The sequence below is a fragment of the Cupressus sempervirens genome, chromosome 6 (genome assembly GCF_028749045.1).
Source record: "Cupressus sempervirens isolate cs-2001-9-10 chromosome 6, ASM2874904v1, whole genome shotgun sequence".
Taxonomy (NCBI): domain Eukaryota; kingdom Viridiplantae; phylum Streptophyta; class Pinopsida; order Cupressales; family Cupressaceae; genus Cupressus; species Cupressus sempervirens.
This window is the reverse complement of record NC_143123.1, coordinates 579,341,455-579,413,543: the sequence shown is the minus strand read 5'-3', so window position 1 is coordinate 579,413,543 and position 72,089 is coordinate 579,341,455. Positions and strand designations below refer to the sequence as shown.

The window sequence follows — 72,089 nt, the reverse complement described above, 5'->3', positions numbered from 1 at the left end:
CAGTTCTAACAAACGCTGTGAGATTCTTGGACTATCCCCTTTCAAAAGTAATCTAAGCCTTGAAATAAAATATCTATCAAATCTAACATAATTAGCACTTGAGACTTCCCATGCCATGTTAGCACTCCATAACTAAACTAGGAGCTTCTCTCCATCTATTTCTAGTTCCAATTTAATTTCCTTGGAGAAGAAAGTTACTCCCTTATATAGACATATATACATCAAATGAGAATACTAGCATAAAGGCCTATTTACCTTACCTTGAGCCATCCCAATCAAACCATTGTGAATCTCCTTAGCATGGTAGGTAGTAAAATCAAGAATTGAGGTCATTCCAAATTGCAAGGTTTGAGCTATGATAAGGACAATATAGTTTTGAATATAGTCTTGTTTATCGATTCCAAATATTTTGCATAAAGAAAAATATAAAGTCTGTGCCCTAGGTATTAAAATATTTCTTCATCAAGGTCTTTGAGTTGTTTGGTGTAACCAAAGGTAATGATCCAATCTTGACAAAATATTGTTGCAATAGTTCTTAGAATTCTTCCATGTCAATTTTCTCATGGATGGCATGGTTACGGTTAAGCTTGAACACTTCTCTAATCAATTCTGGAGAAATTCTAAAGAGATTATCCCTAGCATGATTTTTCACAATTTTGGTAATGGGGTCATATTTCTTGGCCATGTCAATTAACAAGCCACTATCAAAGAATACCCTAGGAACAACCAATTTACCAATGTTAAACTCCCATACAATGCTCAATGGGGTGTCTAAATTGCATTCCAATAACCATTTTAAAAACAATTCCAAGCCCCCCACTGAAACTTGTGCATCTCTTACCCAATTGGCCCTATCATAGAAACCCTAACCTACAACCAATCTAGGGTTTTTAGGGATGAGTTATCTACCTTTTCTCAATTCATTCTTAGGTAGAGGCATTTGTTCAAGAAAATCATCATGAACAGATCTTTTTAGGTAATCTATTAGGCTAGCAAATTCATTTTAGGGAGGCATCATAAATTCAGCTTAGCACAATTATAATTTTTTAAAAATTTCAATAGTTATAGACCACTTACCCACTAATTTTTGCTTCTTTTTCTCTATGAATTGCTTTTTAGATCATTGAAAACCTCACAGAATTTCATGCCCTAGCTCTGGAAATGCTTGTGCTTTGAGAAATTTGTAATTGTGTGGCTCAGTAATGGTAAATTTGCATGTTATACCATACCATTAAGGTTGCACAAAGTGGCCCTGCACAACATTAATTTCATTAACCATTAATTTTCATGTCGCACCTCAGGTTTAAATTTCATCTGTTGATCACACAGCATCAGATGACTTTATTTGAAAATAAAAAAGCTACTTTAAAGTTTGAAATCCTTGCCACATGTCAAGCAGGTGCTTCCCCACTTTTCTTAAAGCTTGAGCACTTTTGTGATGTGGTAAAGTGCTAACCATCGATCTCCTAAAGATTGGCGGTCATGAAAAATAGCCATACTTTGTGAATAAGATCCTTTTTTAAAAGTGGCCCCATTGGCACACTCATGTCCAACCTAGCAAGCACTTATTTATCTAGACAATTACTTCAATCCATCTCATTACCTTTTCTAGCCTATCCTGACTTGGATAGTCTTGTTTGTAATAGGTCCCACTATGCCAGGTGGCACGCAGGCACTTCCCTACTTTGCTTAAAATTCAATCATCTTGGTATTTTGGGTAAGCATCATCCCTTGATCTATCCAAGATCAACGATGTGGCAAAATTATTCTTTTTGGCATTGAGTTAGCCACACCAACCAATGAATGCATGACATTTGTGCCTATGTGTCTGATAACTCTACCAATAGAACAGACTATGTAGTACTCTTTAAAAACTATGTCCATAACATCACCATATGCCACATGCACTATCCATTGATCTTGGAAAGATCAACAATATACAACTTGTGTCTTTTGAACTATGTGAGATACCCTTTGTGATGTCATCTCCTTAAAACAATAATGCACCTATCATTGATCTTCCCAAGATTAATGGCTCAATGATATGCCAGTAAAAGCAACCTCAACATTTGGCTTAACCAATAATATTGCAAGAAAATAGTACATGCACTAACATTTACTAAAAATTTTGAAAAATCTCTGACAAAGTATTGACAAACTCTTACAAATTTCAATCTTTTGTGGCATAGTCATAACCCATGTCACTAAGTGCTATGTATCTCATAGGCACTTGCTTGCTTTGTTTAAAGTCTGAACAAATCTGTCTTGTAGGTATGCACCTACCATTGATCCTTGGAAGATCAATGACTAATTAAAATATGATATCATAGTTAAGATGTTGTGTAAAAGGAATAAGGAAAGGTAACCATGGTTATGACACGTTGAGCATTTAAAAAGAGTTACTTTTCACGAGAAAGAATAAAATAACTTTGGGAAATGAAAACTTAGGACAAGCACGCCCCATACCATTTATCTAAAAATTATATTTAAAAACCTTTTGAAGGCTAGGACACACAAATGAGGGTTTATAAGATCTTTAGGAATTTGAATTAGGGTTCTAACAATTAATAAAAAATTTCAAATTGCAACCCTAGGGTTTTTCATTGTGAGGAAAAAAATATCATAAAGGGTGAAAAACTAGGCCAATAGTGGCTTTTTCTAGGGACAATGAATAGGAAAGAATTCATATGAGGGCTCATAATCCCTAGGAGAAGCAGATTGCAAACTTGACCATCCTTCTTATTTGATAACTTTTGAGAGATCAACAACACCCAAAAATAAAATATATACAAGGGCTATACAAGAAGATAAAAAGGATTCACATAATGTACAAAAATCCTAAACTAATGTTCATGGAAGAAATAAGTATTTTTAACAAAAGTACCTCTTCAAGAACTATCATAAATTGGTAGTTCAAGAATATTACCTGATAGATCCTTCATAATATAAGAGTCCTCTCCCCATGTGGCTTCAATTAGATAAGGATCTAACCATATTGGATCAAATTTGCCATGTTTTCCCTTATCCTCAATCTTGGCATTTCACATGAGGACCAAATCTTCAATTTCAAATTTCTTATTTATTGTTTTTCTATCATAGAGTGCTTTGACCTGCAACTATAATTTTTGATTTTTGAGAGATATTTCTTTTCTAGTCTCAATCAGCCCAACTAACTCATCCAACCTTTCTTACATATCATCAATGATGCCATCATCATACATTTGAATCTAGTTATAGAAATCCACTAAGTTATTTTGAGGCATCCTTGCCTAGATCCCATATACAAAGTCAAAAGGTGTTACACCTATGGCTTTTTTCATAGTCACACTATTAGCCCATATTGCTAACTGCAATTTAGAATCCTAGGCTTTCTTTTTGTCATCCAATGTTTATTTTATCACTTTCAACAAGCTTTGATTTGTGGATTCAACTTATCCATTTCCTTGTGGATGATATGGGGAAGATGTTGATCTTGTAATCCCATATTTATCACAAAACATTATAAACTCCTTAGATCTAAAGCTCATTACATTATCTGTCACAATTCTTTATGGACAACCAAATCTTGAAATGATATTATTCTATAGAAAATTGTTAACAACTTTACTAGTTGCATTTCTTTTTGGAATTGCCTCCACCCACTTTGTGAAGTAATTAGAAGCAACCAAGATCCATGAATAATTAGTACTAGACTTATGAGAGATTTCACCTATAAAATCCATCCCCCACTACTAGAATGGTGTTTGAACTTCCACTAGTTTTAATGGAGTGTTACCTAAATTTTTTAATTTACTTGCAAATCATTGATAGGCATCTCATTTTCTGACAATTATCTGAGCATCCTTAAAAAGGGAAGGCCACTAGAATCTAGCTCTCATTACTTTGTGTGTAGTGGTCTTAGCCATATAATGTCCACCACAGACTCCAACATGCATTTCTTTCAATACCTCTTTTGATGTCTCTTGATAAACACATTTTAGTAGCACTCCTTCAAAGTTTCTCTATCATAAATTATTCTCAACAATGATGTATTTGATGGTGTTGGTGTTTGAAAATGTTGGAGGGTTTTCAATTATCCCAATGAGAAACTAACACATCTAGGGGCAGCTAACTCCCATTTTCAACATGCCGTTTCAGACACCGGGCCAACTATAAGGCATGACCCTTCTTCTTCTTTAGGCTTTGCTAAAACTAGGTAGGTGAACCTTAGATTAAATTGATACTGTACAAGTGCAAAACATATCCCTAAATCTATTAAGTAGACACAAGCCCTTATTTCTCCTAGTAACTCATGAAATGACACAAATCTACGGCAGCTAAATGCAAATCTAGAATATTCACAAGATGAGTGAGGGCATTCTATTTAGGTCCTTCAACATGAAAGGTGAAAAGAACGTTTGATTAATAATGTTTATTTCAACAAACCCTCAGATATGCAACAGTAAGAAATTAATGAGCCTATAGCTGATCAGTGCCTAATCCATTAGGAAAATCCATGAGTCATAAACACACATATGGATATCTGATACTTGTTTATATACTCAAATATCTGATCTATCTATTTAACTTGTAAATAGACATCAATGCTCAATCTGAACCTCATTCTTACATGATATCCCCATTAGCAAACTTGCAACCTTGTTAATTCCTTGAAGCATTTACATAACTTCTTGAGTCATAAGCAACAATGAAAAAACATATAGCGTTAAGGGACTGCAACTACGACCTAGGCTCTTTGTTCAAAGACCATAAAACATTGAAACTTACTGATAAAGGAGACAAGATTCAAGATGAAACTCAATTATCTGTTGCTCTTTGTATTATTTCCTTGAAATTGTACAATCATATGCATGAAAATGAAAACACAAAAAAACCTAACAGATCTGAACTATCTGTATTAACATTCCTAATGCTGTTCATACAAGAGAATTCTGCTAAAAAATATGGTGTCTCAATATTGGAAATGCATCAAGAATTGGATCCAAAATTTGGTATCACAGTCATGAGCAGATTTCTTCCAAGGAACTAGAACCTGTACAATGAGAAAGAATGATAGATATATAGGAAGAAGGAATTTTTGGATCTACTCTGCAACTGACAAGTGTCCACTTAGAATTCCCTCTCTTTGTCATGAAAAGACTTCTCCTCAACTGAAAATCAAATCCTCATCATTCTAGCTCTTCCAACATCAAATATCTGAAGCATATGATTAAAAGAAATAATTGATTTTATGCCTGGCCTTTACCCATGGTAAAAGTGAAATTCAGTTAAAAACTAACTTCTACAAGCCAAGGAAATCTTCAGGAACTAATTTTTTTCACATTTTGAATTTACCAAGCCTTCTAAACTACTCTAGAACCAACTTTGATGCTCTGTGATCAAATTCTACCTACTGCACTAAGAATGCCCCAAAATTTATAAAACTGCTTATAAAATGAACTAGTGCAAACTTGTGCAAAATCTAACCCCATATTCGAATAATTTACTTCCTCCTGGTTCCAATGGTATACTGCACCGCCCATTTCTGATAAAAATCACCCCTGATATGGCCATTTGAATTTCTCATGTCTGAACTATGTTTTTGCATTAAAATGAAAAATTTAAAATTTTGCATAGTCATAACTATATAAAATTCAAAAATATTTCAAATTTTCATTCTATGTGTTTATCTTCTCGAAATTTTCACTTGATATTTACATTGAATCTGAAGATGCCACATGTCAAGTCCCTATTGGCTCATACCTGTCTTGAAATATTTTCAATTAATTAATTTCATTTCCTCCTCATAGCACCAAAAACTCCATTCATTCAAACTTACGCCTTTACACTCATTACATTTTTGTAAGAGCAAAGATGCTTGAAAGTTGCTTCATGTTCTTACGACCTCAGACACCCTTTACGTTCTTACACTTAAGACGTATCCGCGAACCTCTTCAAAATTTTATTAACACTCTTACGAGAGGAAATTTCCTTAGCGTATGATTGAAACTACTTCATATTTCCATTTTTGCTCATACGGGATAACCATTTTTGAAACACCATAGAACTTGGTACTTCTCACTTCTGATCTTACGCTAGGCGTAAGGCTGGAGAACCCTTGAAACTCAACTTACCCTCATACGCGAGCCATTCTTAATCTCTGTGCTGGGCCTCAAAAGTTATTGGCCGTGAACCCACGGGCCCCTCCACTAGGCCGCAGCTTCAAAAGCTGTGTGTCTTTTAAGACACAATCCATTACTTGTTGGAGTATTTAAAGATTTAAAAACATAACCACATGAACAATATGGGATTAAACCCCTTTAACCTACACCTGTTCCTTCTTCTTGACTCGCAGTTTCCATTATTGTTGGCTTTCAAAACATTTTGCCTCATCCCTTCAATGCACAACTGTTGTTAATGGTGGGTTCTTTGTGGTTGTGGTCGGGCTTCTTTTTGTGAGTGGAGATAGCTTATTCATTGCTTTCACATTCTTCTCTGTTCCCTTTTTTTAAAATGTGGACTTTGACTACCGCCTCGTCTCCCAACATGAGGAAATTTTCCTCTCTTACATGGAGTGCTTCTTTGATTATGCTGATTTCCTCACCATTTTCATGTCGTGATTTTCTGGTGCAAGCTACAGATTTATAGATCAACGTATTATGCTATGTGAGCCATGCTTCAATGTGGGAGATCCTCATTTTCTGCACTGACTATCGCTTTGTGCACTATGAATTCACTTCTTCATCATGTCTTCATTCATTTAAATCACGTGCTCTCTGATTCTATCGTACCTCATGTGGAGCATCCCCCCTTTTGCATGGGTGGATCCTCTTTCTTTACAGACGTGGATGGTGTTGTTTTTTATGTAGGCTACAATTTTCCTCCTCCAAATGTCTGCTTCACACTTGTCTCCATGGAGTTAGGCTCCTCCAAAAATGTGGATCTACTCTCCTACTGTGGATCGCCTTTTCTCTTTAAAATCATTGGTGGCTCTTGGATTTTGCATGGTGAGCAGCCTCTTGACTAGTCTGTATTGGACAACTGCTTGAGCGTTGACTAATATTTACAATGAAAATAGCATCTGAGCCATCATAACATAGACTAAATAATGCTTCATCACATCTTAACCAACTGAAGTTGATTGATTGGGAAATGAGTACTGAGACTCAAGCCAAGCTTCTTGTTGAGAATGGGTAGTTTCATTTTATACAGCTTCTCAAACTCTTTGTGAGCGTCTTTTTGATGTTTGATGAAATTCCCTTTTATTCATTGGCATGGAAACTTTTAGAAAAGTTGAGAATGAAGGTGGGTCATTAATGCCCAAATAGTTGATGTGGAAGATAAGTTCTTCAGGAAAATCTTCCTTTCTTCTTCAAACAACCCATCCCATTGAGGAGCACCCATATTACTAAAACCTATACGTCTAGCACCAGGCCAGTTTGGAGGTCCACTTTAAAAACCAGAAGCATGTCCTAAGTGCTGACCATTGTGTCTTTCATCTACATATTTAGCTCTTGATCTATTCTCAATCATTTATTAATCTTTAAAACTCATTTTACCAGCATTCTACGAACTATCAAATTGGTGTCAGGAGGCCCATTGACTACCCTTAAAAATTGACCCAGACAACTGACCAGGCATTGAGATTGAACACACTGATTCTCTGCTCGATCTTGTCTCATGAAGAATTCGTATTCAAAAGATATTCAATATCAAAGTTGCCTTCTTAGAATCACTTGCAGATAAACAAGTCAGAAAACACTAAACTGGGTTCAGAATTGGCTTCAAAAACTGGGTAAACTGACACTTGGAAGGACGAAAATTGGGGCATTGGTTCTCTGTCATGAGGACTATGTACTTTTGTGATTTGGGCTCATAATGAATCACTGGGCGCAAATGACGATCAATCAAAGTGGGCTACTCAAAATTTTGCAGACTGGACATTCTGATAGAAAGCATTTTTTGCGAATGGAATTGACTTGGAAAAGTGTGTAGACGGATTTGTCACAACCTACAAACTGACACACTGGGAGTATTTTTAGAGGAAAACATAGTGGTACAATCCATTTGATCTTACCAATCACGAGTTAGGAGTTATGACATCATGAATAGGGGTCCTAACAAATCTACAAATGCTGACACCAGTAAAAAGTTACAAATTGCGTTTGGAATCACGTTTGAAAACTGATCAAACGAATTGGTCAAGACTTAAAAATGGAAACATAACAAGTCTCTAAAATCTATAATGCAACGCAAAAGGAAATTTAGCATTTCAATTAACTGGTCAAAAGTTACAACATGTCAAACAGGGCTTCCTAGAATTATGTGCAATGTGCAAATGTGTGAAAACAGTAACTGACCAACTTTAAGGGATTCAAAACCTAGTCAAAAAGACTTGAAATGACTCAAAATTTGAAATATAGGTTCTTGGGTATGGACACTAGGCACTCCCAAAGTATCAAGTCACAAAACATTTCTGGGTGTGAGATATTCAATTGCAAACACGACTTCCTGTCGCTGTTTGACACTTAGGTGAAAATGCAGATTTGAAATGCACTCAAAACAGGACTTTGCCAAATAGCTCGGAATGTCAGTTTAACTTCATGGAACACTTAGACAGGCTGAATGAAAGATGTTAGAAACATTGAACACCTTTGGGGCTTTACAGGTACAGCTGGGTACATGTGCACTTAAAAAGTGTTTATAGGGCTCAAATTTCTCAATAGTACTCAAAATTGACCTTGCAATTTTTAGTCCCAACAAATAGCTTGCAACTTTGTGCTTCTTTTTTTAATTTTTAGTCAAATGGGAAGGAGCTTCCATATGTTGTAAATAATGAATAATATTAGTATACCATTCACAATGATTCATATCACATTACCAAATTTATTTGATTAGCATCCAAGTTGGATTGAGCCATAAGTTTAGCTTACCCTTGACCTGTTACCAGTTTTTTAATCTAAATTTCAAAATTAAATTCTTGGATCCTATTGATCCATTTGCACCTCCTACCTAATACCTCCTACTAAGAAAATATGTCCTCGATAGCTATACTAGGTACAAACACAATGACAATGGTACCTACCAAATAACATCTAAAAGCCTTAACAAATTTCACTAAGGCATAGGCCTATTTCTCATTTATTTCATATTTCAATTCAATAGACTACAAGGATTTGCTAAAGAATGTAATAGGCTGCTCATATCCAACCTCATTCTTTATGATTGTAGCTACAGTCTGAAAACATGCAAAAGAGAATATGTGCATTGGCTTAGTGTAATCTGGGTTCTAATAACTACATCATTTTTTTTTATGGCAGTCTTAATATCTTGAAAGGCCTATGAAGGTTCACCATCCCAATTAATTGTAGCTCCTTTCTTGAGCATTTTTGAAATAGGTCTGCTAATTTCATTAAAATTTGTAACAAATCTTCTTAGAAAATTAACTTGCCCAAAGAAAGATTGTATTCCCTGCACATTTGTTGGCTTAGGCACCTTATTAATGGCTACCACTCTCTTAGGATCTATCTTTACTCCATCCTTTGAGACTATATGTCCTAGTAATCTACCTTCAGTTACCCGAAATGTACATTTCTTGGGGTTTAAGGAAACCTAATATTCCAAGGCTTTGATAAAGATCATTTCCAAGCATCTACAATGGTCTTTAGCCCTCTTGGAATAAGTTGTAAGGTCATCTTGGTATACTACCATAAATTTATTGATGTAATCATGAAAGGCTACATCCATAGCCCTTTGGAAAGTTGCTCCTACATTAATCAACCCAAATGGCATTCTGACATATATATATGTACCCCATGGAGTTCTGAAAGCTATTTTGAATTGTTCATTTTCTTTCACAAGGACTTGATTGTATCTTGAAAATCCATCCATCATAGACATCAACTCAAAACCAGTTATTTATTACAATATAGCCTCCATGTTTGGCAACCTGTAATTATCCTTTAGGGAAGTAATATTTAGGTTTCTGAAGTCTACACATAGTCTTATATCTCATTTCTTTTTTTAGACAAGTACCAAGTTTGAAACCCAATTAGAATGCTTGATTGGTTTGATTATCCCTCCATCCCTTAGCTTTATCAACTCTTCTTGCATTTTGGGGTCTAATGTGGGATTTGCAGGTCTTTGCTTCTATCTAAAGGGTTTAACATTATGTTTTAGTGGAATAACATTGTAGAATAGGTCCTCTCTATAGCCCCTAAGATCATCATAAGACCACTCATAGACATGTCTATATTTTCTCAACAAATCAATCAAAGGTCTTCTAATTTTAGTTGAAAAATTTTGACCAATGTAAACTTTCTTTGGAGCTTTATTAGTACCTAGGTTTATCTCTTTAAGTTCTTGAGGCTTGTGATCTCTAATTCTAGGCTTTACCCTATCTTGGTTGTCAAACATGTTTTCTAGAACAACCAACCCTTTAGGCACTTTATTAGTTTTCAACTATATGATCTCTTGACCAATAATTGTTTCCTTACCATTTGTGGTTTCATTTAGATCACTACAGTCTAACTCTTGACCATGATACCTGTCTTCACTTAACATAAAATTCAAAATATCCTTATCATACTCAAAGACTTGCCAATATTCAATATTATCTAGTATTGAAGGCCTATTCTGAACCTCAATCTATGAAATTCCTGCAAATGACATATCCTTAGGCTTGATTGCTACATTTTCCAATAGGTTAGCCATTTTGTTTTGACTTCTATCCCTTTAGGATATACCAAATGCATCAAAAAATTCAATCTTATCCTAGACAAAATTTCTATACTGTTTCAACTTTTTGTTTTTTGAGGCATAAGTTTCCTTTATCTGTGAAATAACCAATTTAGAATCACCTATGACATGCAAATTTTTGATTCCATGATGCATGGCAACTTCCAACCTTAATAGAAGAGCTTCGTACTCTACTATATTACTGGTACAAGAAAAATTTAAGGTGAATGAATATCTAAAAGTATTATTTTCAATAGAAATAAAAACTACTCCTACCCCTAAACCTTCTTTAGAGGTGGCCCCATCAAAGTACATGGTCCACAAAACTAGTGAATCCATACAACATTCAACTTCATGCTCAATTATAGCAGGCATTTCTCAAATTCTTGATAGTTAGCTCTACCCTAAATGCATTTACACCAATGTCTAAGAAACAAGTAGAATATTTGTCAATTTCTTCCTCGAAAATGTGATTGACGCTTGCTTCTTTGTCTACTTTAACAACTTTATCTCCCATATGAAAATTTGCATAGGATAGATCATATTGAAGGCTACCTCCCATAATAGTACTCCATTTTCTAGAGAGAAACATTCCATAATGTGGAGGAATATCAACTACAAGGATTGACATGGTCAATTCTACCTTATGTTATGTAGCTAGCTTAAATGGAAATGCATTGATAGTACCTATGACTGGTAATTCTCTAGCATCCATACCTCTACATCTACCTTGCTTAGTATCTACTTTCAATCTTAAGGCTTCCATTACTTTGAAGGGCATAATAGTATTAGAGGATCCTAAGTCTATCATGCAATTTTTTAAGGTTTTTCCTTTTATAATCAGACTGAGAAAGAATGGGTCAATATCTTCTATATAGGCTATTGATGAGTCATCCAAAAACACTTGAGGAATTTGGGATATAATACCACTATCTTCTACCACCACTGGGGATTTTTGAATGACACTTTGCTCAACAATATTGCTACTATTTCCTATCCCACCCAACCATGAAAAGGCTTTACTCTTATGTTCATCAATTCTAAATAATTCAAACAAAGGTACTTTGTCAATTATTTGTGACTAGATATCATATCAATAGGTTCAAAGAAAGTGGCCTTTATAATAATACCTGGAATAGAAGTCTTTAGGATAGCAGGCACTATAACTTGCTTGACAATATGAGGTCTTAACTTCTTCTCTTGTACAATTTCTTTTACGATCTCACTTTTTTGGGATTGAACTTTCTTCTTGGGTTCCCACATCTTGGTCTTACTATCTTTAACCTTAACTATTTCTACATTAGCCTTCTTATTGTCATCTTTCATTTTATGTGTAATATCCATTATGAATATACTAAAAGGTTTCCCAACATCATTATTAATTGTTCTGTTTCTTAAATTGTAATTACTATGAACTTGAGAAATCATCTCTACAATGATTTTATCAATTTCCTCTTTAGAAAGCATTCTTAAATTTACACGGTCAACTTAGAAGATGCAACAAATACTTGATCTTCATCAAAACCTTTATTATGTGAGAACACTTGCTAATGATATAATTGGTAGGAAATTCTCTAGTTTGCAATATCATTTTTAGGTTCTTCCAAATCAAAATCTACACAATCATCACACTTGCTAACCATTTTACAACTTACATCATCATGGCTTTTTTCTTCTTCTTCTTTCTCATCTTGTTCATTTTGATCTAAAACAAATGATTGAGCAACCGCATAATAATTTGAAGAGTGAGGCAATTAATATATTACACACCATGGTACATCATCATTCATATTAACATAGCTCCTTTGCAAAGGATGTGGTGTAACCTTATCTTTTACATTTTGGGTTTGGTTAGGAATTGGCTTACCATCTTTCCACTGAGTAGTATAGGGTAATTCTACATTCTTCGCTATCTATTAAAATGATTATTATTCACTGGGGCCTTTTCACCAATATTTTGTTTCTCTGTGTTGAAATTTGGTGGGTTCATCTTTTTTAGCAAGTCCAACACTTGATGTATTGTGGGTTCTTCAGCCTTCTTACCTATAGGAGCTTTATCATTTTCTTTCTTATTGTTCTTAGGATTAAACAACTTTGGATCATCTCTCCCACCTAGCTTACTAGATGCTTTTCTCAATATTTAGTGCAAACTTGAAAGTATCTCTTAGAGTTTTAGGCTCTTTATCCCTTAACTGATAAGCCATCTTACTATCAAAAGCATTAAAGTATGTTGTAAGGCATACATCTTCATTCAATTTCATGACATGGAACAATTTTTACATTCCCTTCTAGAATCTTATATTAAAATCAAATGTGGATTCATTAGGATTCTTCTTGATATTAATAAAACCAACATTAGTGTTGCCTCCATATTGTTCTTTGAATAACTTCTCCAAATCATTCCAGGAACTAATATAGTCATCTGGCAATCTCCAAAACCAATCACTAGAATCCTCAATCAACAAATGTACAAACAATTATATCACTACATCTTCGTGTTCAACTTCAAAATCATTCAACATATCTATAAAAACCCCCAAGTACTCCTCACCAATAAAAACATTATTTCCAGAAAACTTCACAACTTTATCTCTTAGATCAAAAGATATGGGGCAAGGAAAACCTAGAATCCCTACAAATGATATTTGTCTATATTTTTTCATATATATAGGTTTCTTTTGAAAACTAGTAGCATTGAATGTGCTTGCTATATTGGCCTGATTATGCGCAACATTTTGGGATTTTTGTATTTAAATAGTAGGGATCCGAATACTAGTAGTGGATGATGATATAGGGGTAGATTGAGATATATTTTGACTAGAAATCACTGCTCCTCAAGCAAGTACAAAAGTTGCAACTTGAGTGGACAAATTGGGCCAAGAGGCTAAAGCAAAGTTATATTTGATAAACTAAATCTTTCTCCTAGTTTCTGCTACTTTAACTTCATTTTCAACCTTCTCAAGCTCTTTTGCGAAATCCTCTTTCACTTTTCTAGCCTTCTCTAAATCAAGATCTAGTTTAGACATGGGAGGATTTATAGATCTACTTGGTATAACTTGGGGCTCATTTATTTGGATTCCTATAGCTTTTCCCTTTCCCTTATCTGTGTGTTTTATAGTAGGTTCTACAGGGTCTACTTGGATAGGCTTGTATGCTTGGACTTGAGAAATGACAGGTTCTTGCCTTTGGCTCATGAGCTTTTCTTTTTCTAGAACCTTAGATCTGAAACTCTCTATATCCCCAAACACATCAGCATGAAGGACTAAGGTCCTTTCTTCTAACTTCTTATTATGTTCCTTTAAAGTAGTCATCCTTCTAAGTAGGTTATCTCTTTCAACAATAGCATTTAGGGTGGCTTTCTCTCTTTCCTTTTCTAAATGAGCATGTTTAGCTTCTTCTTATACAACCTATTTCTTTAAAGCATTTATTTTTAAGTATACTTCTTTTGGATCTACTAAAGTGGCCTCTAAATCAACAAGATCATCTAGATCTATAAAATTTGTTTCCTCATATGGAACTGCTCTAGGATTAAAAGGATTTTCCATTGCACTATTATATCTTAACCTATGATTAATTTCATCTATCACATCTAGTCTACAGAATGCATCTTCCATTGGAGACATATTCTTATCCTGATAAGCCCTTTCATCTTGCAATGAGGTATTAAATACTCCTCCTAAGAATCTAGTGGTTTCTGATTTAGAGCTTAATAAAGAAAATTTTCTCCCTACCAATGGTTGATATTGAGAGTTTACTGAGGCACTACCCCTTGGTTTCCAAGTGGGATTTACATCTATTTTCTTTTTATTTTGGTTCTTTCTACCACTTTGGGGTAGATCAGTACATAATGGTATATCAAGATTGGCTCTTATACTTTTCCTCTTGTCAACCATTGTTTACTACTTATCAAATAAGCACTAGCTTCAAAGCCTTAATTGAGTCACCACCCTATTCTAGGGAACATATAACAATCAAATAGTTTTTGACTTCACAGGAAAGACACAAGATATACCTAGTAGAACTAATAAGACCGCAACTCTTGCTTAATAGATAAGACACTTTATAGGGGTTGTGTACATCAACATACACTTGTAGTACTAAAATTTTTCCTCTTTCTTTTTAAATTCTCAAGGTTTGTCACTAAACAAGTCCATTATAACCATGAGTAGTACTAGAAAGATCTGAGAAACATGTATACACACTAGTACATTTGGGTTCATTTTTTGACCTTTATTGGTCAAATTTTCAACCCAACTTTCAACCAACTTCGACCAACCCGTTGGTCGATATTTTTCTAGTCAAAATTTTGACCAACTCACTGGTTGGTCAAAATTTCAAGCAATCTATTGGTCGAAAACCTACCAAAGCCATTGTGTGGGTTCAAATAGGAATTGGTCAAAATTTCGACCAATGAAGGTCAAAATTTCGACCAACAAAGGTAGAAAAAAATTTGCACATTGGTGGAAATTTTGACCAACAAAGGTGGAAAAAAAATTTAGGTGTTGGTGAAAATTTCAACCAATGAAGGTTGAAATTTCGACCAACAAAGGTGGAAAAAAAATTTAGACGTTGGTGGAAATTTTGACCAATGAAGGTGGAAATTTTGACCAACAAAGGTGGAAAAAAATTTAAGCGTTAGTGGAAATTTTGACCAATGAAGGTGGAAATTTTGACCAACAAAGGTAGAAAAAAATTTAGGTGTTGGTGGAAATTTTGACCAATGAAGGTGAAAATTTCGACCAACAAAGGTAGAAAAAAAGTTAGGTGTTGGTGGAAATTTTGACCAATGAAGGTGGAAATTTTGACCAACAAAGGTAGAAAAAAATTTAAGCGTTGGTGGAAATTTTCACCAACAAAGGTAGAAAAAGCCCAGGAGTTGGTGGAAATTTCAACCAATGAAGGTGGAAATTTCCACCAACAGCTAGGTGTAAATTTTTTTTAGGCATTCTATAAAATAGTTCACATGTCTTGCTTATGATATGACATTTTACATGCATCCTACACTCTCTCATCCAGCTGATGATGGATTACACAAAGTGATCTGAAACCATGATTCTAAAAAACACACAATCAAATCCAAAATGAACTTTCACTACAAATGGATTGTGGAAATCTGATATTGTTAATTTTGCATGCATGTCTACTAGGACAAATGTATGTTTAAGTTGTGATTGTCCTAGTAGACATGCATGCAATTTTACCAATATCAAATTTCCACAATCCATTTGTAGTGAAAGTTCATTTTGGATTTGATTGTGTGTTTTTTAGCATCATGTTTTCAGAGGACTCTTCATAATCCATCATTAGCTGGATGAAAGAGAGTGTAGGATGAATGCAAAATGTCATATCATATGCAAGGTATGTGAACTATTTTATAGAATTCCTGAAAAACACCAAAAGTAACTAATATGAAGAATATATAATTAGTTATATGATTGAGACAAATCATGTACCAGTGAGTTGGTCAAAATTTCAACAAAAAAAATTTTGACCAATGGATTGGTCGAATTTGGTCAAAAATTGGGTAAAAAATTTGACCAATAAAGGTTGAAAAATGAACCCAAATGTACTAGTGCAAGTATGCTTTCCAAGTTGACTCTTTGAGTTCAGTCATCAAGTCACTCCACCAAAGTGCCTCATCAAGGTTAGTTTTTAGGTCTGCTCATCGAGCTTGCTCACCAAGTCAGCTCGCCATGTTGCATCTTTAAGTGGCCTCGCTAAGTCGGTTCGCCAACTTACCCCACCAAGTTGCCACTTTAAGCCCACTCACCATGTTAGATTGCCAGGCCAGCTCCCCAAGTCAGCTTACCAAGCTAACAATTGAAGTATGCTCACCAAGTTGACTCTCTAAGTTCACTCACCAAGTCCACCCCCTAAGCCAACTCTCCAGGTCAACTCACCAAGTCACCCCCACTTTCCCCACCAACTCACCACTTTAAGTTGACTTGCCATGTCAGCTCACCAGGCCTACTCCCCTAATCTGAACTCCTTATATAGAAATAAATTTTATAATCAAAATCTACAAATTACGTGTATTTGCTCATTGACATTTTTGCATTTAAAGTTAATACTAGCACCACCTTTGATTGAAGATAACCACCAAATGTTTGTTGAATGAACATAGTCACATGTGCTATTGGATGAATGGCTTCCTCTCCAATAGCTTCATCAAGGCATATCGACTGCATAGTATCAGCTACAAATCTAAAAGGAAAAAGAAAAACAAGATATCAATCTGTGTGTGCATGTGCACATGCGAGCATGCATGCATGTGCCATGTAAGTATGTTTAAGAACATCAATGGAGATTAATTTTTGTGTGCACATAATTTGTAGCATAACCTTAAATACTCCTTTCTATGAGCATTTCTATCTTGATATATGTCGGTATGATTTAAAAATTGAAAGACTCTAAGCACTTTGCAATTCATGTTACCTCAAAAACTCATGAGCATCTTCCTGTTTTCCATATCCAAGGTGATTGCCAATGTTTGTAATTCTAGAAAGTATTCTAATTGGTGATAAGGCACCATCTCCTCCTCTCACCCTCGAGACAAGAAACTCAAGCTCACACATGAAGCACCAATCTTTCTTCTGACTTGAGCAGACACAAAAAATAGTATAGGTTATTGTTTTCGCAAGCCACAACTAATATTGCAATACCTGATTCTAAGGATAAATCTACTGAGAAATGATAACATACATTTTTGAGAATGCAATCCATGGAGTAGATAAGCTTCATGAGATTTTTTGTATATCAGGCACTGAAGCACCACGTTAGCAAAGAAACTTCCAATAGACCAGTGGAAAAGCAAAGATCATGAATAACAATCTACCTAGAAACTAATTCTTTACATTTAAAAATTACAAGAATTCACAAACAAGATGTACCCTAACCCCTCCCCGAATTGAACCTACAATTGAACCTATTATACTTATATTTCAATGTAAATGACACAAGATTATAAATCAACTCATGAAGATATTATCATTCTACCATTCTAAACTTTGAGATTGGTTTTTCTAATAGTCATTTGGATTGCCATAGACCATAAAACAAGAGGGAAAAACATGTGCTCTCAAATAGAATAAAATGTTGGTACATACCTGTCTTCCACATTCCAATTCCAATGGACAAAGTCACCAACACAGATATTATGCCAAGTTATTGATAATAGATTCTAATGCATACATTCAAATGGAAAATATAAAAATAAACAAGTGGAATAGCCTCAGTTATTTACCTTTGGGAACACCCAGTTTAGGGAAAACTCTAGTGCATGTTCTTCCTCTATTGCCTATGTACCTTTCTATGCAATAGTGTTCTCTCTCACATGTGGGGGCAGGGGAGTCAAGGAGGCTCCTTTGTTGTATCCTTGGCTATGCAATAGTTCTGCAACACCCTACCCCCCCCTCTCTCTCTATGCAATAGTTCAAAGGTATAATCCACATTTGAAATGTGGAAAGTTACCAAATTTATTCTAGTTTACTCTCTTTTGTTCTTTTTCATGTAATAGGAGACCCTATAGTAATGGATTTGTGTTTCCCTAGCACACGGTCTAATTCATCATTCAATGCAAGACCCTGACCAAGAAGCTCCTCGTCCCTGAATTAAATTTGAAATAAAGGTCAACCAACTAGATAATGGGCTAATAAAAAATGCTTTATTGCTAGTGAGAATCATTAAAAACTAGTTCACTTTGCATTTGTAACCTTGGGCAGGGTCTTAGCAACATGCTCGCATTGAACCTTTGATGTAAAGGAGAAGTACACAAGCTCACAACCCTCAGGAAGGCTTTCTTAGATAAGAGGTTTATGAGCAGACACAAATCCTCACTAATAATGCTACTGTGATTTTCTTATTTAAATCCAAACAAAGTTGTATTATCTTGGGCAGAGGAGACTACTGTTGTTTATGGTTAAGGATCCTTAGGTCAGTAGAATCACATGCAAACTAGATGTGACATTGTAGTAAGAAAACTGTAATAAGAGCTAGGAGCTTGCCTACTAATCAAGGCTTGAGACTGGACACTGCATGAAGTATTTGTAGGCATTTGAGTCTCAAGCATCACCAGCTCAAAATCAAACTGAAAAGGAAAGTTGGCAAATAAAACTAAATAAAAATAGTATTCTTGAGTAAGCATCAACATTGTATAAACAATACCATTACAATGCACTCTACTTGGTATAAATATATTGTTGGCTGAGTATAAAGAACATTGGTGGTGAATTCAAGTCCAAGCTGCAAAAGCAAAGACATTTACATAAAAACTAAGCAACCCTAACTGGCAAGAAAAGATATGTAGAGATTTTTGACTGAAATTACAAATTGATGCTAAAAAACTTAAAACCATAAGAATTTTTCTATAGAATAATAAAGAAGAAAGATGAAGAATCAAACACCTGAAGGATACAATGTTGATGCAGCTTCAGAAAGATCATCTGAAAGACATCATATGCTTAGGCTGAAGGAGCTTTGAGATTCATTACTACACTAGGAATGGGCTCATCTTCAATCTTCTGAAGACTGAAGATGAGCCCATTCTCAAGTGTAGTAATGAATCTCATATAATGGAACAAATAAATAACATCAATGAGAGTAACCATGCCATCTCTTAGCATTCTCAATATTTCCATTGGCACATAAAGAACTGGGCTACACTTCACAATGCCAAAACCTTGAGCAGAATTCACTGTGGGAAGAAGCAAGTTATGTTTCCTTGGTAGGTGTTAGCTAGCAATCATTTCATATAACATCTTATAAAAGAATTCCTAAAGCCAACCACATTTTGAAATGAGATAACAACTAATATATATCATTTCAAACTCAATTTATTTCTATTTGTGCATAAAAAATTTGCATAAAATGCCAAGCAACCCATCTACTTTAATATCAACATTTTCTCAGCAAAAACCCAAAAAATCTTACCTCAGCATTCCTTATTCATGATTCTAATGACGCAAAGTGGTCTTGTTGTTGGAAGATATAAACTAAAGTCTGAAGGATACAATGTTAGAGAAACTTTAGAAAGATCATCTGAAGGACATGATATGCTCATGCTGAAGGAGCTTTGAGGTTCATTACTACAGTCTGGAATGGACTCATATTCAATCTTCTAAAGATTGAAGATGAGCCCATTCTTGAGTGTAGTAATGAATCTATAACCTTGACACCCATCTCTTTGCAGACTTGCACACAGGCTTCAGAATACTAATGACACAATTCATTTTTCCATACTATTAGAGCAAAAATACTACTGTAGAATCCAAAAAAGTTAGGCCAAACAAGTAGATTACAAAATCATAAAATTGTGAACCATTACACACACACAAGAAGAATAGTACCTTGAAGCACTACTAATCAAATCTTCATTAATAGGTGGGCAACTTAAAAAAATCAAGCATATCGACTCTGGGAGGTCTTGATTTGTTTACCCCAAACTCAAATCAGATAATTGTCATCATAAAAATTGAAATATCTGTATCTTTCAAACGAAATTGAAGAAAACTAAACACATAATACTGATGAAAATTGTACCTAGAGATAGGTTGCCATTCTCTTAATGTTCTCAATGTATTCATGAAGTGGTACATAAGGACCTAATCCTGAGCGGTGAGGATCCAAAGAATCATTTCCACCAGAATATACAATGATTAAAAGGCCTATTGAACTACATCTTGGGTGAGCCAAAGCAATAAATATATTAGACTGAGAATATCCAACATTTGCATATAGAGAAACTGCAACACCAATCTCATAAAACCTATAAGGCAAGCATGAATCTCATAATCATAGGTAGTGTTACTATTTACAACCATTGAATAAATATGTTGACAAAATACAATATTTATAAATATATCAAACTCCATGAAATGCTATGCAGTAAAAAGAAGTAATAAAATAATTGTGCTAGAGGTGCATAGTTACATGAAAGATCCATTTTTACTTATGAACAAAAAGAAACAAATAATAAACAACCCAACATATGTAGTTTTTCTGCAACATGGTGTTAGTCCTTTCCCATTATCTTTTTTCGAACAATTCCAACGAATGCGTGCAGTTGTGATTAATCTAGGCAAGACCTACCATAAATTGCCTAATGGAGACCACACAAATCTGATATATAATTTGATAGCTGTAACATATGATCCATGAGAGAAATTTAGCTTAAAAGATGCACTTTCTAAGACTTCTATAAACTCAAGTTTGAGGATCCATGTAGTATCCATGGAAATATGTTTGTAAAACTACTATATTGCAACTGGAACAAATTCATAGTAAAAAATTTATAAACGAACTTGAAGAACATACTGACCACTCATCTTCACCATGTTGTCCAAATGAATAGCTTCAATAGCCATATGTTGAGATAAATGACTTTAATTGGCAAAATAACTGAAGATTTGCACCTTGACAAGTACCCCACATTTTCCTTGCACTATCGATCTACTATGAAACACATACATACTTCTTGTGGGGTGTATATGTGAAGCCTAATAGTCTTTCATTTATTATGTACAATTTATTATTGTTTCCCTCCAATTTAATAGCTGAAGTAAAAAGCTAGGCTGAATATAATAACACTGACACATCAAAGATACATAAATTGATTACAAAATCACCTTATTTGGATGCACATACATGCAACTTAAAAATTGGAAATGTGAACTTACTTCAAGTATTGTTAGCCATCAAAGCCACCAAGAGCATACAAAGCTCCACCCAAAACTGCTCCTACTAAAGCAAATCATTGCCAAAGTAGAGATCCAGAAAAACAAAACACCTAACATTTATATTAGCAATAAGTACAAACAGATTTAGTAAATAGGAAAAACCACAATCAAGGGAAAACAAAATTGAAGTAATGAAATAACTCCTCTAGAGATCACTAGGCCAAGGAAGGAGAGAGATACACACTCAACTATGCCAAGGAGGGACTTTGAGTAGAGCAATGCAAGCTTGCCCAGGAGAATCGGATCTATCATTCATTCTAACATGGAGTTTGAGTAAGCTAGTTCACATCAACAATGAAACATTTGTTAATTGATCATGTTTTGTTTACATTGGTAGTCCAACATGGAGTTTGTGTATGTTTTAATTCACAACAACAACGAAACATTTATTAATTGATCACGATTTCTTTATCTCTTACAAAAGTTTGAATTATAGATTGGAGATTATATAATATTTTTGAACCATCTAACATTGATTTATTACATAAAGTATTTATTTTTTGCTGAAAAATAAGTTTGTAAGACCTTTATTTGTCAAATCAGATGCAATGTCCTTATTAAAAACTATCTCTAAGAACTTTATTTGTAAAATCAGAAGCAATGTCCTTATTTCTTTATAATGCCTATACCACCTTGATTGAGAATTTGAAAATTTTATTTTTTTCACTGTAAGATGAATTTTTGGATTTAACTGAGTATACATTAACAGACTTGAATTAAAATTTGACTACTCTATAACTTTTAGAGCAGGTGGAAAGGTGAAAATGTTCATGATGCTGACATTACACATATTGGAAGGTCCATTTAAGTGCTTATGTCATGGACTTTGTCATTAAAACAAGTACCTTCAACTGTTTGTATAACATTTTTACCCACAATATAAAAATGGTCATTTTTTATCATACGATAAAGTTGTGGATTTAACAGACATGACCTTAAATTTATCTCCTATAATTCTTTCAGTGCATGATGAAAAGGTGAAAATGTTCATGGCGCTCACATTGAACATGTTGGAAGGTCCTTGTCAGACATGGGTGCAGTCCTCATAATAGGATTTCTTTCAAAGAAGTTTGTTGGCTTTAGTTCAAAAGCAGAAGAGACTATTGGCATGATTGGGTAGTCCTCTTGGCAAGGAAGATGATGGAAGCCCATTGTGTACTAGAGTGCACTATCCTTTTTCTCAATTGGGTGATCCCTGAAACAAAAAATCATAAAGAGCTTCATATAAAGATTGGGTCCCTTTTATAAATTGAGTCTAATAAGTTTGGTTATTAAAACTTAATAGAAATTTGGGGAAAGTGATTCTTACATTTCAAATTTGAGTAAGTTCAACTTATAGAAACTAATTCAATGCAATTCAATCTATATAAATACATTAATCTATTTGTGTCCATGAAAAACCCACTGTAAATGTATGAATTCCATGGTATTTAAACTTACCTATCAAACCATGTAGCCAGAGTATCATCACCTTGGCTTTGATAAGAATACAACTCACTAGCCCACTCCTCACTACAGTTGTATGGAGTTATCCATATCTAATACATGAAAAAGTGTTCAGTGCCATCAAGCGAGGTAGATTTCAACTTAATGTTTAGTTTTGATTCTAAATAAACTTCAATAGAAATAATGGACAAAAATAGGCATGGCCAACTACAGTGCACAATTTGGTTTTGGCCACATATACCAACATTAATTTCAAAAAATAATATAAGAGATGAAATTCAAAGTCTAATTGGGTTCATCCCATAGTTTTTTCATTTTATGATGGTGATATTGTTGTGACCATAAAGGCTCAAACTCTTGTTGGCTCATTATGATCATAGTTTTGTACCTTTAACAATCTAGTGTGCTAGTAGGTTTGAGCATCAATATTGATAATTGGGAATGAGGTTCATTGTTTGTGGCCTCACTGATTTATAGATCTAGGTCAAAAGCATTTCATGTTTCATGTATTGGAAGAGTATCATGCCAAAATCACTGGTCACCTTCAATGCTCTAATGTGCTTGCAGGTTTGAGCATCGGTATTGATAATTGGGGATGAGGTCCCTTGTTTATGGCCTCACTGATTCATAGCTTAGGTCAAAAACCTTTCATGTAAGGGAAGGGTGCCATGCTAGCATCACTGATTACTGAAAAATTTCACCAACATTTAAAAGAAAAATGAAATTCAAAGTCTGGTACAGACCTAGTTGTTAGTGAAGGAACCTCAGAGTTGAGGAGCATCATTGTGATCAAGCAAACTTGCGGTTGTGCCCCCAGGGACAATTTTGTATCATACTGGATTTCCTATCTTTGTATTCCTCAATGGATTGATCATATGAAACTTGGATGGATGATAGAGGTTCAACTTAATTTGAGCATCCTTCTCTGTTTTGGCAATGTGTATCTCTGCTGTCCAGAAACTTTTCCTTAGAGTTAATCCATCCTTCACCCTATGCTTCGCCATCTTCACCTGAACAAAGGAGTTGTCTCTACCATCAATATCCATGTCCAAGTAGAATGTCAAGAAATGTTCATGGATAACACCAATTATGTAAAGAATCTACAAATACCAAGAGAAAGAGAAAACCACAGGAATTTTCTCAAATAGTTTATAGACAACATACATATCTAGAATAGCAATCAACTCATTCATATGTGAAGGTAAAAATAATTAAACGATACAAAGAGAGTGAGGAGATGAGAACAAGGCAATTTCATTGATTCTGAGGCATTGAACTAGTTTCACTAGATCAAAAATAGCAACAAGAATCAAAGGAATTTCTCCTTTGTATTTAACTTTCAAAATGAGAAGGAACCTCTTGAAAATGAGGAATATGGAGCTTTTATTCCCCTTGAGACTGGTGAGGAGGCTTAAAATTGACAACATATTCTAGAAGAATGTGTGTATTCATGTGAGTTCTCCAAATAATGTAATGCTTTGGAATGGTGATATCGTTAATGCTGGAATCAAAATTTTCACAACTCAGATGAAATTGAAGAGAACCAAGAGGAACTTCCTCAACATTCCTCAAAATAACTTGGCACAACACAACATACTATTCCTCATTAATGTCCAAGTTTGAAAATGGAACACTATAAAGAATAAGCAATAATAGTAAGTCAAACATTCCTTATTAAATAAAGAATATGCGTATTAAAGGAAAGAATATTCTAGAATTCAAACATTTAAAAAAATCCCCACAAAGACATCATCTTTGAACATAATCTTTCATACCTCAGGTAGGAGCAATCTTAAGGAGCAAGATAAACACCAACACCATATGCTAGACCACCATTCATTAATCTATTATTGCTAAAACCATGTTTATAATTGATGATATACTTGTGAACATACAACTTCAAGTATCAATAGATAAGTCCCTAATTGAAAAATTTAGAACCATGTACTTCATAATTACCATAACAGAATAAGTAGACTCCAGCAAAAATACTAAGAAAATTTTACTCTTCGGATATGAGATGAAATAAGTACCTTAGTATCATCCTAAAAACTTCTCAACTATAAACATTAAAACAGATCACAAATCTTAAGACTCATAAACCCAAGGATGCAGACTGCTCTGCCAGTCAGACACACCCTCTGGAAACCACAGGGCAATTTCTTTCTTTTCACTTTCCACTACATCACTACCATGGATAACATTCCTGCAAGCATTGCATATTATTAGAACAATAGGATACAATTTTTTAAAACAATCCAAAAAATAGTTTCCCAAATTGTTATAAACATTGAACCTGAATCATTTCCTACATCAACTAGACATCTACAATTATACTTTTATGAACTTTTATGAATTAAAATCAAACACTTCTACTGGAAGTCAACATTAACAATAACAAAAAAATAGATCACAAATTGCACTATCAATTACACATAGACATCAAAAAACATGTCAAACATCTCTCGATTTTAAATATATTACTAATTTAATCACAACTAATTTCACTCATTGCAAATAATGCAAACTACATCATTAAAATTCATTACAAGTTTGAACACTTACAAACATCAACAATTTAGAACAACCCATTGCTATAAGGTATAACATAAACAAAACAAAGGGTTCATTCTAGTGGTATGATAGTCTAGCCAAAAGGGTATGGGATAGTGATGCTTTGATAGTCTAAATTATAACTTTCATTCATTGACTATAGATAGAAATATCAATTGGTATTCCCCATGAACAGTCATACAACAACCTAAAGATTCAATGCTTCTACATATTGGTGGTGATGACCTTGACAAAACAATCAAATCTAGGCAGGCCAACAGATTATGCAACATCTAATTACCTAATTGAACCCACAAATCCATCTAGTTATATTAAAATATGGGCAGGCTGTAGCTATATATCTATAAGGGAGAGTTACATATATCTTGAGACCTCCTCTTGTACCCCTATCCATCATCACCTCCCAAAAGAGGTTTATGATGTTAAGAAAAATGAATTTGTCAAAAAAATCATTGGCCTACATTTCATAGAGGAGAGACATGAAAGGAGGAAGAGATTGTGGATGAAGCAAAATGCCAAAAGAACAAAAAATGGAAAGTCTATGTGCAAAAAGAATCCCAATAAAAATGATAGAATAAAGAAGTCTGTGAAGGAAAATTCAGAAGTCTCGTATCATAAAAAAAAAATGGGCACAAAAAAGACAATTATATCAAAGAATTCAAACCCTTGAAGATCACAAATAGAAAGCATATATTAAGGAGAAAATACTGAATGGAGAACTAAAGTGCCCATAATGCAGCTTAGGACAAGTTCTCATCATTTGAGGAGTAAAACAGGTAGGTACCTGGGGAAGAATGAAAGGAGACAATATTTTGCAACATAGGAGTGATAGAGATAGAGTGGCATTTATCATGGAGTGCCCAATATACAATGATATCCACTCCATGTTTTGGGAGATTTTAGAAGGCACAATTCAGGTACTTTTGAAAAAATAGTGAGACATGATAGAAAACTTAGTGATCAAAATTAATTGTCCATGAACACACTTAAAGAAGCATACAATAGGCATGTATGTATTTTCAATCTCCTAAAGTGTAGTCATTCCTTGGCTAGTATATATGTAATGTTTGATAGTATTCCTTAGCTTGTTTGTATTGCAATTTTTGTATTCATTTGCAACAGTAAAGTGAGTTTCAATATAAATGAAATCCATTGTTAAGCGACCACTCTATGTCATGAAACTCTAGTTAAATTTGTACTACAATATTGCCTTTAACTTACAGTAGTTGGGTGCATATCATCTGTTTGTTAAAATGCTTGATTAATGAAACCATTTTTGTAATGAAGTATAAGGAGAGTGTTGTAGTGGCATGACCTTAGTGGCTTTGCTTAAGCTGTTTCTTTGCAAGACAACTATTTGATAAAATTTCCACCAGTTGAAGTACTCAATATCTGATTTATTCAGGTGGAGAATATTACAGTGGTGTTCAGTTATTTCCCTTGACATTGAGATCTGAGTATTTCTTGAAATTTTGTTACAGTGGCAATAGTAATTGATATTTGGGTTGCACATCAACTATTTGTTGAAATTCCTCTAGGCAGAAAATCTAAAATATTGTGTCAATTCTGGAAAAGATCATTACAAGTACCCTTTATTGTTTGTTGATTTGGACATGATCAAGCACTTTCTTAAGAACTTAAGGAATAACACTAGAGATCATTTTAGATTTATATAGTTGGGACTCTTCAATATCTACCAGTTTTGAAAAATTTAGGTGGATACTTTTTGTCCACTGATTTAGAACAATAAAGTGTGATGCATAGATATGACCCCATTCAATATTTTTACATTGGCAATTCTCTTCTCTTTTGTTAACCAATCCCTTCTCTCAATAATTGTGGCATCTGAGGCTTGACGTCTATTCTTAAGTTATTATGGTGTTCCTTAGTGCAACTCTATTTGAGCATAGGTTGTCTATATCTACAGTCTGATATTAGACAGTAATGACTAATTGCATATGTCCATTGCACTTATAAAATGATTTGACATTCATAATAGTTTGAGGAAATTCATGGTGTGTTCTATTTATCAATTTAGCTCTATGAGATCTGAGTTTAACTAAGAATAGATGAGTGTTAAATACTAGAATATGGCTATTATTTATCCCATGTATTATTCTGTGCATATGTAGTTGCAGTCAGCTGACAATATTATTTTATTTGATAAAATTATATTGTAACCATTCTGGTTGCTACTTCAATTGCTTCATGGCTAGTGCTCATTTGAGGAATGTTTATGGCATTACTAAATAGATCTTTAATCTATTTGATAAAAATCACAACAGAGTCATTGAATTTGGAGAATTTGTTCATGGTCTCAACATTTTCCATCCAGATGCATCCCAAGAGGTCAAGATTAATTGTAAGTACAGAAAGATGTCTCCTTTTCTATGTCATTCATCCCTTACTCCATACTTTCATATGTTGCACCATTTCGAAAATGAAAAAGCAACTTATGTTTATAAAATTGACAAGACAATTTTCTCTGGGATTTTACATGCAGTAGCTTTTAAACTTTACGATGTGAGGCAGACAGGTTATATTGAGCATGAAGAAGTATGATCTCTTTGGTGACAATTTTTAAGTTCATGTATGAACTTTGGAGATTCGAACTCTCCAAATGTAAATTATCAAACTAACTAGAGATTTGTGACAGCTTCAAAAAGAGGCCCCCAACTTTCTTTTATAAAAGCTTGCAAATCTTTTCAAATTTCATTAATTTTCTTGATGAATATTTTATTTTATTTTTAAAACAAATTATTTTTTGATGAATATTTGCATATTTCAATACAAATTTGTACAAAATTCTTGTAAATCTTGGAAAATAGTAGGTAAGTGCATTTATTATCATGGTGAATTCTTCCTTTAGAAAAACTAAATTTCTTGGAGAAACAAATTATTCACTTGGGATAACCATAAAATCAAGTGTTAAAAATATTGTGGGTCCATCATATTTCATATGATTGGTTGACATTGTTTTTCCATAAATTATTTTATTTTTCTACAATGTCAAATCAGGGACCTAGGAGCAGAAAACCTTGTGGGGATTGACTACTCTCTCATGGGGTCCAATGGAAAAAGCCTTGGAAAGCCCATATGGAAAAGTCAAAGTCCCTCAATAATGAACACAAACCAACTATTTAGAAAGCATTGGAGTGCATGCTAATTGAAAATGTTAGTTCAAAGCCATCTAGAGATGTTTATATGATGACATTTAGAGAAATAAATGAATCTATACATTTGATCATGCAAATAGAAGTGACCTCTCGATATATTAAACTGATATAAATCAGCAAAGGCACTTGCACATACAATGCAATTCATAAATTCTTCAAACATCAAAACTTTGAAAAGAATGAAGTTTTTTCCTCAAACCAAACCACTTGAATGATGATAGCAAAGCATAACTGAAATTACATCAATGTGATAGGCACAAAGGCAAATGAAAATCATTAAAAATCTGATGTAAAACTAATCAACAACAACAACCTTAAATAAACATCAATTAAGATACAAACTATGAGATTGTCTACAACTCTGACTGTATGGCTTCACCAAATCTCCTACAATTCTGAATACATTAACAAAAACACCTGCAAGATGAAAGTACTGCCAATTGTTCAAGTATTAGCTGATTGTGAAGTCTTCTTTAAAAAAGCACTGCGAATTGTTCAAGAAAATGTCCTAATTGTTGATGGAGTGAAAAGGGTTTGTTAAAATTTAGGAGAATAGGGGTAGCATCTTTCAATTTAGCAAAAAAATGAAGATAATGGCAGATCACAAAAGTGATTTTTTACTCAAAGCATTCAATGATACATTTAATGGTGCATAACTAGGAGACTTGCAAAAAGTAAAAGAAATAGGAAATTAAGTCTATGTAATGGGACTACAATTGGAGTTAGAAATTTCCTGATGGTGTTCTCTCCAAGCTGGAGGAATTAGATTCATATTTGTCCAAAGTGGGCCAGTCAGACTTGAAGCTTTTGAATTAGGCTTTGCGGCCCTCAATGCTCTCTCTTAGGTTCTATATATGTTTTTGGAACACTAGTGTGAAGTAAGACTTGCAGTTGCTTCTTGTTACAATGAGATTGTAAGAATAAAAGCTCATGTAGCCCCCTATATTGATGACATACTAAAGAAGGCTCTACAAGTGAAAGTGCAGTGCCCTTATGGGTTACATAATACTGAAGCCCTAACTTTTGGTGAGAGGGCTAAGATTTTAGAAACTATGGTAAGAACTAGATCCTTTATCATTATGTTGAAACTCAAGAGTGAAAAATGTATTCTTAAAATGTTTCAATGCTTCTTGAAAAAAATTAAAAAGCATCATTCAGACAAGGTGAGAGTTTGTATGCAAATCATTATGTCCTTAATCTTAAATGACAATGATAAGCTTCTATTAGACTTGTTGGCCATTTTCCAGAAGGAATGGGCTATATCACCTATAGCTATAGGGTTTCCAAAAGATTGATTGACCATAAAATTGAAACATTCCAAAAGCACACAACCAAAAATGAGCTAATTTCAATTCCATTTGGCTCAATTCCATTGCTGCAAGAGCTAGATTGAACCAACCATTACCAAAAATAACATCCACCATAGCTTGAAGAAATAAAATCCTCACTAGAAAGGAAACTAAATGGATCCCATGAACCTCTTGTGGTACAACCTTAACTTTGAAGGTGAGGTGAGTAGCGATAAAGAGGTTGTGGGAGGATTAATCTACAATGGCAGGAGTTTCCTTCTAGATGTGTATGTCTATCCTTTTAGGGACCATACTATCAATAAAGTGGAGGGTATGACCCTCTTGTGAGGGTTGAAATTTTCCCTTGAGTTGGGATGCACAAAATTGGAAATTGAGGAGGACTCTAAAATCATTATTGATGTGGTTAAAGGTTTTTCTAGGGTAGGGTGAAATGTGAATACTATCCTCAATGACATCCTTAACCTTCTTTATAATTTTGATCTAGAGAAAGTAAAACATGCCTATAAGAAGGGGAATTCATTGGTAGATTCTATGGTTGTTTTTGGTCTATTGTCTATCAGCTTGAATTGTTGGAGGGCAATCAATCTTGTTCCCAAGACTACCCAAAACCTCATAAGGTAGGATCAGGGTGTTGCCAATATTGGTGATTGTGATATTTAAACTTTATAGATAAGGATATCTTAAACCTAACATGATGGGGCCTTGCCTCCTTGGAGTCATATTTTTTAATATAAATTTTATCATGGATTACTCGTTCAAGATGGATGTTGATTAGGATTTCGTTTCCATGGGTTGGTAGAGTTGGACTCACACTCATAACCTTGTTCTACGTACTACTCATGATGGTTTCACCATATGCATGTGACCTCACCTTTTCACCTTTTTTATTAGTGTTCTCCAATAGATTTGGGTGGGACTACTATATAGCTTTTTATTGTGAGTAATCTTTCACCTCTAAATTTTAATCTTTATACTATGCGGATGAGGTGGAATTGCAATAAAATACTCCTTCAGATTAATTATAAAATACTCCTTTCTAGTCAATGACTTCACTTACAAAATAATATCTTTTAAGTATTTGTATAACTCAACCTTTAACCTTAATTATTAACCAACGATGTTATTCTTCAAAGACTTTACTATTCTTGCTATGAAATTTGATTCTTGATATTGATCTGATTAGGATCTGGGACTTTTACAGAGGAATGCTTAACATTATTTCATAAAGTAAAATTTCAAAGTGTTAATTAGCAAATTAACACAACTTAAATGCTTAAATGAACAAAGCATAAAAAGGTAATGACTGAAAGAAAGAGAGTAGAGACATAAGACAAAACACGATTGATAACAAAGTTCGTCGGGGAAGGACTACGTCTCCGGGTCCAACTCCAATAGGGGGACCGATCCAATTTGCTCCAAAATCAATTACAAGTGTTCAAGATCTTCCCTTCAAGCACAATTGCAGCATTACTCTCCAATGTGCAAGAATAATCATCAAGTCTCCAAGATCATAATCTCCTTCTCATCACCTGGATGCTTTTCCAAAGCCTACTACCCCCATTTTATACATCAAATTTAGCCAAAAATGGGCTAAAACAATTAACCAACATAATCTCCCATTTTGATTACATATTTCGAATTTGCCCCTTTTACCATTATTTTGTTATGATTTGACACCAAAATTAGGGTTTTCTTTCAACAAATACCCTTAATTAAATAGGCTTGGGTGGATTTATTATGAATAGATAATAACTCTTCCCTTAATATTACATATGCCATAAATAGCCCATTGGTTGGCCTTAATTTTAGGAGGCCAATGATTAGGAGTTCAACTCCCATTATCTCATTCCTTTGATTCGAATTAAATAGCTATTTTAATTCGAATTTGAATGTTTTCCCTCTCTTTATGATTTTGTGATGTCATGCTGACATCATCAAAATCCATACTTTTGCTTGAATTTGAAACCATCATAACTTTTATATCTGATCTTCGTTCTTGATGAAACGAATGCCATTGGAAAGCTTTTGACGAGCTCTTTCATTTGGAATCCATTGTCAAATACTTTTGAGATGATTATTTTTTCACCCTTTTATGGCCTCTAGTCCCAATTTGACCAAACTTTGACTAGTCATACTTTTTGCACTTGAACTCCAATTTTGCTCGTTCGAGTTATGTTGGAGTCAAAATTGTGAACACTTTGTAATGATGTTGATTCTTGGAGCATTCGGGACATTTTATTTTTCAGTAATTTTTTATCCCTTGGATCAGATATTGAGTATACAAGATGACATTGACAGATTTCTCAATTGTAAGATACAATATGGTCTTAAACTCCTTACGTTCACTTCCTTGACTTGACATTATAATTCTATATTCAACATATGGTTTGCAGGTGTACATGGTAGATATAATCTTGTAATGTTCCCTATCCTAGTTATATGCTATTTGGGATTCACTTCTCTATATGCTTCTCTCGATATAATTAATATCCTTATACTTATCCTCTTTAAATCACCTTGTTGATTAAATCACTTTTTCTAAAATATAGGTAATCCACAATTGGTGTTTCCACTGAGTAGATATTATTACCTTTTTTTTTTCAAGTATAGGTTTTCTTTGTTAAATAATGATATAATGATTCTTCTTGTAACTATTTGTTATCTATAAATAATTCTCTAAGTTCATAATACTCAACTCTCTATTCTAATATTAATATATGATGTAAATAAATGCCCCATGATTGTCATTCTATATTCTTTGGCCCCTATAGAATGTATGGTATTAATATCTTTTTAGTATTTTGCCTTAAATTCCTACTGAATGGACAATGTTTTACTATGCTATAGCTGATGATAATGTCAACACTAATTTGGAAGATTAATTGATGACTCTATTAGATGGTTAAATCAATCTTCAAAGATTATTTCTATGTTCGTCTCCTTACCATCTGTGCTAGATACTCTGTAACAACCAATGGTTTGATGAGCCTCCTCCATTATTTGTAGACTCAATAAAACCATAATTCTGGAAGAAGATGTTTATAGTAACATAATGAGTTAACTACAAAATTACTGAGCTCATATTATACTAGCATTGGCTATTTGGGTCTTTCGCTGGCATAGCCCACTAAAAATCTGAACGAGTCCTTCCTGACCAGTTCCCTATTCTCTATTCTTTGAGAGCATTGTGTTTGATGTTGTTGAAGCCAAGGTCCAAGGAGAAAACTTGTTATCCTCCATCAAGAGCCTATGTTCAAACTTTATGAGCTTCATTGCACCCTATGTCCCCCTCTAACCACCAATGTTCTCTCCATCACCAACCAAAAACCTAAACTTTCTCCCTCAATGTGTTGCCCTTTAGAGTCTAAAATTTAAAACACTATAGATACTCCCAATGTGAGCTATATTTCTTCTAGTGACTCCTATATCCTAGATACCTCAAGTGCTAAAAATTGAAGAGAGGCCTTGTAAGCCTAAGAAACATGCTTGGACAAAAAAGCCAAGAAAATGGTCCTTGACCTTCACTATGATATTGATGAGGACACTCAATAGAAACAAACATGTTTCTTGAGTAGGTTGGCTAAGGAAAGGGGTAAAAAAGATATCGAAGACTTGGCTAAAAAAGAGGAGGCATTGTGGAAAGTGAAAGCAAAAATTTTGTTAAGAGTGAATCAGATGACTCTTCCTATAAGGAAAACCAAAGCCCCATGAGGGACCCTTCCCTAAACCCTTCTATCAATCCCCCTCCCCTCACCAGTCCATGTAGAATACCTTCTACTTCAAGCCCCACTACAAGCCCCCACAATGTCTCCCCTATTGAACCTAAGCAATGTTGTAGTTGATAGTTTTAACAAAGGAAAGACTAGTGGTCACTTCATGAAATGCTGCAACTCTTCTTATTCTCACTTATACAACCCAAGCTTCATGCACCAACCTTGGCACAAGGTGATCAAGCAACCCCAACCTTACTAACATCCAAGGGAACCCAAACAAACATCAACACACCCAAAAAAAATCAGGTCTATGGCAAACCTGTTGTTAGCAGTCATAAGGTAAATTGCAACACTTGACTCTTATACCATACACACAACCAAGAATGCAATTGGATCCTCCAAGACTCCCAAGCACCAAGGATAGTTTGGAAAAACTCCTATATGACCAAAACAAGTTGTAACAAAGGTTGGAAACCCTACCAACCACTTACCAAGCAAATTGCTACAACCAACCAAACAAGCACTTAGGTTTCTTAGCACTGTTTTCCACCAATAACTCAAAATGTTTACAAAGGACCAGGAAAAAAAAAGACAAATTCAAACACCCTTTTCAAAGTGCCAAAAGACTCCAAAGTTTCAAAACCTAACTCCACTCCAAGATACCCTAACCTTAATCTTGCACATAGGCCTAATTAACAACTTTAGGCTTGGTCTACAATGAAAAGGTTAAAAATATGGGCACATGGATCAATTATTCAACTTCAATGTGTCCTCCTAGTCAAATTTAAGATGCCTTGCCTCCACACCAAGTCCCAAACTCCTTTTATCACTCTTAACTCATCAAATTGCAAAAACAAGGTCTAATACATGGGTCTTCTTAGACCTAGGGCTTGCTCTTAAAAATGCTTACTGCAATCTCCCGCCTCAATGTTTTTGACATTTGATAATAAAATGCCCTAGTTTGCTCCATACCAAATTGGAGAAAATTCCAATGGTGGGAATTCAAACTAGAGCCATTCCTTTGTCCAAAACCCTTGTTTTGAGGGTTTCACAGGAAGCAAGGAAGAAAAATATATAACTTGCAAATGAAATCAGATCTCTCCTTGAAACCAACGCCAAAACTTCATAAAATTCAACCTCCAACTTTTCAATACAAAACAACCACCGTACAACCTTCAAGAGTCCATACAATACGGAAAAATAGTCAAAAAGGCCCAGAAACAGTAGATTTTATTAGTTTGAAAGCAAGTACAATGGTTAATAAACCAATACCCTATGACCAAAATTTTAAAGGAACAATAACGTGCAATTAGACTTCTTGATGTATAAATTGGGTCTTAAAAATTTCAATTTCCTTTGGGGAAAGTACTTATTTGATTTTGAATACTAATATCGTGGAGTTCGTTTCAAATCATATAGTGTCTTTCCAAGTGACATACCATGTGTTCCTTTTCTTTTCTCACAAAATTGGGTTTTCAGATCTTCATTTAGGAATGTACCTCATATCTATTTGGTGGATATTCCAACTATGATTGGAAACAAGCACTGTCAACATTCTAATCATAATTATCTTTGCAACTAGAGCAAAGATTCCTCAATCTTCAATTTGTTGCTCTTTAGCTACTAATCTTGATGTGTTCTTGTCAATTAAAAAATTATTTTTAAACTTGATCTTAATACTTTTTATAATCAATGTCTTTCTTTCCAATGTCTATCTCTTGACTCAACACATTTTTTCATTTTTCTTTCCTTCTTGCTTCATCATAAATACTTGGTTCACAAGCACTTATGATGTTCTTCTTGCTAAGATTATGAAGTGGACAATGACTTTCAATCTAGATAATCAATTTCTTCTCTTCCTTCTATAGATTCAATGGGACTTTCAAAGCTTGGCTCAACTTTTTTGGGTAAGTGTGATGATATGTAGTGCACTATCAATTTTCTCTTCAATGAAAGGATTAGCACCTCTAATTTTCAAATGGCGATCAACCAGAACTAGCTAACAATCTAACCTTAAAAATACATTTTATGCCAAATTCCAATCACATTTAAAGACATTTAGCTATTGGAAAATGGAAAGATTATGTCTTATTTCAGATATGCAATAAAATGGGCAAGAAATGTGGAAGAACGTTAAGTTTTTATCCACCAAAACATGAGTAAAATTGTATAAACTGAATGTATTTTTAAAAATAATGTCAATTCCCTTCAAAAGAAATATTTTTCATGCAACTCACTTGCTGAAGATGTTTCATGTTTAGCAACTCTTTAATCACAGGATCCATAATAGTTGGAAGCTTTGACCTGTCTCTTAGCTGTGGCTTGGCTTGTAGAAACAAAAATTTTATTAGTATATGCATCTCAACATTTAAAAAATGCATCAAGCAATTCAGGTCAGTTCCAATCTATAAATTAACTGGCATTTTTTTCTTCTTTAACATATTCAACAATCAAGTACAAGGTTTTTTAGTTTGGACTCTACCCTGATGAGCATTCCCTTACAATCAAATTTACTTACTTTGGCATTGTAGTTTTCATCAAGGAGAACACCTGATGATTTCATAATGAACACATTTGAGTCCATGGTTGAGGTAAGAAATATGCAAGTTTTCCATAATGAACACATTAAACAAAATTTATCCATGAAAAAAGAACAATTCTATTGGCTCAAAGGAAAAAGATTAATAACTGTTTAACCATATAGCCTTGGCAATAGTTCTCAAGAACTAATAAACAATAATTACCTAAATTTCTTACTTCTTTGACCGACATCTCTTCTAGCAATGTCGTGACTCCTCTACCTCTATATAAACTTTACACTTTGACCATTGATGATTTGGTAAGAAATCAAATCATATCCATCATTCAAACAATATAGAACTTTCCTGCAATACTAAACCATGTATCTTCCACACTATTGAAAACGTTGTCAACACGGTAAAACTAGCCACCTTGTAGCTCCTAGTTTTCAATACTAGAAGGTGACATGCAAACAAGGTAAAACAAAACAATACTAGTGCTTGAATAATATGAAGCAAAATAAGACTTTTGAGTATTTGGGTCATCTCAACTATCATATCCTCCATGTTAGACAATGTAAATTAATCATTTGATACTGATAAAATGGTCAGTAAATAGTCGCTCAACACCCAATTTAGTCAACTACACAACCATTCACTTTACCATCCACCATGAATGTTGCATCAAACTTTGACCAACAATACACTTCAAATTTATTATGTATTTCTATATATTGGATGAATTAGTAATGCAATCTCCAAGCTCTTTTATAGAGTTTCTCCTTTGTGCCTTGTTTTCCAGCATGGTATCAGAGCCGATGGTTTTGGTGATATTGGTAGATGTCATTTTGTCTAAAATTGCTTACATTTGTGGATACTCTGTTAAGGATGGTGCTGAAAGGAGGCAGCCATCAAGCAATCTAAAATTTTCTCAGTCAAAGGAAACCATTGTTTCAAGTTAGTGTTGAAGCGGCTGATTATATATCTTTTTGTATGTGCAGATCACCACTTTCTAAAATAAGGAGAAATAAGAAATCAAAAATAGTTGCCAAAGTTTAAATCTATTGACATACTGAATGGTGCTATCACTGGTTGAGCATTATAAGCTATTATCAATCATTGGCTTGTTGATCACTTTAATGTCATAAAAATTTGGGGTGTTCCAATCAAAAGGCTCCAAAAGAATACTTCCCATTTTCTTTTTATTGAAATGTGAATCCAAGATCAATGTGTCATCAATGTATTTCTTTGAGAAAGTCCTCAACCTAAACAACATCATGTTTTTTGTTCTAATTTAGCAATTCCTCCATAAGAATGCATCAAAGTCATCTTGACAATCTGCTTATAAATCTTGAAGGCAAGGGAGGTGACCACCATAGCTAGTGGTAAATGTCTTGTTTAACTTACCTCTTGGTGTCAAAATTGAGCCTCAACAAGTAGAACTTTCTCAATTTAAGGATTTCCAATTTGGCACTTGCATCTTTAGTAGTTGCCAAAGTGCACTTGTATCCTCTACATGATAATGAGAACCCCACAACTTTTACCTTTTCTATGGAAAATAAATTATGTGCATCCATGATTTACTTTTAGAACTCAAGCATGATGATTTGATCACTATAATGTTGAGGTAGTAGATAGGGATGTCATTAGAACCCATACACATGGATATAGGTGTGTCACTAACTCTTTATGAACCACATCCCCCATGGTTTGATAAAGGTTTTCTCCTTCTTGGACAATTAAAATATGGGGTCCCCTTGTAGGCATATTATTGTGTTGTATAGGAATGTACCATTAGCCTTGCAAAATATTGCAAAACATATTTCAAAATGGAGCCCCCATGTGGTCTTTAGTCTCCAATGCTTCATATTGTCAACACAAATCTATCATCCAAACTACTTAAGATGTCATATAAAAATTGTGAGTCTACTAAAACTCTTTTAGTTGTCAACCAATATTTTCAAAGATCATTTGTGCCTAGTCAAAAAAGGTAGTATATTCAATAATGTTGAGATTAGATAATACATCCTTGGGGAATATTCTTTCACATTTAATTCCATAAATATGCAACATAAAATAATGATGATCCCTTGGATGGGTAATATGACTTTTTTCCTAGAGATAGTGGGTGAGGAGGATTATCCACTATGTGTTCACTTATCACTTGCATTCATGCTCCATGGATTGATACTCGCTAAGGGTAAAGACCTTGTTGTTCAAAGTCATGTACTTTCTTCTAGGAGTCCGGAAGACTATGGTTGTGTTGATAGAATCAAAGGCAACAATGATAGTATTGTCTGGTAGGGAACAAAATCATGTAGCTGGTGAGTAATTATTGTCCAAGGTGTTGCTGATTTTTGGATAGTGAATGGATGTAGGAAAGAAGCATTTCTAAACTATCCTAGACTAATAAGGTTGGTATAGTATTCCTATTGAGAAACATTTCCTTTGTGTACATCTTCTTTGATTTCCTCTTAAGTTGCATTCTTTGATGTCTATGTCCATTAGAAACCAAACCAAGTTCTCTATCTTCAACACTTGGAGCACATCATCCTTCATATATTTCATTGTTAGCACTACCTTTTCAAACTCTTTGTTCAACTTTTCTCTTCTTTCCCATGGGTTTGACGATACTTGTGTAGGGTTTCTGCTGGTGTGGATGATGAGGAAGCTATGCTCTTGACTCTATCTTTTCCTACAAGATAAAATTTTATTAGTATACAAAGCCAACACAATCTCAGTAAAACCCAAATTGAATTATTACTTGTGTCCAAGCCTCAGAGTTTCTAATTACTCATTCACAAGTTACTTAACGAGGATTAAGGAAACTTGAAGCTTTGGTATTTAAATCCATAATATGTTCTTAGGTAATTGATGTTGGAGTAGGATTAAAGAGGAAAATATTCCCCCAAAAGATAATCACTTGATGAACATTATAACAATGGCTTGGGTATGCAAAAATCATTTCTTTAATACCAACTGTGAGAAAAAGAGTTAGTTGTAGAATGAGATCATAGAACCTAATGATCTAATGTCTAGTTTTGAATAAAGGGTGTCAAACCAAAACTAACAAGGGTACTTCTGATGTGTGACCTGTTATTGGGCCAATGTTAAAGAGGGTTTCAAGGGAAACCCTCTTTTCAACTACAATTTTGGACAATGCACTTAGGTGGGGGAGTACTTCAAACACCAAGGCAAGGATCATGAAAGGCCAAATTAGGGCATCAAAAGATAAGCTCCAAGGGAACTTCCTTCTACACATTTCTAACACAAAAATCACTAACCTTTCAAAAACCCTTTCAAAGATATGCCCCAAAGGTGTCTTAGATCCAAGAGGAAGAAGCCCAAAAACAAGACCAAATTTAGGCAAGGTAGAACACTCAACAACCTATGACTAGGATACACACCAAAGGCAAATTGCCTATGAGTGAGGAAATGGGAGGAAATTTTTGCCTTGTAAAAGAGGTGTTTTGTTCAATGCAGTTCTGCAAGCATTGGACATCTATGAAGCAATCTTCAGGGGGTTTGTGTGTTGAAAGAAAAATTTGAAGCATCTCCTTCAACTGGCCTTCTATAAATGGGCAGTATGGTGCAAGATTGACAACTAGAGTAGGGGACACAAATGGCATTTTGTGATAGTAAAATGTGCAATGTAATTCAGTCTAATGGCATTACACCAATGGCATTACCGGTGGAAGGCTTTAGATTTTTAATAAACCTCATGAAAGAAGAGCATGCCATATTTAGTGTAAGTGCCTAAGCATGAGACAACTCAAACCACTGGAAGAAATGAAATAATCAACCAAACATATGAAAACATAAAAAATGTATGAGGTAAATACCAGTTTAAGTGCAAAAAGTGCTAGATTCAGAGCCGGGTGTGAGAGATGGAGTCCAGTGTTCCAGATGAGGAACCAGTGGCGAGCAAGCAAGAAGCACTGGCATGGGTCGACCCAAGGTTCTATAGCTCCAACTACTTCACGCGCTCAATGTCAATGAAATTGAAAACAATTTTGCATGTTAAAGTTAAGCCCATGTTGGTCAAAATTTTGACCAACACAAGCTTAGATTTTTAAAAACAAGAAATTTTTCCTTCTACAATCCGACCAATCAAAACCTTATTAATTGATGGTCAAAATTTTTGGTCAAAAAATGACCTCAAATGTACTACTGTATCAATGTTTGTTGCTCAAGCCAAGCACAAACATTATCAAAATCTTTAGCATTGAGGACAATATCAAGAGAGGGATTACCTTGTGGAACACACTGGGAATGAATTTGCGCAAACATTTGTTCAACGGAGCCATTCTCACCAAAAATAGTAGCTCCAACACCAACATCAACTGCTAGGCCAAAGAAGGCTGAGGCCATAATAACCTTAAAATATTCTCACAACAAATGTGATATGACACGTGGCAAGAACAAAAGGATTCAGAGGAAAATTGTACGAATCTTGCATCTACACATTTAGAAATAAGCTCTTGATAAGAGCTATTTGAGTGTAAAACAAGGCTTGAACATTCTCCTTCTTAGCCTCCTCTTGCTATCTTATCATTGGCTATGAAGGCATTGTAATTAGCTACCTCTGCTAATTCAGTCTAATGACATTACACCAATGGCATTACCGGTGGAAGGCTTTAGGTTTTCAATAAACCTCATGAAAGAAGAGCATGCCATATTTAGTGTAAGCGCCTAAGCGTGAGACAACTCAAACCACTGGAAGAAACGAAATAATCAACCAAACATATGAAAATGTAAAAAATGTATGAGGTAAATACTAGTTTAAGTGCTAGATTTAGAGTTGAATGTGAGAGATGGAGTCCAGTGTGCACTGGCATGGGTCGACCCAAGGTTTTGTAGCTCCAGCTACTTTGGACGCTCAACGTCAATGAAATTGAAAACAATTTTGCATGTTAAAGTTAAGCACGTGTTGGTCAAAATTTTGACCAACATGGGCTTAGATTTTTAAAAATTGAAATTTTTCCTTCTACAATCTGACCAATCAAAACCTCATTAATTGATGGTCAAAATTTTTGGTCGAAAAATGACCTCAAATGTACTAGTGAACCATGGTTATTGATGTAGTTAAGAGACAATCCCGTACTTTCAAAACAATATCTACTGTAAAATTAATAGATGGGCTTCATATTTGACCTGCTTTCATTTTTGAAAGTTACTAAAAAAAGTAAAGTAATCCATATATAATTATACAAAAAAATGAAGAGGCCCTAGATCATATGACTCTTCAAACAAAGTGTCATTATTCTAAGTGCTAAAAACAATACAAATTACATGTTTTTATAGATCATCTTTCTTGAACAACAAAACTAAATAACTATCAATAACATAAATACTATTCAAAAAAATTATCTCAAGTATACAAGATTATCAACCTAATCCTTGCACCCTTTTGCATGTACAATAAAGTATATGCAAAGCTCACCTCACATGTGTTTCTATCAAGCTTTGAAGAGGTGACCTCACACTTAAATCTGTCATCCAAATTGGTATTATTTACTATTCAAATTTTGACAATAGTTTCATTTCATTGTAATGGGCTTGAAATATATGATTCAAATTTTTTAGGCACCATTCCCTTCAAATATTTCCTGCCAATGTAAATTAATAAAAAAAAATCCTTATTACGATCAGCTTTCTTGGAGATATTCACAAATCGTCTTTGATATTCACAAATCGTCATGGAGATCACAAGTCAGTCATTTTCCATGCCCAAATACATTTCGTATTAATAAAAAAATATTTAAGTTTATTATAATATTTTTTAAAACTCCAGCGTGCAACACAGTTTATAATTTTAGTTATGTAACCCTAACGTTCATCATAGTTTATATATATATAACTCCAACATGCATCACAAAGTACCTTTAATAAGACCAAGAAAAATTTATAATGAAACGTGCAAAAAATTACCCCACAAAGAAATGGACACATGCAACACTTTCCCTTGCCTATAAATGTTGCATCTCTATTTTTAGTTTTTCAAGCGGATACTAAATTGGCATTTTTAGCTTATAATTGTATTTGATTATTTAATAGCTGTTCTATGGCTTTGAAAAGATTGCTCGAGGCTATTTTACCCACTTGCAAAGTGCTTGACAAGAATTTATATTCAGTCTATTCCAGAATAAGATTCATAGACAAAATCCTCTATCTTGTATGCCCACAACAATTTTTAAACAGCTTTCAAAATTACAACAATTTTCTTGGTACTAATTTGTCTTGTGTGGGAGGAGGAGTACTTGATTAATTGACTAATTATTTTTTTGTTTTCAGATTATACACTTTGTGGACAGGGTGTTTGCATGGCATAAATTTCTAGTATTTCTTGGACTGGTGTATCTAGAGATAAGGAGAACATTGCACCCGTGTTATAATCTATTACATGTGGGATCAACACTAGGGGTGTGAGATATAATCGAGTGGATTATCCATATAGAACAGTAGATAGAAAGTACAATGACCCATTTGATCAGGAAGTAGGAAGTAAATGCACTTTCCTTGGAAGAAACATCCTACCTTCTCCTAAGAAGGATGAGGTGATTATCAAAACTTCTCAATTATTGTTTAAATGACATTTTACCTTTTTCATTTTATCTAAATCCACATACTCTCAAATTTCTTTGGTTGACAGATAGAGGCAGTATATTCCATTACAATTAGGAGTGTATTCTATTTCAATTGCCTTGCGCATGATTCTGACCTTATCTTCTCTTATGGTTTGATTCTTGTATTCAAGAAGACTTAGACCCTTTAGACTTGTTGACACCTTGTAAGAGGTCTGGCAGCAACCCCTTGCTCCATGAATAGTAGCTCCTAGAAAGAAAAAAGGCATCTCCCTTTTATGCTCCCAAGTCCCCCTTTCCTTAATAGGATTGGAACCCATGACCCAACTTTGATATAATTTGTTAGAACATAGTTTGCTATTGGGTATAAAGATTGACCTTTATAGGAGGTATTTAGGATTCAACTGCATAGTTTTTTTTATTCAAATTCATTGACTTACATTTTATGAATAGTAGTTCACATAAACCTATCTTCTCATATGAAAATGAATATAACACTTAGACCTCATTGGATGTAGGTGATGTTTACAAAGTTGAGGCACTGGTACTTTTAGAGAAGTTACCATCCTAGTACTAGTTGAGAAAAACAAAGTTGCAAGTCTCTATTCTTATCTCTATGCTTTAATGGTGGAAGAATCACCAAGTAACTTGGTATCCTTGTTAACCAAGTTCTTTGTTTTAACTTGGTTCTGGTGCTGACTGAGTTCTTTCTATGTTTACCAAATCATTTGGTCTTAGTGCTGACTGAGATTTCTCAATCACTGTATTAACCGAGCTCACTTGGTCCCTTGTATGACTCTATTAGCCAAGCTCTCTTGGTTCCTCTATCAATCGAGCTCACTTAGTGTAGTGTGTGTTGTCTGAGCCCATTATTATCGAGCTCTTTCCTTTGGAGACTGAGCCACTCAGGTTCCATTTTTGCAAAGAAACTCAACATTGCTTGTCACTTGACTCCTTAAGGTGCCAAGTAACTTGGCACTCAGCGTGTCACTTGACTATCAAGCAAAAAAAAATTGTGAAGTTTTTCAAGGATTGAGGCTCTACCCAACCACCACCTCCAACTATTCTTCTTCTTTTATCTTTGCTTTACCTCAAGCTACTTTTCTTCATGAAGAAGTGTGTCATTCATATATATATATATATATATATATATAGAATTTCTTAACTTTACTTGAATTCTTTAAGACTACAGTTACTTATTTTTTCCATGCTTAATTCTCTCTTTAGTGTGTGCTATTTAAGAGTGTAGGTGTTTATCTGATGTCCAAGTAAAGTGCATATTTTTAGTATCATTTATTGAACATAAAAGGTTTTAATTCAAAGCATCCTACAATCAAAGAACGCGTCACTCAACAAAAAATATTTTATTTTATTAGGACTATTCTATATGAAGTTATGCATTACACGCACTTGAGTTTCTAGTTTTCAATGAAATCTTCCAAAGATCCTTCTCCAGAATATACTTTAACCATCAATTATAAATGGAAGTCCATTTTTTAAAAAAAAATGGTTTGAACGTAGTTCAAAAATTAGAAATGACATAGATAATTAGAAAATATGTAGAGAATGCAGTATATTACACAAAATTACCTTTGAACATTATACTTCTGTTGTCTATCACTTTGCTAGTTGTCTAGAAAATGGTGTGCAACTCGATGAAAAACCATAATATCTATTGATATAATCAAACTCATTTTATCGGCCAAGTCAACTGGCCCTAATTCTACTACCGCTTCTACTATTTCTACTAAAAAAGGAGCCACCTTTGGAGCTATTTTACTTGGATAAATAATCCCATCTTTGTTCCTATCAAGGAAAGATACATGCTGCTGAAGAACAGTCATGTTATTGTGCTGGTGATCTTTGGATCCATTTTTACTGGCTGGATCCACCGCAACCAATGCTCTTGGTAGATCTACATTAACACAAATTTGAACTCATCACATCTAATACTCAAATCTTTGAACACACATGTAATAAAAATCAAATCTTTAAACACAAATGTAATAAAAATCAAATCTTTAAACACAAGAACTGAGAATGCCATTAAAGCATACAACTATGAGTACCATAAAAGTAACAAAATCTTTAGACATGAGAACTGAGTCTGTCATTAAAGCATACAGCTATGAGTACCACAAATGTAATAAAAATTAAATCTTTCAACACAAGAACTAATTCTGCCATTAGTAATAAGTACCAAAAAGGTAATAAAAATCAAATCTTTAAACACAGGAATTCAGTCAGCCATTAAATTTCATACATGGTTTGGGCATATGAGCAAAACTACTTCCCCAACGCACAAAAGAACCCCAGCAAAGCTACCCACGGGAATGAAGCCAAAAATGCCCACGCGAATGAAGCCTCTCCAATTTTCAACATAAAATTGAAACATAAGGTCATTTTTCTAATAATTTCATAATGTGATTTTCAAGTTGGTTGAAATTTTGACCAACTTAATTTCAACCAACTTGGGAAAACTTACATTGGTCAAAATTTCGACCAAATAGGGCAATTATTTTTAATTTTTGACCAACACGGGAATGAAAACAAAAAAAAAAAGAATTCATAGCTTTGGCCAAAAATTTTGGTAGAAAAACAAGTGCAAATGTACTAGTGACACCAAGACCAAAGAAGCTACAACACTTCTTACACATAAGCATGTACTAAGCAACTCCCCAGTAGAGTTGCCATTTTGTTGGTGTTTTTTTAACTATTAAGCAACAAAATACTTAATATCAAGATAGTAAAGAATACAATAACCTAAGGATCAACTACTTCCTATAAATAGTTACTTGCTCTTCAAATTTGAACCCAACTTTAACAAAATCATAAAGATTTTCTACTCTGTAGGCTCTACAAAACCAAGGTGGGTGCACCTAAGGGATGGAAGATTTTCAATCTAATACCACATACATATTTTGTTCATTCCATGACAATTTACCACAACACACATCCCTTAAAGCTGATCTGGTCACAATTCTTCTTAGGTTTAAAAGTATTTATGGCAATAGTAGCTAGCTAAGACTTAGAGATTCAATGCAAACAAGTGCTGACCAACATTAATATTCTTTAGAAAATAAAGTAAAATTGATTTATAATTTGGGCTTGATGCTTGTTCATGATCTTTCATCTGCAAACTAAATCAATAGATCAGTGCCTTATCCATTGGGATTGAGAGTCCATTCAATTTCTAGATCTAATTGGTTTCATTACAATCAATATTATCAACAATTTTGACTGAAAATCATCCTTATAGATATCCTTCCTATTACCATGGAAACCTTATCAATCTCACTAAAGCATTTACTTAATTCCTTGAACAAAAAGTAATAGTGAATTGATGTACGACTTGATTTAATTGCATCCTATTGGAAAAGCTTTGCTCATACAACTTCAAAATAACTAGATAATAAAAATGGAGACAAGACTCAACAAGAACAGATATGGGAATAGTTCATCTTTTTTATTAATTTCCTTTGAAAAGTGTATAAAATTAAAACAACTTAGACTGACTCAAGAAAAGGAATTAAGATCTTGTAACATTAATGTATTCTCAAATATTGGTAGAGAAAATACATCACAAAGGTTGCATCAATAGACTAGACCAAACAACTTTGTAAAAACTAAAATTATACAAAAATTCAGACCCTTTCTCTAACCCTAGAATCTCACTTATATAGTGTGAGATGCAACAAGCTTTACGCATAGAAAATTGATAGCTGTCTTTTATAAAAAATATATTTATATTTATTACTATCACAAAAAACAAAAATTTATGTAATAGAAAAACTTTACATCAAAATATTCTTTTAGTGGGCCCATTTTCTATTACACTTTCAGATGCTACAAATTCCATCATTTGTTCTTTCATTATTCTGATTCCTTAGAATATGTGGCCATTAGGCTTGCTAATGATGTATCTAGTTCTATTTCATGTATCTTCACTCCAACTGAAGGCTCTCCATATTCATCATCATGCACTGTTAAAGCAACAATTACTTTTGAGTCCTTAGTTGCCACATCATCAGCTTGGTTTTCTAGGCTAGCAATTATGGTTGGTATTTCTGTTTCCATTACTAAGGTGTCTTCTATTTGATCTTCTTCTTAGCCCTCACCCCTTTCTTCTATTTCCATCTATTTTGAAGACAAACATTCTTCATTCCACTTGTTGAAAATAGTATCATCAAGCCAATCAAAATTTAAGATCTCTTACTTCTTTTTCAATACAAAGCTTCCTATTTGTTCTATTTCAACAAAATATTTTCTAATAGTATTATAAAACAATTGTACTTTGACAAATTCTTCATTATTCATTTCCCATAGTACATGCCCCTTTTCATTTATGAACTCATTCATTCTATAGCACAATAGATCATCTAATTCCTTTCCCTGTTCTTCCTTTTATTTTGTCAATCATTTTGAGTGCATTGGGAAAGAGATCAAACTTTTCCGCTATGTACTTAGAAAGACAAATCATTATTTTCTTTTGAATATAAATCCTTTTTTCATCAAATTATTTTAGATCATTAACTATATCAAAAAATTTCTTTATTTGATCACATGATAAGGTGATGACATACATACACATAGAAGTAACATCATTATCTCTTTCGCTCCATTTCTACACAATGGGCTTTAGTGTATCTTCATCCCTCCTTATTTTATTCCACATTTCTAAGATTCTAACCAAATGGTCATAAAATTTTGGCCAATCAATCTTATCCACTAAATATAATATTGTCTTCCTGAGTTTCTCTTCATATTGATTATTTAGCTCAACATGTAACTCCCACAGTTTATTCTTTTCTTCTTTAAATTCCTCTGTAGTGTAAAACTCAAGTCTCTATGGGGTATCAAGAAACTCAATGATTGGAGTAGATTTGATTGGTTCAATTGGGGGGTGAGGATATACAATCCTTGGTCTGTTGGACTCTCCCACTTTCCTCTTTTTGAGTTGTTTATCCAACTGGGATAGTTGATTTTCTAGCAATTGTATTTTGTTTCCCCTTTCCTCACATGCCTTTAATTATTCTTCAAATTTTGCACTAATTTCTAGGAATTTACACTTTTCTTTCTCCACAACTACTATGGTGAAATCCATCACTTCTTTAGTCATTTGGGTGGCTTCCTCACTATCCACTTCATCTACTATGTATATTGTGAGTGTACTAGTATGCTCAACACTTGTTATCTCTTGTATTGTGGTCTTATTTCTCTTTTCAATGGACCAAATCACCAAATCTTGGTGATCATTGCTAAATTTCACCTCTCTATGTGCTTGCAATACTTCTTCTTCAGTTTTGTACTGCACATCCTTCTCCTTTCTAATGGAATAAAAAATCATAGCATTAGCTATGTCCCATTTAGGTAGAACCAAAACTCCTTACTTTTTGATCAACTGTCTCCCAGCCTCAGGAGTTAGATGGGAAAAGTCTTCCAAACATTTGGCTTTTATCTCTTCCTCAATTTTAAAGTCCAATTTTTTTGGTTGCTTTGCTTTTATTTTTTTACACTTTTCCTCAAAATTGCCTATATCTTTCCTCAACAAAAATTGTGAAAAGGCCCTAGATTTAACAATTTTTTTATCATCTATATAGTTTTGAGATGCTTGTTCAGTGATGGGATCTATCTCCTTACCTCTGTAATTAGAAACAATAAGGTTAAAGGATGACATAGGATACTCCTTAGGCACTCCCCTTTCTATATCAATAGTAGTGAAAATTATATCTCCCTCCCCTCAATTTTTCTTAGCTACTCTCTTAGAGATGCTTCATCATCTACTCTGAGTGGGGTCTGGGATGGTGAATACTCTCCTGCTTGAGAGGAAGATCCCTATTCTAACCTTTGTCTCTTAGGGGCACTTGTGTTAGATGGACTCTCTGATCTTGGCCTTTTCTAAGGAGGAATGTGCTATATATTTTGTGCCACAATGTATTGACCCCTCCTCTGTAGTGTATACTAGCCTAGAGTCACAACCATTCTACTCCTTATTCTTCATTCCACCTCAAATAATTTATTTGGATATGCTTTAGCTAAGATATGCTTCTTATCATTCAAGGTTTGCATTATCACAGAAAATATTTTCATTAGAGCATCCATTTTGGCTCCCCAATATTTCTTATCTGCCAGGGGGTTATAGTTGGGCTCAAAAGCATTAATAAATTCAAAAACTTTACTAAAAACTACCCATTTTTCTTTTCTGACCTCTTGTTCCTGTAATGAGAAAACATTTCTAATGATATCCTTTGGGAAATACACTATCTATATAAAAGCCTTAGCTTTAGTTCTCTCTCTCTAAGGAGGTCATAAAATCCCTCTAGATCAATGTAGTAGGCATGAGATTGGGCCATTTGATATTTATCCAAAAATAAGCTCAAATTTCTCCATCCTTTTTCAACAAAATAGAGTCATGAATAATAGTAACAATAGGGAAGAATGTGCCTTTACCTTTTCCTAATATATCCTTTTTCCTCAACTAACCCAATTTGCCATAATAACTCCACAATTCCTATCTTTAAAGGCACATGATAGTGTAATACATGGGGACTTCCTAAAAAGCCATAAACTCTAATCATAGTGGAAATAGGGTATAGGATTATTTCCCCCTAATTATGACTGACCAATAGTCCCTTGGTATAGTCCTTGGGTCTTATCAATTCTAACAAAGGTTGTGGGATTCTTGGACTATCCCCTTTCAAAAGCAATCTAAGCCTTGAAGCAAAATATCTATCAAATCTGACATAACTAGCATATGAAACTTCCCATGTCATGTCAACGCTCCATAACTAAACTGGGAGCTTCTCTCCATGTCTTTCTAGTTCCAATTTCATTTCCCTGGAGAAGAAAGTTACTCCCTTTTATAGACATATATATATATCAAATGAGAATACCTAACAAAAGGCCTGTTTACCTTACCTTGAGCCATCCCAATCAAACCATTGTGAATCTCCTTAGCAAGGTAGGTAGCAAAATCCAAAATTGAGCTTATTCAAAATTGCAAGGTTTGAGCTATAATAAGGATAATAGAGCTTTGAATATAGTCCTATTCATCCATTCCAAATATTTTGCATAGAGAAAAAAATAAGGATTGTGTCCTAGGATTAAAATATTTCATCATCAAGGGCTTTGGTGTGTTTGGTGTAACCAAAGGAAATGATCCAATCTTGACAAAATATTGTTGCAATAGTTCTCCCCTCAAGTATACCCTCTATGCATCATACCTAGCTTGTAATTATTCCATGTTAATTTGTTCATGGATGGCATGGTTAGAGTTGAGCTTTAACACTTCTCTAATCAATTTGGGAGAAACCCTAAAGAGATTATCCCTAGCATGATTTTTCACAATTTTGGTAATGGGGTCGTATTTCTTGACCATGTTAATAAACAAGTCAATGTCAAAGCATACCCTAGGAACAACCAATTTGCCAATGTCAAACTCCCATACATTTCTTAACAGGGTGTCCAAATTACATTCTGAAAACCATTTTAAAAAAAATCCAAACCTCCCATTGAAACTTGTGCATCTCTTACCCAATTGGCCCTATCATAGAAACCCTCACCTACAACTAACCTAGGGTTTTTAGGGATCAGTTCTCTACCTTTTGTCAATTCATTCATAGATAGAGGCATTTGTTCAAGAAAATCATCATGAATAGATCTTTTTAGGTAATCTACTAGGCCAAAAAATTCCTTTTGGGAAGGCATCTTAAATTTAACTTAGCACAATTATAATTTTTGAACTTTTTGATAGTTACAGACCACTTACCCTCTGATTTCTTTTTCTTTTTCTTTGTGAATTGCTTTTTAGATTGCTAAAAACCTCATAGTATCTCATCCCCTAGCTTTGAAAACCCTTCCACTCTAAGAAATTTGTGTTTATGTGGCTTAGTAATGGTGAATTTGCAATTTATACTGCAACATTAAGGTCGCACAAAGTGGCCTTGCACAACATTAATGTCTTTAACAGTTAATTTTCATGTCATACCTCAGGTTTAAATTTCATCTATTGATCACACAAAATCAGATGAATTTATTTGAAAATAAAAAATTTTCTTTAAAGTTTGAAATCCTTGCCACATTTCAAGCAGGCACTTCCCCACTTTGCTTAAAGCTTAAGCACTTTTGTGATGTGGTAAAGCACTAACTGTCAATCTCCCAATGATTGATGATCATGGAAAATCACCATACTTTGTGAATAAGATCCTTTTTAAAAAGTAGCCCCACTGGCATACTCGTCTCTAGCTTGGCAAGCACTTATTTATCTAGCCAATTACTTCATTCCATCTCATTACCTTTTCTAGCCTAGCCTTACTTAGATAGTCTTGTTTCCAACAGGTCCCACTATGCCACATGGCATGTTGATGCTTCCCTACTTTGCTTAAAATTCAATCATCTTGGTATTGTAGGTAAGCACCATCCATTAATCTATCCAAGATCAATGGTGTAGAAAAATTATTATTTTTAGCATTGAGTCAGCCACACCAGCTAATGAATGCATGACATTTGTGCCTATGTGTCTGATAACCCTGCCAATAGTATAGATTGTGTAGTACCCTTTAAAAACTACATTCATGACATCACCATATGCCACATGTCCTGTTGGCGCTTTCCCACATTATTTAAATGTTGAGCACTTTTATATAGCGGTAATGTGCTATGTGTTGATCTTGAAAAGATCAAAGATATACAACTTGTGTCTTTTGAACTACGTGAGATACCCTTTGTGACATCATCAAGGATAGGTGTCACCAAGGAACTTGCCCACTTTGGTTAGAATCCTCGCATCTCTTTGAAATGGTAATGAGCCTATTATTGATCTTCCCAAGATCAATGACTCAATGATATGCCAGTAAAAATAAACCTCAACATTTGGCTTGACTAATAATATTGCAAGAAAATAGAACATGCACTAATATGTACTAATAATTTTGAAAAAGGTATGATGAAGTATAGACAAACTCTGATGAATCGCAATCTTTTGCAAAGCTATCATAACCTACATCACTAGGTGCTACAAGTCTCATAGGCACTTGCCTACTTTTTTTAATTGAATAGATCTATCTTGTGGGTATGCACCTACCATTGATCTTGGGGAAGATCAACAACTAAGAAAAATAAAATATCATAGTTAAGATGTTATGTACAAGGCATAAGGAAAGGTAACCATTGTCAGGAAAAATTGAGCATTTTGAAAGGGTTACTTTTCATAGGAAAGAATAAAATAACTTTAGGAAAAAAAATGTTAGGACAAGTGTGCCCTGCTCTATTTATTCAAAACTTATATTTAAAAACCTTTTGAAGGCTAGGGCACACAAACAAGGGTTTATAAGACCTTTAGGAATTTTAATTAGGGTTTTAATAATTAATAAAAAATTCAAATTACAACCTTAGGGTTTTTCACTATGAGGAACAAATTATCATAAAGGTTAAAAACCTTGGCCAATAGGTACGATGGTTAATCTAAAGAAACTCCCAAGATATTCATCAAACTGACTCATTCTGTTGGAGATTTCTAGACAACTCACATCTATGTATGATAGAGTGAGGAAACAACTTAAGAAGACATGGGTATGGTCTATTGTTATAGGTGCATTTGAGGTCAAACAAAAATAGGATATCATGACCATTGATTCAAAATGGGATCAATATCCCTTAGAGGAAAACTCCCCTCATCCTTATTTTGACAATATTGGTAGAGTTCAACATTTGGTAGGAGAGCAGTTTGTGCATGACGATGTCATAGAAGATCATTGAATGAATGCAATAGATGACTATGATATCTAAATAAGGGATTATTGAAGGATTACTTTGTATTTGGTAGGAAGCACCTTAAAGATAAAGGTCCCACTCAAGGCTATTCAACAAGACACTCAAGATGTCTTGGATCCCTTGCATAATCACAATAAGATATACAACAGGTCAATCATGAATGTTGAGATAGATAGAGATGAGAATGTGAATATAAGACAAGTCAAGGAACATAATTCAATTAACAAGATAATGGATTAAGAGACACTTTAAGCTTGACCCAATTCCTTGGGTAGTTATCTTTCGAGCCACAACACACCCAATTAAGGGTAAAGGTACAAAAGTTATAGTACCAACTTTTCATGCTCAATCCTTAGTCAGACTAGAAATGATGCATCAACATGATAGGTATGTTGCATACTTCTAGGCGGATAAGGGAAAGAATAAAATAAAGAGGAAAATAAAGGGGAGTGAGAAAATTGATCAGGCCCAACCATATTAGCAACCACAACAAGATCTAACAAAAGTAGAGCATCAAGATGAGCGATCAACTCAAGATCAAGAGATTGAACAAGTGCCCCAATAGGATAGGAATAGAAATAGGAACATGAATCAGAGTAGGAAGCACAAGAGGTGCCACCACATGGTCAAGAGGAAGAAGCCACTCCTTCAAGTGCTAGGAAGGATAAGGTTGGGCCTACTTTGAGAAGGATATGTAGGGAAAAGTTATAGAAGAAAGTTATTCTCATTCCTTAGGTGCCTAAAACTATCCCCGAGGTAGACGATGAAGAAGATAATCTTAGAGGACATGCTTAGCTAGGGCTACTCAAGAAATAAGAAGAAGAAGCTCCATTGTGACACCACCATCCATTCCTAAGGAACCTATTTAGGTTACCATTTCTGAAGATGAGCAACAACAGTGGATTGATGATCAAGAAGGGCAAGAAAAAAATATTTTCAACATTTTTAATTTCTATTTTATGCCTGTGGGAACTAAAATTGTGGGTGACAAGATACAAGATACACCCATGAACCAACCTTTGGGAGAGGATTGGAACCAAATGCCACCTCCACCATAAGGGGCTCTAAGTACATCACCACCACCATTTTAGGACTTATCTTTCTTGGACAAAGGTTTAACCACTCCTCTCCATCCTATCACTAAAGAGCAAGAACATGGAGTGTATCAGGAAGAGCTAGAAATAAGTCTAGCTAATGAAGTATCAAAGGAGGGAGAGATACCCAAAGAACCTCAGCAAACACCTCAAGATATAGAGACAAGGAGTTTGGCTACAAAAAATGTAGGGACTCCCAATATAGATCTCTCTTGGAAGGAGAAGACTTTAGAAAAGGAGTGATAAGGTGAAGGGCCAATGGTGCAAACCTCCTCTTCAACCAAATACATGTCTCCCATGGGCACTGCACCAGCTTGGCTGAAGAGGGAGGTTATGGTTTGACAAAAGAGGCAACTAAACTTGAATGTAGAGAAGAGTATGGATGAGCTAGTGGAAGCCATCAACAAGCCTAAGCCACCTATGAGTGATGCACAAACATTGGCCTTCATAATGAAGAACCAAGATTAGGACTTGTTTGCACATATTGCCATCCATCCTCCACATGCCGATGTCGAGGATTTGAATCCTAGTGATTACCAGATCAAGGAGGTCCTCTTGGGAAATCCCATAGTAGATACTACTAAAGTTTTGATCACTACAAGCATGAAATGGGTTTTCAAGCATGTGGACAGGTATGAGTTAGAATTGGTAACACTAAGGAAGCAAATTAAGATTTTGAGAGGCTATTTGCATGGAGTTGACAGCCCCATTGACTTAGATAATCTAGAGATCCTTCTTGCTATGACATTAGAGAGGAGAGATAAGGGGAGTGTATAGATAAATTCATTTTTGGGTGCATGTCAAAAATGGTGTGACAATTTTGAGGATAACGGTGTACAAAATATACAAACTAATTTGAACTTGTTGCACCCCATTCAATCTAGTGCAAATAAACTAGTATCTATATTGAAGAAATATTTTGGGCTTATGGATGAGGTACATACCTGGGGAAAAGACCTTTAAGTGCTTTAATCAATAAAAGGTCAAAGGTATCATACACTCATGGAGGTGTACTCAGTAGAAGAGCTTGTTAAATTGGAGGATTTGATAGAGAAAATTGTCACTAGTAATAAAGTAATGGATACATTACATGAGGGGATACAAAAGTTGAAGGATAAAACACAAGAGAAAATTTTGGAAATTGAGAAGTATTACAATGATGCCTACCTTAACATTTTTAAAGATGAGTTGAAGGACAAACTCATTTTAGTGAAATAAGTTGTCCAATGACTTCAAAAAATCTTTGAAGGTGCTTCATCAAAAGAAGATATCAGACAAGCATTTAGAATAGAAGAGGTATTGTTGGAGCTAGACACTAAACTTGATGATTTTGTGGCACACATACAGAAGTTAGTAATTATTAGCTTGTAGTAAAAGAGAGGTATGAAGCTTTAGATTTTATAGATGCTACCTAAGTGATGAAGATTATAGAGAAATTTAAGAGAAAATATATAGACATAGCTCTAGCATAAAGGGGAAGAAAACCCAAAAGCTAGAATTTTAGTTTTTGACACTTGGGAAAATTTTGGATGGAACTAAGGTGTATAAGGTGTGTTATTCCAAAGGTGCGTTGACAATTTTGAAGAAGTGACATTGTGCCAACAGTTAATTGATAATTGCTAATTTAGAGCTTTCCAAGTATTGGAAATGCATTCTAACAATAGTTCAACTCCTAGAAATATTCAGAGAAGGTTGAGCTTCCATTTTTAGAGCTTCCAATCACTCTCAGATCCTCTTATACCTTCCTTTTTATTATGTACTTCTTCTTTCATTGTTTTTAAGTCATATAAAGGCTTATGCACCTATTAATTGGTATAAAAAAGGGTGGAGTCCTTCTTAGCACCATTTAGAGAGTCACTTTGTATATAATTAGATTTGTTTTATTAGTTTAGAAGCATATGTTTGCATGAAGAGATCTCTCCCTCTCAACACAAATTGAGGAGATAATTTCTTATAAATTCATGAATGTAACATGTATTCTAGGCCATTATTTTGATGCAATAATATATACTATTTGTGCTCTCATTTTGAGTGTAGTTATTCTTTCTAGAGTGTGTTATTTTTGTGAATTCTCGTTCATGAATAATAATGGAACCAATGGTTTTTTTATGTTGATTTGATTGTGCGATCTTTTAGTTCTAGTGTTTTTTGCATGTTGACAAATTTTTTTGATGTACCAAGTTTGAGAAGAGATCACCCCATTGCACCTACATAGCTTCTTGTCTCACATGAGCACAATTTCTATGGCATTGTGATTCGATGAGAAGTGAAACATCTTTTAGTTTTTACTAAGTTCCCATCAACAATTGAATTAGTGGATTTGAACAAGTGTTGCTCCTATTTTCATTAGTTTCCTAACTGATCTTTTCAACAATTTAACTCGTAGATGTTTTATTACCATAGTTTATGTCCATTAGGAATTTCTCTTCATGTTATTTTCTTTCCTCTCTTGTTACGTTATCTTTGTTATTTGCTTTGCTAATGCTTGGTTAAATTAGGTATTCATATAGTTTCATTATAAGATTGTATTCATTATAAAAATAGAAAATACCAAAAATATATCTCTTTTGTGGTTACATTTGAAACAACGAGTAGATTGAACATCTCATTCAAAATTAGTCAGAATCAACAAAGGCCTCCCTATGAATAAACACATTTATCTTCACCTGAGTAGATTTTAGTAGGTCGTGAGATTGCCTGCAACCTTGGAGTTGATCTTAGATTAGCTTTTCAAGAGAGGATTTCAAAAGGATTCCTTCCATTAAGCATCATGAAAAATGACAGCTCAACACCACCTTCTAACCAATCTTCATATTGTGAATGCAGCTTAGTACTATTTTTATCCATCCAATGTTTAAAAACTTTTGGAAAATCTAGGGCATAGGTAAGCCCTTTCTTAGCAATGATTTTTTTTTCATCTTTCAATACTCAATTATTACATAGCTTCTCATAAGTTTCCCATATTTCATAATCTCCAATCTCTCCTACTTTGCACAGATAGCAGGATCTTACATCCAAAATGGTTAAAAATTTGGGTGGAATTGATGATAGGGTGCCAATATCATCTTCAGTCTTTTTGAAATTTACACTATTCCTGAAGTTTGGTGGAGCACTCTGGTTATTCCCCATAATTTGGGTGTTGCTATCTTTCAACATTTTTCTTGCTGATGCCATTTCAATCTATGGTTTGAAAATAAACTCTTCTAATATATCTTCAAAGAACAATTTACTTGGCAATGGAAGTAACACTTACTAAAGTTATAAAGTTTGCCAATGCTCCACTTGTTGAAAATGATTAAAGAGATCATGAATGAAGAATGATGGAACTGGAAAAGAATGTTTTCAATCATTGTTTTGTCATTGATGTCAAACTTGCTACTTGCAGGAATAACAATCGCTTTAGTGATCTAAATACTATCAATTAGTTGATTGACAAGGAGGTGGCAATCAATAATATGTAACTAGAACACCTAGAGAAAGGTTGAAGTTATGATGTTGTAATGAAGTACAAGGATCTGCTAAGCCATTGATGAAATAGTGTATTGATGACATATTCTAAGACATGGTGAATGGACACACTTAAACACATCAAAGATGTAAGGTTTAGTGAAGTCATTTGTAAAGCCTAACTAAGTTCATAAGAGAGTGTCGAGCAAGCTAGTTAGTGCTGAAAAAATTCTTAGTTGAAGCCAAGAAAGTTCACCTTTAGAGTGTGCCGAGTGATCTTCAAGTGCCGAGTAAATATCAAGTGCCGAGTGATCTTTAGATGCTGAGCGAAGATTAGATGCCAAGCAAAATACAGGAGCCGAGTAATACAGAGGGTGTCGAGCATTAGTAAACCAATAGTGCTGAGGTGCTGCATTATTTTGAGAGTCAAAGATTCGCTAGATTTGAGCTGACAAGGTTGTTATCTAGAATTCTATGAATCAAATAGAAGATAAGAATGATGAGCTAGTGGCACAAAACTCTATGTAAAATATTTTCTAGATGAAGATAGGATATGGGACAGATACATTGTATCCTTCCTAATCTATTGAAACCCTAAAGTTGGAGAGGGAGAATCGAGCAAGAAAGGTATTCTAGATTTCTATTTAAGGAGTCATAAGGTCACAAAACAAGTAGTTGGTCAAGCATGAAAGCATGAAGTGCTAAAGAAGGTGCTAAGGAGAAAGAAAGCACATAAACTCTATTTTGATAGATGACCACAAGGATGATTGCATTGGTATAATGAGCAAGAAGACTCAAGGAGACAAAGCTTGAGAGGAAGACAAGCTGTCAAGAGCCGTACTGATTAAAGACAAGCAAAGGATTGAACTAAAGTGTGATCTGTAATCTGCAAGATATGTTGTAAGTTGTATCAGATCAAAAGTCATTATTGTTACTCTCTAGCAATTGTAACAATTAGTCTAAATCCTATGGACTTAGGTTGGTTTAATAGCCATGTTATAAATCCTTTAATAGGGTGACATTCCAAGTGAATGTTCCAATGTCCTTTGACTAGGCCCATTACTAATAGTATGGTAAAATCCTCTAACAAGGTCACATTTAACAGTGTGTTGTAAGCCTTTAACAAGGTAGGCCTTTAACAGGGCATCACTTTAGAAAAGTGAGAATTGAGTAGCATGTTACAAGTGGTTTTTCCCAAATTGGGTTTCCACATAAATCATTGTGTCATGTGTTAATCTTGCATGTTTTATTTCCACATGTTGATTTGTTGTCACTTGCTAAGATGGATATTTTAAGCTTGGACAGATGAATAGTTCAATGGGCTCACTATAATTTGTGAAAAAGTAATATTAGGGCATTTAGACCTTGGATAACTGATTCACCCCCCCACCCCCCTCTTAGTTATTCTAAAGAATTCTAACAATTGGTATCAGAGCCTTGCTGTTGATTTAGTTTAAAAGGACTAGAAGCAAAAAAGATCACAATGCCTAAGAGAGAAGTTCCCAAGCTCAACAAAGACAAATTTGTTGCATGGCAAAGCTTGATGAAGCTACATCTTGGACCCATAGGAGATTATGCCCAAAATTCAATTGTTATTGAACATGTTGATCCAACTAGTACTCTTACTATAGAAGATTTGAAAAACAAACAGGATCACAATCAGACAATGCTGGAAATTACTTCTGCACTCAACTATGTTGAATTTGATGATATCAAAGGATGTGACACTGCATTCAAGATGTGGAAAGCCTTATTAGACATTTATGGAGGAGATCAGAATGTCCAAAGAGAAAAAAGAGAAAGCCTCAGAGGAATGTTCAATGACATGAAAATGGAAGAAAGTGAGAATGTTGCTCAGTATGCCTCTAGAATAAAGGAAGTGGTAAGTGCAATAAGATGTTTGAGTGGTCAATTAGATGAAGATAATATTAATAGTAAGTTCTTATGAACCTTTCTCCCTATATATGCTATTAGAGTATCTGCTATACAAGAGCTAAGATGTATACCAGGAAACAATTTAAGTTTTGAAGGAATAGTGGGTAAACTCACTGCATTTGAGTTATCTAACTTTGACAATTATAGACCTGAGAATGTTAAATCTGCTTTCAAGGCCAAGGTATCACTGAAAGATGCTGAATAGGTGAAATCAAAGAAGGGAAGACAGATGAAATATGTATCTAGTGACAATAGCACTGATGAGGAAGATGTGGATCAATTAGAAGCTTTACTAGCAAGAAGATTTCACAAAGGCAAAGGAAAATTCAAAGGTAAGCTGCCTATCATTTGTTTCAATTGCAATGAAGTAGGACATATTGCTACAGGGTGTACACAGAAAAAGGAATACAAGGAAGGTAACAAGTACAAATACAGAAGAGAAGATGATAAGAGAGATTACAAAGACAAAGGCAAGAAGTGCTATATTACTGAAGAGGATTTTGGTGATAATGATGATGAAGTTGTTTGCATAGCCGTGAAGGACCAATCTAATGAAGAAGAGCCTACAGCACTGGTAACATGTATGAACAAGAATGACAGATGGATCATAGATAGTGGATGCTCACATCATATGACAGGAGACAAAAGTAAGTTTGTTAACCTTACTTAGTATGATGGAAATAGTGTTAGATTTGGAAATGATGCTCCATGTCAAATCAAAGGAAAAGGCTCCATTAAACTTATAGAGAAAATTTCATGTGAAAATGCATACTATGTTGAAGGCCTAAACTACAATTTTCTAAGTGTCTCATAGTTAGTCAATGTAGGATGCAAAGTAGAATTTGGAAACAAAACTGCAAAAATCTATGATACTGATGGTAAATTGATAGGAAAAGGAGATCAAACAAGAAGTAATCTATTTTACCTTGATATGGAAAATACTTCTTGTCTTGTTGCAAAATTTGATGATGTATGGTTATGGCATAGAAGGCTATGTCATGTCAACTTTGATAATCTAGTAAATATCAGTAAAATGAAGAAAGTCAAAGGTTTACCTAAATTGAAGAAACTTGACAATACCATGTACAAACAATATCAGGTAGGAAAGATGACCAAGTCAAGTTTCAAGAGTAAAAACTATACATCTAAAGAAGTACTTGAGTTAGTCCATACTGACTTATGTGGTCCAATAGAAGTACAAAGCTACAAAGGAGATAAATATATAATGTTATTTGTTGATGACTATTATGTTCTTAAAGAAAAAAATTGATGCTTTTCAAATGTTTAAGTGGTATGTGGCTAGAGTTGAAAGGGAAATAGGAAAGAGTTTGAAATGCCTAAGATTAGAAAGAGGTGGCAAATTCACATCAAATGAATTTGAGATATTTTGCAAAGACAAAGGAATTAAGAGACAAACATCAGCCCCTAGAGCTCTCCCACAAAATGGAATTGCTGAGAGAAGAAATAGATCTATGATTGATTGTGCCAGAACACTAATGATGGAAAATAATGTTGCTCTAAAATATTGGAGAGAAGTTGTAAGTGTGGTTGTTCATACACTAAATTGAGTACAAGTCAAGAAAGGTACAAGTGCAACACCTTTTGAATTATGGTATGGTCACTCACCCAATGTAAAGCATTTCAAAGTATTTGGCTGTAAATGTTTTATCCTTAAAGATGCTAGAAATGGAAAATTTGATGCAAAAAGTGATGAAGGTATATTCTTTGGATACTCCACTAGAAGTAAAGCTTATAAGTGTTTAAACACTAACACTAACAAAATTGTGGAAAGTGCAAATGTAAACTTTGATGAGCATACGAAAGTCCAAGTTGAAGAACCAAAGAGAATGGATGAATACAAAACCTTTGTATATTCTTATGAAGGAATGCCTATTGAAGAGATTGTTGTCAATCAAATTGGGATTCAATAGCAAGTTTTAGTTTTAGCCGAATCACAACCAATGAATGTTGAGCTACATTCAGAAGCCAAGTTACAGAATGAAGAAAATGCACATTCTGACTTTGAAGCCAGTACACATGAAAGAGATGTAGAACTACCTAACAATGAAGTACATAGTGACCCTAAATCTGAAAGATCAAACATGGAAACAAGGACAAAACCAAGATTATCCAAATATGTGAAGAGACATCACCTAGCTAAAAAAATAATTGGTGACAAAGATGCAAGACCAATGATAAGGAATAGACTAAGAATTGGATCATGTTTTTTAAGCAAAATTGAACCTAAGATAGTGTTTGATGCATTGCAAGATGGTGACTGGTATAAAGCTATGGAAGAAGAGATTGATCAAATAAACAAGAACAAAACCTGGAGTTTAGTTCCCAAACTAGTTGAGAAGAATGTAATTGGCACTAAGTGAGTATTCAAAAACAAGCTAGATGAGAATGGTTAGATTACTAGAAATAAAGCTAGACTAGTATGTAAGGGTTATGCTCAAGAAGAAGGATTAGACTATGGGGAAACATTTGCCCCTATTGCAAGAATGGAAGGAGTAAGAACTTTACTTGCATATGCTGCATATAAAGGTTTTAAAGTCTATCAGATGGATGTAAAGTTAGCTTTTCTGAATGGTATATTGGAAGAGGAAGTCTATATTGAACAACTAGAGGGATTTGTTGATGAGAACAATAGGGATATGGTTTGTAAACTACATAAAGCACTCTATAGTCTGAAAAAAGCACCTAGAGCATGGTATGAGAGACTTCACAAGTATCTAGTGCAAATAGGATTTGAAAGAACTGATGATAACAACAACATGTACATCAAATCAAAAGAAGGTAAGGATATTATTGTATCTAAAATCTTTGTGGATGACATATTTTTTGGAGGAAAGGAAGTGCTTTGAAAAAATTTTGCTGACAAAATGAAACATGAGTTTGAGATGTCAATGTTTGGAGAGATCAAATTTTTTGTTGGTTTGCAAGTACATCAACTAAAACATGGTATATTTATGACACAATCAAAGTACATCAATGAGATACTGAAAATGTTTGGATTGGAAGACTCCAAACTAGTTAGCACACCAGTGGCAACAGGACATAAGCTATCCAAAAATGATGTATCAGCTAAAGTTAATCAAAAAATGTACAGATCCATGATTGGAAAACTACAATATGTTGTACATAGCAGACCAGACATAGCATTAGTAGTTGGAATAGTGGCTAAATTCTCTGCTAATCCTAAAGAGAATCATCTCATAGCAGTAAAAAGAATAATGAGGTATCTCAAAGAAACTGATGATTTTGGCCTATATTATAAAAAGAATGAAAAGTTTGAGATTAATGCATACATAGATGCAGATTGGGGAGGCAACATTGATGACAAAAAAAGCACAAGTGAAGAAGCATTATTTTTAGGTAAACGACTAGTTACTTGGACTAGCAAGAAGCAAACATGCACATCTTAGTCCACTGTAGAATCAGAATATGTGGCAGCAACAGCCAATTGCACAAACATTGTGTGGCTCACACATTTATTGAAAGGAATGAAAGAAGAGGTAACCAAACCTGTGATAATACAAGTGCTATAAACATATCCAAGAATCCAGTAATGCATGCAAAAACCAAGCATATTGCAACCAAATATCACTATGTCAGAGAATTGGTAGAAGACAAACAAGTGAAGATGGAGTACATTCACACAAAGGAACAAACTGTAGATATCTTCACCAAACTATTGCCCAAGGATGCTTATGAATATCTGAGAGGCAAGTTGAGGTTAATGCCCCTAACTCAAGCAGTTTAAAGCAACAAAGAAGCTACCCTACATCCACAGGAACAAATCAATGAAATATCAGAAGAATGATGCAGAGGATGACAGTAGGAGCAGGAACTCCAAATTAGTCACAAGCATGGTGATAAAAGAAGAAAACATGAGATGCAAAGCTTATATTTCGCATGTTAAAGATGTTACATCTTTGGCATTTATGTCAAAGAGGGAGATATATGTAGAAAACTAATCAATACAAAGAAATAGGGAGATATATATGAAAGAGAGAGATATATGAGATCAGTAGTAAGGATGCAGCAGTAAAGAGGGAGAAGTAGAAAGTAGCAGAAAATGTATGTAATTTTGGTGGTAATTAAGTTGATCAATTGATCAGTTTGGTTTGCCATCAATGCCAAAGAGGGAGATTGTTGGAAATGATTGAAGAGATCATGAATGAAGAATGATGGAACTGGTAAAGAATGTTTTCAATCATTATTTTGTCATTGATGTTAAACTTGCTACTTGCAGGAATGCAGGAATGAGAATCACTTTAGTGATCTAAATACTATCAATTAGTTGATTGACAAGGAGGTGACAATCAATAAGATGTAACTAGAACACCTAGAGAAAGGTTGAAGTTATGATGTTGTAATGAAGTACAAGGATCTACTAAGCCATTGATGAAATAGTGTATTGATGACATATTCTAAGACATGGTGAATGGACACACTTAAACACATCAAAGATGTAAGGTTTAGCGAAGTCATTTGTAAAGCCTAACTAAGTTCATAAGAGAGTGTCGAGCAAGCTAGTTAGTGCTGAACAGATTCTTAGTTGAAGCTGAGAAAGTTCACCTTTAGAGTGTGCCGAGTGATCTTCAAGTGCCGAGTAAATATCAAGTGCCAAGTGATCTTTAGATGCTGAGCGAAGATCAAATGCCAAGCAGAATACAGGAACCAAGTAATACAGAGGGTGTCGAGCATTAGTAAACCAATAGTGCTAAGGTGCTGCATTATTTTGAGAGTCAAAGATTCGCTAGATCTGAGCCGACAAGGTTGTTATCTAGAATTCTATGAATCAAATAGAAGATAAGAATGATGAGCTGGTGGCATAGAACTCTATGTAAAATATTTTCTAGATGAAGATAAGATAGGGGACAGATACATTGTATCCTACCTAATCTATTGAAACCCTAAAGTTGGAGAGGGAGAATCAAGCGAGAAAGGTATTCCAGATTTCTATTTAGGAGTCATAAGGTCACAAAACAAGTAGTTGGTCAAGCATGAAAGCATGAAGTGCTGAAGAAGGTGCTAAGGAGAAAGAAAGCACAGAAACTCTGTTTCGATAGATGACCACAAGGATGATTGCATTGGTATAATGAGAAAGAAGACTCAAGGAGACAAAGCTTGAGAGGAAGAAAAGCTGTCAAGAGCTGTAGTGATTGAAGCTAAGCAAAGGATTTAACTAAAGTGTGATCTATAATCTGCAAGATATGTTGTAAGTTGTATCAGATCAAAAGTCATTATTGTTACTCTCTAGCAATTGTAACAGTTAGTCTAAATCCTATGGACTTAGGTTGGTTTAATAGCCATGTTATAAATCCTTTAACAGGATGACATTCCAAGTGAATGTTCCAAAGTCCTTTGACCAGGCCCATTCCTAATAGTATGGTAAAATCCTCTAACAAGGTCACATTTAACAGTGTGTTGTAAGCCTTTAATAGGGCAGGCCTTTAACAAGGCATCACTTTAGAAAAGTGAGAATTGAGTAGCATGTTACTGGTGGTTTTTCCCAAATTGGGTTTCCACGTAAATCATTGTGTAATGTGTTAATCTTGCATGTTTTATTCCTACATGTTGATTTACTGTAACTTGCTAAGATGGATGTTTTAAGCTTGGATGGATGAATAGGTCAATGGGCTCACTATAATTTGTGAAAAAGTACTATTAGGGAATTTAGACCTTGGATAACTAATTCACACCCCCCCCCCTTTTAATTATTCTAAATAATTCTAAAAACTATGATTTTCTTGCTTCATTGCTAATATCTCCTTAATCACCTTTAAATCACGTGTGAGCTCTAAAATCACTTGGTGAGTAAGAATGAATGCTCAAATTTAGTAAATACCTTCAAATTTCCATTTTAGGTCTATAATAAATGTCCTCAGACTTGGTAAGTGTATGATAGATGGCTCAGCCTCCATACTTACTCAGTCTGGGTTACCTTTCTTGGCCAATACCATTCCATTTAGTCAACACATCACTTTAGTCAATCACTCAGTCCATTCTGCAATGATCCATCAATACAGACTATACCAATGATGCTCGGTACTTCATGTTGCAAAGGATTCTCTTTTAATTTTCTCTCTATGGATATTTTCTTTATGCACCTTTACTTATGCGAATATAAAATTTTAACACATTTATGTTAGGAACTGATGTAAAATTTGTCATTGAATATACAATTCCTACACACCTTCTTCACTAATTTGTTGTGGTGAGATCACCTGATCCATTGAATTGGGTGATCTCAAATTTTCTTGATCCATTGCTTCCAACTTGTACTATTTGTTTGCATGTCTTCTTTACCTCAACTTTCTCTCTACCTTTTTCATTTTCATTGTTTGGTGCTTGTGCTCTAGTTTTGTAGTTTCTACTGATATGTCCAGCTTTGAGATAACTAAAACATACTATTTTTCCATTTAGCCACTTCTTGTAATTTCCTCTAAAATATGTCTTAATGCAATTCTCTAGAATTTTTCCATACTCTCCACAATAATTACAATTGTACCATTTATTGTAATCCCAATGGTGAGTAATACCTTTTTTTTGGTGCTTGCTTCTTAGGTGTCTAGTTGGATTTTGTCTTGACTCTGCACTCATGGGCTTTATGTCCATATTTTTGACAATTATAACAATGTCTTTCAAATCTAGATGTAGTGAGTGAATTAATTTTCTTTGATCTACATTTATGTGCTTTATTTCCTACCTTCTTGCATTTAAAACAATTACCAATCGAATTAGGTTTAGAAGTTTGCATACCATTTTTTCTTCTGCACATGTCAGTTGTGTGTCCAATTTTTCTACAATGATGAAATGTATGTTTTCCTTTGGATTTTGCATTTCTTTGTTCTCCACTCTTTGATGATTCTCCTTCTTCACTTGATGAAAAGTGCTTACTGTATCCCATTCCAAAAGTATCCTTTGTTGATCTAGGTGATTTCATCAATTCTTCAAAGTATTTGATAGCCTCACTTGGTTTGTTCATTATTTTGAATAGTTCCTTTTTATTTCTCAATGCATTTCTTAGTTGCTCATTTTTTGACCTTAAGTATGTAATTTCTATGTCCTTCCTATTTGCTTCCTGAGTAGAAATTATCAATTGATTCACCATATCTAACTAATTATTTTTGAGCTTCCATACTTCAAATGATCTCTCTTCAAGTCTAGATGCCATCTATCTTTTATCTTCCTTAGCCATGATTTTGTCTTCTTCATCTTTCTTTTTTTTCTCTATTACTTACACAGTCTTACTGATTGAGTTTCTTGTTCTCTTTTGAGTCTTTTTGCCTCTTTGCTTAGTGTACTATTCTTCTCCAATAGTTCTTCTATTGCTTCATTATTTTGTTTGGTCTTTTCACTATCAAATAGTCCTTTTATGTCAACTTCCTTATATATAGTGTGTCATTTTTTTGTATTGCTATCTCTCTCCTTTTTCGTAGTGATTTCTTTAACTCTTCTCTTGCTTCTTCAAGTTTTTCCAATATGATCTAGATTTCAATCATCTAGTCATCAATGAATTTTCCCATCTTGTATTCCTCCATCTCCAAGATCTGATCCTCTCAAGCTATTAGACTTCTTCCAAGAGAACTGTGCTCTGATACCAATAATTGGAAGGATTTAATGAGAAATAAGATACTGAGAGGGGGGAGGGGGATGAATCAAGATCTTAAACTTTTATTTATAAAACTAAATTACTAATTTTGTACCTAATTCAAATCATATCTCAAATATAATATAAAACTATAATATTGAATTGTAAATGAATACATCACATCCATGAAAAGATTCAACACATAACACAAATGATTTGGTAACCCATAAAAACTTCAATGTGAAGGTAAAACTGGGATAGGGATGAATCCCATAAATCTTCATTGTTTCAACAATAAAGTTAACCTATTAGGGTTACAATGTTTGATCATAATATATGATTTACATTGTGAGGGGTCTAGCCTATTAAAAGCACTTAAGATTGCTAGGTCTTACCCTATTAAAGAAATTCACACTTATAATTAAGGACTCTGTTAGGAGATTTGCATAGACTTGTTAGGATGACTTGGTTAAGAGATTTTTCCCAATTTAATCTTGATGAAAATGATTCAGTATCTAATCCTTAGTTTACTCTATAAGCTAATTTTGATCTCCTCTATATAATTTCTTGATCTAATCTCTGAATCTGATATCTTCATTTAGTCCTTTACTGCTTGGATTGCTCTATTTGATCTCCTTTTAGACTCAACCTTTCTTTCTCTATTCTATCCTTATTCTCTCTTTTTCACATTCACACATTCATTCTCACATGCATTCCATCCTCCCCCTATCCTAGGGTTAGAACCCTCCTTAAATAGATAATCTTTGAAATTTTTGGATCACAATCAATGGTTTACAATTCATCCTCTTTTGCCATTTCTTTTTAATTTTTTGATTGGTTGAATTTCTTTTGTTGGGATCATTACCTTCTATAATGATGCATAATCTCCATCCAAAATGTCTCTACAATTATTAAATATCATATAGAAGTCTTCCAAAATTATTTACATAGTTGTTTGTACAATTAAAATCTCATATGACAAAACTAGTTTGCTTGGCATCTGAATGTTCTAATGCTTGGTCATAAATAACATTCATAATAACACTCAGCTTCTACATACATGTTTCTTAATGTTTTTCTTGGCAATGACTTTCTTCAAGTCTACTTAGTCTCTACTTTAGTAGCTCAGATTACAAATGTGCCCAGTCTCAACTAGGGTGCTTGACAATCATTAACTTGCTCAACATGTAATGCAAAATAAACAAGTCCTTTATATGTTCAACTTTTACTAGATGACTTGGTCAAAGTGATAACCATTCAACCTTTCCTATTAAATGAATGACTAAGTATTTGGACATTAATAGGTAACTATAGGCATAAAGATCAATAGCTTAATCTAGAACAAAATTTATAATGCGAGTTTTATAAATGGTCTTGCAATCAAAGGAAAGCTCCAAATAATCAACCTAGAAACCTTAACCTAGCCCTAGATAACTTAAAGCATTAACAATGTTGATAAGTAAAAATTTCCAATATATTGAATCCCATTACATCACAAATTGGAATATGCACCAATGATATACAAAACATAGCAAAAGAAAATAAATGTTACACTGAACATCATGATCACCACATTGTCCTAATGGGAATGCATGAAGAGACAATAAATGAAGACTATAATCAAGTTTACTTCAAAAAAAAATGAAGAAAAATATACATTCTTAGACAAGATCATGGATATGAATGAGGGAAGATTGTTGAACTACCTATAGCCTATCATCATAGAATCCACAATGCAAAGCCAAACTATTGTGAAGAAACAAATGTCACATAGTCGCTAGGGTGCAAAAAGCATGTTGGTTATATATGCAATGATGAAAATTTGTACTACCAATATTCAACTCACCCAGTAGTGCCAAAACATTATGAAAAAAATAGTCCCATCTTCACACAAAGCATGAAGAATTGACCAAAATATAACCATTTAAAGCCACTCATTATATAATTTCATCCTTGATGATTTTCTGAACATGAGGATAATTAGGCTTGTGTAGGTTCATTAACATGGAGTCTATTGGTGTTTTTCAACTATTAAGCAACAAACTACTTTCCATAAACAATTATATGTGCTTCATATCTGGACTCAATCTTCAACAAAATCAAAAAAAAATTCTACTCTTTAGGCTCTACAGAACCAAGGTGGGTACATCTGAGGGATGTAAGATTTTCAATCTGATACTACATACATATTTTATTCATTCCACGACACTTTGCAACAATACACATCCATTAAAGCAGATTTGATCATAATTCTTCTTAGATCTACAAATACTTCTGGCAATAGGAGCTAACTATGACTTAGAGGTTAAATGCAAACAAGTGCTGACCAGATTAGACATTCTTTAAATAGTGAAGTAAAATTGATTTTGATTTTTAAGGTTGATGCTTGTTCACGATTTCTCCATCTATAGACTGAATTAATAGATTAGTGCTTCATCCATTACGATTTAGAGTCCATTCAATTTCTAGATCTAATTGACTACATTACAATCAATACTATCAGTAATTCTCATTGAAAAACATTCTTACAAACATCCTTCCTATTACAATGGAAACCCTATCAACTTCACTAAAGCATTTACTTAATTCATTCAATTAAGGAAATAGTTAATTGACATACAACTTGATTTAATTGCATTCAATTGAACGAGCTTTGCTCATACAATTGCAAAATGACCATATAATCAAAATGGAGACAAGATTCAACAAGAACAAATATGGGTACATGTCATCTTTGTATTAATTTTCTTTGAAAATTGTATACAAGTGAAACAAAACTCATAATGACTCAAGATAAAACCTTAAGATCCTTCAAGATTAATGTATTCTTAGATATTTGTAGAGAAACACATCATAAAGTTTACACCAAGAAATCAGACCGAACAAACTTAGTAAAAACTAAAATTATGCAATAACTCAGATCCTTTCTCTAGCCCTAGAATCTCACTTATATAGGGTGAGATGCAACAAGCTTCAAGCATAGAGAACTGACAACTTTCCTTTAGACAAAAGATATTTACATTTGTTACTATCATAAAGGGTAAAATTTTGTGCAACGGAAAAACTTTACATCATAACATTCCTTTTGGTGTGCCTATTTTCTATTACACTTTCAAATGCTACAAATTTCATGATTGGCTCTTTCACTATTCTGATTCCTTAGAATATGTAGCCACTAGGTATGCTAATCATGTGTCTAGCTTTGATTCATGTAAATTCACTTCAACTCAAGGATCTTCATTTTCATCATCATGCACTATTAAAACAACATTTATATATGTGTCCTCAGTTGCCACATCATCAATTTAGACTTCTATACTAGCAACTATAATTGGTTTCCCTATTTTTTTTGTTTTTATTAATGTATCATTTGTTTGATCCTCTTCCTAGCCGACACCCTCTTCTTCCATTTCCATTTGTATTGAAGACACAAAATCTTCCCTCTATTTGTTGAAAACTATATCAGCAGGCCAATCAAAATCTAAGATTTAATGTTGCTTTTTTATTACAAAGCCTCCTATTTTTTCTATTTCAACAAATTATTTTTTGATGGCATTATAGAATAGTTGTACTTTGACAAATTCTTCATTGGTCATTGCCCACAACACATGTCCCTTTTCATTAATAACTTCATTCATTCTGGGGCATAGTAAATTATCCAATTCGTTCTCCCGCTCTTCCTTTTATTTTATTTTATCAATCTTTTTGAGTGCACCAAGAAAAAGATCAAATTTCTCTCCCATATATTTAGAAATGAAAACCATTATTCTCTTTTGAATAACAACCCTCTTCTCATCAAATTCGGTTAGATTGTTGGTTATATCAAAAGTCTTCTCTATTTGTTCACAAGATAGATTGATGACTAAGTTATACATAAGAGTAATATCTTTATCTCTTTCACTCCATTTTTGCACAATGGGCTTCGGGGTATCTTCATCTCTTCTTATTTTGTTCCACATATCTAGGATCTGCACCAATTGGTCATAGAATGCTGGCCAATCAATCTTATCTACTAAGTATAAGATTGTTTTCCTGAGTTTTTCTTCATATTAATTATTCAGCTCAATTTGCAATTCCCATAGCTTATTCTTTTCTTCTTAAAACTCATTTGTAGTATAAAATTCAAGCCTTTGTGGAGTATTAGGTAGCTCTATAATTGGAGTAGACTTGAATGGTTCAACTAGGGTGTGAGGATAGACAATCCTAGGCTTACTAGATTCTCCAACTTTCCTCTTTCCTAGTTGCTTATCCATTTGGGATACTTGATTCTCCAACAGTTGTATCCTTTTCCCTCTTTCCTCATATGCCTTTAGTATTTCTTCAAACTTGGCATTGAGCTCTAGGAATCAACTTTTCTCTTTTCAAGTAACAATTGTACCAAAATTCACCATTTCTTTATTCATTTTATTTATCTCTTTGTTGTCAACTTCATCTTCTCTATACACTATGAGAGTGCCTATATGCTCACCATTTTAAATTTCTTGTACCCTAGTTTTATCTCTCTTCTTAATAGACCAAATTATCAAAGCTTGGTGATCATTGTTGTATTTCACTCCTCTATGTGCCTGCAAAATTTCCTCTTCAATTTTGTATTGGACATCCTTCTCTTTTCTAATAGAGTCAAAAATCATAGATTAGCTATGTTCCACTCAGGTAACATCAAAAAACCTGAATCTTTCACTAATTTTCTTCCATGTTAGGAGTCAATTATGCAAATTCATCTAGGAAATTAGCCTTAACCTCCTCCTCAATCTCAAAGTCCAACTTACTTAGTTTCTCTGCCTTTATTGATTTTCATTTTGCCTCAAAATTGCTAATGTTTCTTCTCCATAAGAATTGTGCAAAGGCCCTAGACTTGAAAAAATTCTTATTATCAATAAAGTTTTGAGATGCCTGTGCAATTATTGAATCTATCTCCCTACCTCTATAATAAAAAACAATGAGGTCAAAGGATGACATAGGAGGCTCCTCAGGCACTCCTCCTTCAATATCAGTGTCTCCTTCCTCTCTAATTTACCTTAGTTGTTCTCTCAGAGATGTCTCATCATCTATTCTGAGTGAAGTTTAGGATGGTGAGTACTCTCCTGCTTGAGAGGATGATCCTTGTTCTAACCTTTGTTTGTTGGGGGCACTTGTGTCAAATGGGCTTTTTGATCTCAGCCTCTTGTAAGGAGGGACATACTGCACATTCTAAGCTACAATATATCCAACCTTCTTCTGCAATGTATACTGACCTAGAGTCACAACCATTTTGCTATATAATCTCCTCTCCACTTTAACAACTCTATCTGGATGTGCTCTTGCCAAGATGTCCTTCTTCTCATTTAAAGTTTGCATTATTCTAGCAAAGTTGTTCAACAACATATCCATCTTACCTCCCCAATATTTATTATATTCCAAAGGGTCATATTTAGGCTCAAAATAATTTATGAAATCCAAAACCTTGCTATAAACTATCCACTTTTCTT

At 34.1% G+C, this 72,089-nt stretch overlaps 1 pseudogene; it reads right to left on the bottom strand.

Moving 5' to 3' along the window:
- Positions 1-22,445: 22,445 nt before the first annotated feature.
- On the bottom strand, positions 22,446-40,558 carry LOC149553575 (amine oxidase [copper-containing] gamma 1-like; annotated as a pseudogene).
- Between the last annotated feature and the right edge of the window lie 31,531 nt (positions 40,559-72,089).